At 48.8% G+C, this 71,215-nt stretch overlaps 1 protein-coding gene across 2 annotated transcripts; it reads left to right on the top strand.

Moving 5' to 3' along the window:
* The first annotated feature begins 8,978 nt into the window (after positions 1–8,978).
* FAM167A (family with sequence similarity 167 member A) lies at positions 8,979–40,598 on the top strand. 2 transcript variants are annotated; one of them, XM_080388638.1, is made up of 3 exons: positions 8,979–19,021; positions 27,477–28,025; positions 37,819–40,598. In XM_080388638.1, exons 2-3 carry the CDS (start codon positions 27,648–27,650, stop codon positions 38,080–38,082), a joined length of 642 nt encoding a protein of 213 aa, XP_080244764.1. In that variant the 5' UTR covers positions 8,979–19,021; positions 27,477–27,647; the 3' UTR covers positions 38,083–40,598. The 2 variants fall into 2 exon arrangements, with proteins under 2 accessions (XP_080244764.1, XP_080244765.1); XM_080388639.1 differs by lacking the exon at positions 8,979–19,021 and having other exon boundaries at positions 23,240–28,025.
* The last annotated feature ends 30,617 nt before the right edge of the window (positions 40,599–71,215 follow it).

A 71,215-nucleotide genomic window follows, 5' to 3' on the forward strand; every position in this document is an offset into this window, starting at 1 on the left:
TGCTGCTGGGCACAGGCGTGAGTAAGAGTTGGCGTGTCTGGCTCAGATCCCTCGCTGTGCAGGGCCAGAAAGTTGCTTTTGACATAAACTGGGGTATTGCTCCCATCAGCACCGTGGCTGTAGCTGCCCAGGCAGGGAGTGGATTCTCTGCTCACTTCCCCGTGTTCAGTGTGTTGGTGCAGGGGCCAGGGCTCGGCTGCCCACGAGAGGAAGGTGCCTTCCCAGGCGGTTCAGTCTAGTGTGTGAGAAATCTGAAAAATCCAGGCTGTTGACAAGCCATGCGTCCATAGCTTTCACATAAGCGGAGCGTGAATATTAGCCTGTCAAAACCACGTAAGAAAGAAATTGACCTCATTTGCAGGTAGCTAACAAGAAATTTCTTCTCATACTTACAATATTATGAACGTTTGTTGTTCACAGATGCCATCAGGTGTGAGACAAACTATATACCTAGGAAAAATCACTTTTTCATTTTCCTCACACAGTTCTTCCATTGTCACTGTATCAAAATGTGAGTGGAACAGACAAATCCTGCCTGCCTGCCTTCATGGTTGGGTTTGGGCTACTTTGTAAGTTGAGTTGTCCAAAACGGACTTTGCATTCGGGGCGTTGCCTAGGTGGACCCTCGGATACTGAACAGGAATTTAATTTAGTGGGAGCACTAACACAGACTCCTTCTCCCAACTGGCTGATGCTTATATCAGACCCATCCAGACTTAATAACAGACTGTAATAACGCAACCTCTGCTGTGTTTGACAGAAATTGGCCTGCAAATAGGCAGGAAAGCTGAGAATGCCTGTGGGCATAAACATGTGCAAAGAGATGGCATCGCCTGCATTTCCATGGGAAACAGGCAGAATAGTTCTCTGGTGTTTGGAGCATCAGGGGATTGAGGAAGGTGACAGGCAAGGTTTGAGTGGGTTGCTGAGGGTAAGCGGTTTGCTCAATTACAAGAGATTCTTCCCCCAGACCAGGAGTGTGTTTAGGCTCCAGGGGATGCTGCTGGTTCCAGAGTGCCCAAGGAGGTTGGTGCCTGTGGGACCTGTTGATAAGGTGATATAAATGGTCTTTTGCTTCAGCTGCTGAAGAGGACAGTTCAGCAGATGATGTTCAAATGGAGCTGAATTCAAATCTTTGGATGTTCTTTCACCCTGAAAGAGAAGACAAACCATTTTGTGTCACATTGAATGAAATGTTTCATAAGCACCAATGTTGAGAAAGCAGTAGGCGTGAAAGTTCACTTTTCTGTTGTTGCACTTTTTGTCCGTTAGGTTTCTGGACAGGTAACCTGACAGAAGAACCTAGATGAGCAATTCTGAAAATAATTACATCTTCTCAGCATTTTTTTGAGGATGGATCACCTTTGGGATCCTTTAGTTTAAGCATTTACTGGGAGTTGGGCTTGATCCTTATGGGTCCCTTCCAACTTGAGATATTCTATGATTTACTTTTTGAAATACTGATGCATAACCTAAACTCTCATGTTTCCCCTGATGTTATTGCTGATAAACATGAAGCAACCTGAGGCAGGAGGGCTACGTTTGGATAGACAGCTCTGGCCATGTGGAATTACAGAAGGGGAGAGATGGTGAAGTTGAGATCTATAGGGTAAATCCCCTCTATACTTCCCATATGTCTGTTATCATATCACTGCTAAGTTTTTTTCCCAGATAAATGGTTGGTTATGGTCATCGAAAATATTATAAATAGCAGTTGGAACATCTGAAAATGAAGATGGTAATTCTGTAGCTACTGGTTGGCACTTTGAAGTGATATGTGAAATACGAAGATTAGCAGAATTAAATATCAGATTTGCCATTAAAATATTGTTTCTGAAAAGCTTAAGATACAAACAGATGCTTAATTACAGAGAAAAAAGCATTTTTCATGTCTTGAATGGAAGTGGCCAGACTGAGTCTGTTTGACTTAGGGGGAGCAAAGTAGTTTAAAACAGAAATGTGAAACTTAGTTGCTATGGGTTGAGTATAAATGGATCTATTTTCTGTAAATAAGTCAGTATTGAAAGAGCTTAAAAAAAATACTCCCTTGATACCAAGTGTTTCAGAACCCAACATCAATTCATTTAAAATATTGAAAGTCTTTTGTGATCAGTCCTATAACCTATGGTCACTGAGCATATTCAGGATTTGTAAGATTGATCCCAAAATGGCATAGAAGAACAAAACAAAAAGTAGAAAAAAAAATTAGACATCATAAGATGCCAGAGCAAAGAGTTGCAGACTTGAAAAATGTGTCCAGATGTGTACAACCCTAGCAAGACTTAAGATAATAAAGTAGAATTAGTCAATTCTGAATCATCCATATAGCAAATAGTATTTCAAAGCATAGAAATAGCAGCTGAAGGCACCCCCTGAGCTGGGTTCCCTTCTAGTTCAAACAAAGGCATGATTCTGTGCACCTACAAAAATGTATTTTAAAATAAGGTGGTGCTTGAGGAGGAAAGTAAGTCTTACACAGTGTATTTCCTTTGTTATCTGGGTTTTTTTTGTGCTTAATGTGCAGTTGCACATGACAGTGCCGAGGTCAAAGATTTTTAATGGTTGAGTTTATCCTATATCAGAAGAGCAAATCTTTCAGCTCTGTCATTTGCCCATTTAAGCTACCCCGATGGAAATGATTGTTCTTTCAGTACTTGAACAAATAAGTAACTCAAAGGTTTGCCAGTAGACTGACTTTGTTTGTGCCATTGCACTTGACTAGCTAAGAAGTCAGCTTCCTCTATGCAAGTGTTTTAGTTTTGCTTGTTTTAATGCTAGGCAGAACGGCAGGAAAATGTATTATCTTTAATTAGGTGGAACCAACATCATTCAAAACACAGATGCACTTTCAGGCTTAGGTCTGATAGAACTATCAGTCTGAAAGCTTGTCCTTTTTTTCCAGGTGTCTCAGCAGTTTGAGTATCACCTCTCATCTCTCCTTCCCAAGCCTTGCTTCTCTGGGAGGTTGTTTCACAGCAGTAGTCTAGTTATTACTTTGTACATGCATGTCTAAGTAGGAACCCAGACTTTTCTAAGGCGTTGCAAGGCTGTGACACATCCTACTAGTTCTGCAGTGCTTGTTCTGTGAGATGCACCTCGCGCTGAGCCTTCTGCATCCTGGGTGAGAAGCCCCTGGGTGCGAAGCCCCTGGGTGCAGATTATTTATAGGTTTCAGGGGTCAAGACTTGATCCCATACCAATATGTGCTGTTGTCATTCTGACTAATTCCCCAGATAGGATCCTAAACTGGTGTAAATTAGTGCAGCTGCAATGACGCTACCTCAGTTGAAACTATGAATAGGGGGTTTTTTAGAGAAATATTATTACTTATCTTGAGATGCCACAAGGCTTAGAAATATAAGGTACTTCCACACAGTGCAGTCAGATGCAAACTCTTTTCCTAAACTCCAAGTGAACCAATGTGACCCATGCTCCCATGAAAAAGTAATGCTGCCTTCCTTTTTTTGCAGTTGATAATCTCAATTTCTTAGCAGAACCTATGAGGTCAAGCACAGAGCTGTGGTAAATGCGGCTGTACTGTTTCAGAGTCCGCACTGGCTTGTCCAGGGAGTTTGGAGTATGGCCAAAATGAATGCCTTACAGACCTACCTGTTTTCACTGATATATTATCTTCACTTTCTGCAGAAAACAGGCTTGCATACTGGCTCCGTTGTCATGAGATAAAATTTGCTTTTATTTATATCTTAGCTGCATGACCCAGCGAGTCTGCTAGCTATTGCCTGTCACACATAATTCAAAGTAAATAAATCCCATGATAGTTAATCATATATTGGACACAAATCCTTTACAAATTCAAACAGAATGTTCCCTTTTTTGAAGGTTTAGCAATGGGGGAACTTGAAACCAGAGTATTTGAGCTGAGTGTCAGGTTTAATTTTCACTTACTAAGAATATTAGTTAGGATTATATTTATTTAAGGAATTTGACATTAAGAATTTATTCATAGCAAATGCAAGTACTTTTGAAACCTTCATTCTCTGTTGAAACAAAATGCACTGTGGAGTTATTAAGTGCTACTCTGAGCTTTGAATTTGAAATAAGATTTGGGTTCAAAAGCATCCCAGTGGATTGAAGAGTGAATGGAAGAGAGCAAACATGGATCGGCTGTCTGACCTTGAACAAGTGACTTCAGTGCCTAACACTTCAGGTTGCACCTTGATCTGTGCAGTAGGGATAATTACACTTAGCTGCCTTTGTGAAAATGGAACCAGGATTAATTTTTATTCTTCGCAGCATAACTTCAGAATACCTTTGTTTGTGCCAGAAGAAGTATATAAAACCACTTTTGCAGTTAGTCTTGTACGTTGAAAGTGGTGAGTCTAGATTTGATCCTTGATTCTGCCACAATTTTCCTGGGTGACTTATGACAAGATCAGGTGTCTTTCCCCGGCCCCCCCACCCCCCACGCCCCCCTTAATCTTTCCCTTTCTTCTGCCTGGAAATTGTGGAAGGAAGGGAGATGGTTGGACACAATGTGTGAGAGCAAAGTTGAAGATACCATATTTTTGATATCCCAGGCATATTAGTGTTGAATCCACTTCACCTCGTGGTTTTGCACTTCAGTGACCTCCTTTATGTTAAGTGACCTCCTTTATGTTATTACAGTTCAATTAAAAATAAAAAGACTTCTCCTCCCCCTTCAGTATTAGTTAAATTCTCTGTATGCTGGTAGGTTAAATGGGTATTGAACTGTTTATCTTTAAACAGCAAGGTCTGGGGAGAAGCCAGGAGCACACTGTCAAATTAAGGCAGTTGCCTGTGTAAACCGCTGCCCATAAATCAGATTCTCTGTATACATAACAATTGTTAATTGAATAGTTACCTAAATTTCATGTCTTATTTTTTTCTTCAGGAAATGCATTGTGTTTACTTGGAAGTATTGGATTTTTTTAGCATTTTTGATTTAACAAATCTGAAGGTGCAATATGCGTGCTAGCAGGTATGCAGAAACTTTCAGGAGCTCATGGTTGAGGCTTAGAAGTTGTCGACAGGAGGGTGATAATGTGCATACAGCAGTGCCAAAACCTCTGTCAGAGCCATTTTGTGTGGCAGTGGTTAAGGCAGTGTTCCGGTTGAGGGTTGTGTTGGTCGGAGGCTGGATATGGTTTGGCAAGTCAAGAAATAGGACCCACTGAAATCTCTGTAAGTCTCCCACAGATTTCAGTAGCAGTTGTGTCCTGCCTGTTGTCCTGAATGGCCTCCCCAGGGCAGCCCACATCGTGCTTGGGTCCTTCGGCAACACTGGCAGGACACCGGGAATAAATTTGTGGGATGCCTTCTCTATTAGACAGAACAGGTCACTAGGAGAGGCCTGTGTGGTGTGAGACCTGATGGAACTGGGAGCCAAACGGAGTCTGCTGTTATATGAAGTGTGGTAAATAATGAAGAAATACATTGGAAATGCTATAGTCTGTCTGGAGAAGGACGCCACAAAAGTGTCTTTCTGTGGTGAGAAAAGACGTTTGCACTCCTCCGGATCCAAAGTGGTCCATGAATGAACCACCCATGCACAGCTTCACCAGAGAAGGTGCCAGGAAGGACTTATCTTGGCTTTATGAGTCTGAGCAGAACCTAGCACCTGTTTTCACACAGGGCTGTGAAGGATGTTCTGGGACATCTGCGTGTTGCTTGGCAAGCCTGTTCCCCTCTTCCCGAGACTGCCTTGCTCCTTAGCTATGCTCCCCAGTTTCCTAAGGCTGATATTTCCACAGCTGCTTCTGGATCTGGGAGGAAAGTAAATGATGCCCATACCAGTGCCACCAAGGCAGCTGACAGCATGGTGCTCCTATGGCAGGGAGAGGAGTGGGTGCACCAGCCCGCACTGTAGGTGGGGGCTAAGGGCACCAGCATGTGTGTGTTTCCAGCAGGAAAAGGAGAACGTCCACTTCCTGGAATCTCCCATGAGTAAAAAAAAAGAAGAGCAAGTGCTTCAGAGTTTACTGTTAGGACGCACAGAGTAAGGGAGGACCTGTCTCTGTTCTGGAGCCACACTCAGAAAAATATACAAATAATTAACTTTAAGCTTACCTTGCCCCTGGGGTGCTGTGCAGTTGTTTGAGTTATTTGTTTCCATTTCAGATCAATATGACACACTACATCAAACATCTCTCATTTGGAAGGGATTATCCAGGCATTGTGAATCCTCTGGATGGGTCAGACATCACTGCACACCAAGGTAAGAGCCAGCTGAGAGAAATCTCTTTTTAAATGTCTGTGTTCATGTTAGAAGAGAACAGGAATGAAGTTCCCAGTCCTAAACAGTTTTTTTTGAAACAAGTGATCTTCTGAATATACAAAAGAAGAGGATTGGAATTACCAGGTGGCCCTGACTGCTCTTATGTTATTGTTCCATCATTTTTTGTTTGGCATTAATTTGAGGATGGAACTGCCTGAACCTTGCTGCTATAAAGATTAGCTGTCTTGTCTGGCTCTGCAGAGCCTGCTGTAAAAACCCTTTTGTGCCGGGCCATATTCATCCAGTTCTACCCCCTGCCCCACCCCCCCAAAAGAGATGCTGGAGATACTGCATTGTTTGCCTCCAGGTTTAATGTACTGTATTGTCATGAGACATGGAATGGATTTAATTTGCCATCAAATACGCTTCCTAGCAAGACGACCTAGCTTTTTAAACTTTTCTTAATGTTTCTGAGTGTGGTGATGCTGTATGCCAGACCTCTGTGAAAATGTGCTGAATGCCACACACCTTCCTTCCAGCTGTTCTGGGCAATGTGGTGAGACCTAGTACTTGGGATGTGCTTAGTTGCTCCAGATTGCTGCTCTTGTGAAAAATGCAAGTTGATGTTGCAGCAAAAAAAAAGTGTTTGGAGTTTAAATTGATTTTTAAATTGGATTGTGTTTTTTCACTTCCCCTCTGTTTGTATTTTGAAACAAAGTCCATTCCCTATGTGTTTTGGTAAAGCATTTAGAAGAAGAATTAAATTATTTAAACTAACCCTGGTACCGAATTGGAAATTATAATTAAAAAACATACCTGCATTGTGGCAAAAAACATAGATACACTATTCATGGTGGGTGGGGTTTTTTTTGTTTTTAATGATCTACACAAGTGAGTAAAGTGCTTGGTATGTGAAATATATTAGGAGTCATCTGAAAATACTGAGGAAAAATAAAATATTGTAGAGGCAATATTGAGGCAAAACTCATCACTCTGATGCCTGGAAAAGGCAAGAGCATGCCTGCAATTTCAGGCAGTGAGGGCTGTAAAGAGGCTGTGTAAGGACACTGGTGATGACTAATATGTTGTCCTCTCTAGATGCAGACTTGTGTGGTTAGCAGCAAAACAAAATAGCATGTCAGCACAGGATACAGATGCATTTCCACAAGTCACTACAAAATGAGCTGGTTTGCCTTTACAATTAATTTATCAAAGCATTTCCAGTTCCCATTTTGAGGCTACAGGCTATTTATAAGTATCACTTCAGGAACACTACATGGTGCTCAGCTCAAATAATATTAAATTAAAAAACAAAACAAACAAAAAAACCCACCCCCACAAAACCTGAAGAGTGTCTGTTTTGGCTTGAGAGTATTAAGCAACCTGGGAGGCCAGCTGAAAACACTTGGTGTATGCCAAAATAAACAAGAATTTTTGTTGCCAGTTTGGATTTGGGGAGTATACAGAGATGTTAATGCAATGGACCAGTCCTCAGTTCAGAACTTCGATGCTAATTTGCCTGGGGGCCCCTCCTATACTTCTTTGTATTTAATCAGTGAAAACTGCTGGCTGGGAATTGATTTGGGGGATTGTATCCAGAAACACCTTTCTCTGAAAAGCAGCAGTAACAGCAGTTCAGCAGAAAGGATAAACAGCTGGATGGTTTGATCCCCGTTTTCAGTCCCTGGTCTGAGCGGCGGGGGTCCGGTCCCGGGGGTCTTAGTCCCGGTCAGAGCCGCGGGGTTCCCGGTCCCAGGCGTCCCGTTCGTGGTCCCAGTCCCAAGCCGCGGGGGTCCCGTTCCGGGAGTCCCGGCCCCGGGGGTCTTGGTCCTGGTCGCAGTCCGAGCCGCGGGAGTCCCGGGTCCCGAGGGTCACGGTCCCGGGGGCCCTGGTCCCGGTCCCTAGCCGCGGGGGTCAAGGTCCCGGGGGTCCCGGTCCCTGTCTCGACCCGCTAGGGTCCTGGTCCCCGGGGTCCCGGTCCCGGTCCCGGTCAGAGCCGCGGGGGTCCCAGTCCCGGGGGTCCAGGATCCCGGTTCCGGTCCCTGGTCCGAGCCGCGGGGGTCCGGTCCCGGGGTCTTGGCCCCAGTCCCGGTCCGAGCCGCGGGGATCCCTGTCCCTGTCCCGGTCCTGACCCCGGGGATCCAGGTCCCGGTCCCGGTCCTGACCCCGGGGATCCAGGTCCCGGTCCCGGTCCTGACCCCGGGGATCTAGGTCCCGGTCATTAGCCGCGGGGGTGACGGTCCCGGAGGTCCAAGTCTCGGTCTCTGCGAGATCCGCGGGGGTCCTGGTCCCGGGGTCCCGGTCGCGCTCCCGGTCCTGAGCCGCGGGGGTCCCCGTCCCGGGGTTCCCGGTCCCGGTCCGAGCCGCGGGGGTCCCGGTCCAGGGGGTCCCTGTCCCGGTCCAGGGGGTCCCTGTCCCGGTCCAGGTCTCGAGTCGCGGGGGTCCCGGTGCCCGGGGTTCCGGTCCCGAACCGCGAGGATCCCAGTCCTGGGGCGTCCCGGTCACGGTTCCGAGCCGCGGGGGTCTCGGTCCCGGGGGTCCCGGTCCCGATCTGCGGGCGTCCCTGTCCCGGGGGTCTCGGTCCTGGTCCCTGGTCTGAGCCGCGGGGGTCCAGTCCCCGGGTTCTTGATCCCGGTCCGGGTCCGAGCCGCGGGGGTCTCGGTCGTCCCGGTCAGAGCTGCGGGGTCCCGGCCCCTGCCCAGAGTCGAGGGGGCCCCGGTCCCGGAGTCCTGGTCCGAGCCGCAGGGGACCGGTCCGAAGGGTCCCCGTCCCGTTCCCGGTCCCGGTAGGCCCCTAATCCCGATAACAATATCGTGCATGCGCAGTAGCGCTACTGGCCAAACGATGGGCAGCGCATGCGCAGAAGCGGCTCGGCGCTGAGATCCGGGTTCGCGCCCCGCACGGACAGAAGCGTGGCGTGTCCGAGTGGGGGGAAAATTAAACCGTGGAGGGGCGCAGCCGTTCCGCACCCCCGCGGTCTCCAGGTGGGGGGCCTGTCGCCAGGGGCGGGGCCGTTGCAGCACCGAGCACCCGCGGGCTGCGTTTGTCCCGGGGCTGCAGCGGCGCTGCAGTTCCGTACTCCCGTGCCGAGTGCTCGGGGGACGGCAGCGGCGGCTTCTCACCAGGAGGCAGCAGCGGGCGCCGCAGCACGGCACCGCGGGACCACGACGCCGTTACCGGTTGCCGGCAGCGCCGACTGGGGAGGCGCCACCGCTCATGCGCGGCGCCAGGGCTGCAGCACCCATGTTTGGCCGCCGGGTAACAGCAGTAGCGCTCCACCAACGGGGTGACTGCAGTATCCACTTTTGGTCGCCAGGTGGCAGCAGCGCTCCACCAACGCTGTGCTGAGCACTGGGCGGGATCTCAGCCCCGTTTACGCCGCCGGACCCCGGGAGTGCTCGCTGCGGCTGAGGGTTCGCTTCGCTCTGCTCTTTGCCCACTCGCAGCCCGGGCATTAATACTTACTGCCTCCGTATGCAAAAGCATCCACGTGCTTCAAGCATTTCAATCCTTTGCGTATAATGCGCTCTGTTTTGCTGTGGGAAATAGGGGTGCATTTGCTCTGTTTGCATTTGGAAGCATCTGTTAGTAACAGCAACTTTAAATTATTATTATTTTTTTTTAAATAGAAGAGACTTCGCAGGACTGCACTTTTTGAGTAGGGGAAAAACGAGTGGTGTAAATACGTGGCTTAGGAAAAGCTCACACTAGGTTTTTCCTTGCACAACTAAGCCATTATGAGCTGTTGCACGAATTAACCTCTTGAGTTCATAGCCGTTCCCTGTGACAGGAAAGTGAGGTGTCACCGGAATGAAGGGGTGCAGAGTACGCGGCATGGACGGAAGATGGGGCAAGGGAGCGGGGTTTTTCCTCCTCCAGCCTCCCTCCCTCCCTCCCTCCCTCCCCCCGCCCCGCCCCCCGGCAGCGGGTACCCTCCGGCGAGGATTTGCTTTCCGCTCCGTGGCTGTGCCAGCCGGTCGGAGGGGCAGCTCGGTTGCTCTCAGCAGGGCGACTGTAAGCAAGTGCGGCGCTTTGCAGGGCGGAGTCAGCGGACGGGCCGGGGGGGCTGCGACACCGAGCGGCAGCTGCTCTCGGCCAGCAGCTTCGCCTCGGGACTGAGCCCCCCAGGCAGCCGCAGAGCCCCGGGGCCGGCAGGCTGAGGGGAGCCCGCGGCGGCACCGAGCCCCTGCCCGCCCCGGCGCAGAACGGGAGCCCCAGCCCCCACCCGCCGCAGCTCTGAACGGGCGGTTGGTGGCTCTTCTCATGTTGGTGGTTCTCACTTTGCCCTGGTAGCCATGTGAAGCACACCACAAAAGTTGTGCTACCTGCTTTCTGGGCTGAGATGGGGAACCGCTGACTTTTGCACTCGGCTGGAGCCAAAATGCTCCACGACATCACCCATATCATGAGTCAGCGGTTTCCCATCTCAGCCCAGAAAGCAGGTAGCACAACTTTTGTGGTGTGCTTCACATGGCTACCAGGGCAAAGTGAGAACAACCAAGAGAAGTCCAAGGAAAATTATCCCGAGATCAGCAACGCAGTCTAGATGTATTTTGACAGCTGCTTGCAACTCAGCAACGAGCTGTGGCACGTCCACAGCTAATGAGGCTGTTAGAATGGATACATGACAAAGTGCCAGGCTTTCCACTTGATGGCACTTTGCAAATTCCAGCCTGGCCAGTGTGTCAGCAGATGAATGTATGATGCTGACGTGGAGGAGCACTCCACAGTGGGAATGCATTTAGCAACTTGGTGGCAAATTCTGGCTACTGTTCGCCAAGTGTCAACTAATTCTACTAATGGTGCTAAACCAGAAGGGGCTGTAAATTCCAACAACAGCTTGAGCACTGAACCAGAGGAGGCTGTAAATTCCACCAACAGTGCTGCTCTTCTCAACACACTGTCAACGATGGCAGCTCTGTCTGCACCTTCTCTGCCCCCAAAGCTTGCAGCGACCTTCACAGCACAGGACCAAGTGCGGGAACAGGACAACTCGGACAATGATTCTACTGACATTGAGAAACCTTTTGATCCAGGTCCTATAGATCCTGAAAAGTAACCAGACCGACCTCCCCACCCTCCCTTCCCTGATGACTTGACTCTGTTTTCAGGGAAGGGTGAAAGGGGGTCTGGGGGATCAGTGGCAGGAATGCAAGCTGGAAGCGCTTAAGCGAGGGGATTTGGGAGTCGCTATGGCATGTCCAGTATTTTATCGGCCAAATCAACCTCCAGAGTGGCAGCCTGTGCATATGAGGCTGTTAAAGACTTAAGAAAAGCAGTGTGCAAAGGGGGGATTCATAGTACCTTCCCTATATCCCTTCTTGAAGCATGGCAAAGTCTTACACACTCACACCGCATGATTGGAAGACATTGCTTTGCATGGTCCTAACTCTGAAGCAGCATATGCTATGGTTATCTGATTGTCGTGAGCTATGTGTAGTGGCCTCGATTGAAAACCTTAATCGGGAAATTGCTGTTAACTATGAGCAGTTTGCTGGGGAAAAAAAATTACACCGCTCCCATGACTCAGACAGGGCATCCCAGGGACACCTATTTGCAGTTAAGGAGGTGGCTGTTAAGGCAGTTGTGAAGATACCTGAGTCTGGGCGAACCTCTAGTGAGTCTTTCGTGTTTGCCACAGTCTTGCAGGGTCCTGGAGAGTTATATACCAACTTTATTGATAGGCTTCAGAACATTGTGCAATGACAAGTTGAGCATGAGGAAGCTTGAGAGTTGCTTTTAAAGCAACTGTCATATGGTAATGCCAATGAAGATTTCAAGCAGGCATTACAACCCCTTTGCAATCACAATCCTGCACTGTCTGACACAGTAAGAGCATGTCAAAATACAGGGACCACAGGACATCGTGCGGCAGCCCTTGTTTCTGCACTGGCTGCTCAAATAAAACTAGGATCCAGAGCCAGCCAGGCCACCCATTTTCATTGTGGGGCTGTAGATCACTTAAAAAAGGAATACCCCAAAGCAGGGCTCAGGGGGGATAAGCTGGCTCAAAACTGCCCTCGGTGTGGGAAAGGGGAAGACTGGGCCAGGGAGTGTCACTCCAAATATCATGCCAGTGGGCAATTGATTGCCCTGACATCAGGAAACAGGAGTTGGGGGGCGAAGCTGTGCGCCCCAAACAACAAAAGAAATGCAAGTGCTTGGCCAGTAAGCTCCAACCCACCACCACCGGCAGTGCAGGATTGGACCTGGCCATCTGACAAGAAGTAATTATTAGAGATACTAAAGTAACAGTGTTGCCGACTGGGGTATATGGCCCTATTGGCAAAGGAATGCATGCATTATTGATCGGACGATCATCTACCACCAAATCAGGTCTTTTTGTTTTACTGGTTATTATTGATGCTGATTATACAGGAGAAATACAAATCATGACCTGGACACCAGTGCCACCTTGCCACATTCCAGCCAAGCAGCAGGTAGCTCAGTTAGTGCCGTTTTACGGTGGTGGCAAACAGACAGGGAAAAAGGAGGGGGAAAGCAGGCTTTGGTAGCACAGGAGCCCCTTGGGTATACTGGTCCACAAGGATAAAACAAAGCCAGCCTTTTTTGGCATGCTACATTCAAGGCAAAAAATTTCAAGGTTTACTAGACATTGGAGCTGATGTATCTATTATCGAGTGCTCTGAATGGCCCCCGGAATGGCCAACAAAGGAGCCTGCATCCACTGTTCTCAGGGTGGGTGGAATGCGAAGACCTCGACCAAGCACCTATTTGTTAACTATTCAAGGGCCTCGGGTTCAGCTGGCTCGAGCCGCCCCATTTGTTATGCCGGTGCCATGCACCTTGTGGGGTTGTGTTGTACTCGGAGAGTTTGGAACTATTATTCATTTAAATGAACCAGACAAGACGTCTTTTTCGTCTTTTTCATAGGGGTCATTGAACAGCCGTCCAACCCAGTTTTATCACTGTCAATTATTAAGCTTTCCTGCCTCTCCAACAAGCCAGTATGAGTTGACCAGTGGCCCCTGCGCAGAGAACAGCTTGAACATCTTTATCATTTGGTAGATGAGTGGCTAAAAGCAGGACATATCCAGCCCACAGATAGCCCTTGGAATACCCCGGTGTTTTGCATCCCCAAGAAAACTGGGAAATGGACGATGTTGCATGATTTGAGAGCTGTTAATGCTGTAATTGAACCTATGGGAGCTCTTCAGCCAGGCTTGCCATCGCCAGCAATGCTACCTGCTGATTGATCTCTCATGGTAATTGACTTTAAAGACTGTCTTTATACTATTCCCCTGCATCCGGATGATGCACCTCGGTTTAGCTTTTCAATACCGGCAATCAATCAACAAGAACCCATGCAGAGATATCACTGGACTGTGCTTCCTCAGGGCATGTGCAACAGTCCCACGATGTGCCAGTTTACAGTTGCCACTGCCCTTCACAGGGTTTGTTGTGACAAGCCCTCCATGATTAGATACCACTATATGGATGACATCTTAATAGCTGCTGAAGCATAGGAGGCAGCTCATTCGGCTGCTATGCAGGTACGATCTGCTGTTAATGACGCAGGGTTACAGATTGCAGAAGAAAAATTTCAGTGTATTCAACCCTGGAAATACCTCAGCTGGCAGATCACTCAACAGGAAATCCAACCCCAACCTGTAGTTCTTAACACCCTGAAAATTCAGACTCTCAATGATCTGCAAAAACTATTGGGAGCCATTAATTAGTTGCGCCCTGTCCTGGGACTTAGTACTGAGGTTTACATCCCCTATTTTAACAATTGAAGAGGGACCCTGATGTTAACTCTCCATGAACTTTTGACATCAGAAAGCACTCAAGCTTTGAGGAAAGTTGCTAATGCAATCAAACGACATCAATGCTTTTGCCGGCTTCTAGATCAGCCTATGTATCTAGCTATCATTCCCAGTGATTTTCAAGCCTTTGCTGTTATTTTTCAGTGGAACGAAAAATCTTCAGATTCCTTTTGGGTACTGGAGTGGGTGTTTTTACTGCATACCTTGCAAAAGACTGTAACCACAATAACTAAACTGTTTGCACAATTGATTCAATGAAGGAGAACAAGGCTCCAAATGATTAGTGGACGGGATCTTGATGTGATATATTTTCCTGCCACTAAGGAAAACCTGGACAGGTTGTTATTGCAAAGCCATGATATACAAAGTGTGTTAGTAGACTTTGTGGGGCAATTATCTCTTCATTATCCTGAACATAAAATATGGACTGATATTCGACATCTGCCCTTATATGGCCGATGACAATTTAGAGAGATGCCGGTCGATGGCATCACTGTTTTTACAGATGCATCTGGAAAAACAAAGAAGGCAATAATCACCTGGAAGAAACCTGCCCGTTCTAAATGGTCAACTGAGGAACACCGGTGAGCTCAAGGATCTACCCAGCTCAATAGCTTGTTGAGGTGAATATGGCTTTAGAACACTTTGTACAGGAACCCTTGAATATTGTTACAGACTCCATGTACGTTGCTGGACTTGTGCAACGTATCGACTGTTCTTACCTAAAGTAAGTTTTCAGTCCTCTCCTCATGAAGGAACTTAGAACTCTGTGGACACTGGTGAATCATCGTACTCATGACTATTATGTGTTGCATATTAGGTCTCACACTGATCTTCTGGGACCCGTATTTGAAGGCAACAATGTAGCAGATTTCCACACTATGTCTGCTGTTGTGCCTAATCTGTATGAACAAGCATGCATTTCTCATAGCTTTTATCATCAAAATGCACGTGCCTTGAAAAGACGGTTCCAGCTCACGCTCTGACAGGCTCATGACATCACCCTATCTTGCCCTGATTGCCAGAGAGTGACCCCTTTGCCCTCAAAGGAAGGAGTTAACCCAAGGGGTATACACTCTAATGAACTGTGGCAATCCGATGTCACTCACTTTGTGGAGTTTGGGCGATCGAAATATGTGCATGTCTCTGTAGATACCCTTTCAGGTTATACTGTTGCCACGGCTCATGCCGGGGAAAAGAGTTGTGATGTTTGCAAACATTGGCTAACATGTTTCTCCATCCTTGGCATGCCCCAAAAAATCAAAATTGATAATGGGCCTGCTTATATAGCGCAACGAACTGCCGAATTTCTGCAGCAGTGGGGACTTCTTCATACTACAGGAATTCCTCACTCCCCCGCCGGTCAAGCCATTATTGAAAGAGCTCATCGTTCCCTGAAGGACATGTTAAATAAACAAAGAAGGGTGGGCAGGGTTCAGGACTCTCCACAAGACAGATTATGGAAGGCCACCTTTTTTTTAAACTTTTTAAATCATAACAAAGATGACCAAACCTGTTATGATCATCAGTTATTCCTGCAGCAGGAAATGTCAGAAAAACCACCTGTTATGATCCAAAACCTGGTCTCGGGGGAATGGGAGGGTCCTACGCGTCTAATAACGTGGTGTCAGGGTTATGCTTGTGTCTCTACAGGAAACCAGCTCCGATGGGTCCCGGTGTGTTGTATCTGGCCTTTCTTGTCATCCTCACTTGCGATCCAGGAAGAGGCTCCTATCACCCACCTGCTTCACCCAACACCAATGTCTGTCTCACCCTCACCAATGCAACCAACCAATCTACACTGTGTATTGCCATGACCAGCCCTGCGAACCCATTCCGAACGTGCCTGGTGGGCATTCCTCTCACCGAGGAGGAATGGGACTCATTGTATAATCAGCCCGTACAGGGGGGCTTGCGTCAGCCTGGGTGTCCGGGACCCAAAATGATGGTGTGATGCCACCTGGTGATTAACAGAGGGTGAAGGTGCTCCGTGGTATAAAAGAACAACTCAGGGAAAGGGCTTGATAAAATCAATAACTTTCCAGCTCTCCCATTAGAGCCTCAAGAACTGGAGCTACTGGGAATCGTAAAAGCACCAGTGTGTTTTTACCTGAATCACACTAGCAGGCCGTATCTCGACAGCACAGGCCTTGACCTTACCAGTCAGTCAGCAGTTTACGGAAATAAATCTGCCTGGTGCAAGTATACCACTCCCAGAACAGTAAACCCGGGAATTTCCTCTATAGGCCTTCTGAACAATACCTTCTGGATTTGTGGGGACAAGGCCGGGATGGGAATTCTGGGCAGGGCGGGGGGTGGGGGTGGTGGGGTGCCTGGTACATCTGGTAATCTTTCTTTCTTCCACCCCAATGACTCGGCTGTTAGAGTATGGAAACAGTGCAGCACAGACCTCGCAGCAGAGTGTAACTCTCAGGTTGAGTTCTAGAGTGCAGCGAAGCACGTTTTTGCTTCTCTAATCCCTTCTATAAGAACAGCACGTGTTCATAACTTGCTTAATAAATTATGTTGCTGGCTTCCTAAAGAAAGTAATGCTGCAAGCGCTGCTCTTTCTGGCTTACTAGCGAATGTTGACTCTGTCCATCATGTGTCGCTACAAAACCGAGCTGCTAATGATTTCATATTGTTAGCACAGGGATATGGGTGTGAAGACTTGGATGGGATGTGTTGCATGAATCTAATCAATTCACAAAAGCATACAGAATTTAAAAGCCTTAAACAAAGATCTGCAGCAGAGCCAGGGGCAGGACGCCTTTGGTCTCACAGGTGGGAAACTTTGGGCCGTGCGTCAAAAGTATTACAGGATTTATTATAATTGCTTTAACCACCTTATTGATATTTGCCTTATGTCTCCTATGCCTTTTTTCCTGTATTCAGCATTTAGTTGATCATAGCATAAGTCAGGTCATGGCCACCCAGCTACACATGGCCTTTGCATCGTCACAATTAGCAAGCGAAAAAGAAGAGGATAGAGAACGTCTGAAGAGAGATGTATGAGAGGAGTACGGAGAATGTCTAACCTGGCAGGAGATAAGAGAACAGCTGGGTATTGTGAAGGAGAGTAAGAAACATAAACATGGTTATCTAGTAGCAAAGAGGTGCTTGTAGTGATATATAGCTATGTAACTGCATGAATGTTTTCTGCCCTGATCCTGGTGGTACATACAGCTGGAATTTGTATCCGGGCTCAGAGATATTCAGAGATATAAATAGGAGCTTCTCTGTACAATAAAGTATCTCTGGTTGCATTAAAAAAAAAAAAAGTGATTTAATAAGACTTAGAAAAACAATTGTGAACATAGAAATATTTTTTTTTCACTTACCCTTCTGTTTCTAGAAATACGCTTTTTTACCATGTGTGTTTTTCAGTTAAGGGGTAAAATGTGGGAACTAGTTGTTAGGATGACAACTGCAACCTAATCTAATTCCATGTGATTTGAGATAAAGTGATATTCTGAATTTTGTTCATACATTATAATGGAGTGCTCAACTTTTTTATTTCTCTGTTTGGGTATAGTTCTCTATGTATATATAAAAAAAAAACAAACACCAAAAAAACCCCACAAACAAACCACAAAGCAACCAGAACGTTTTGAGAAGCTTTTGTAGTTAACTCCTGCATTTAAGTCCAGTAACCGTTCAGCTGTTTGTTTAGTTCTAAGTTTTCACTGTATGCTTTCAGGTTCTTTGAAAAGCAGCAATAACAGTTGAAAAATTATTTAAAGTAAAACTTTGTTCTACACCATTTCCACTTCCATGCTTTAGAATGGAGACACTGTGAAACACTTGTCCAATTCTAAGATTTCAAGAGTTTTTAAGTGGATTTTCTCTTTTTCTTAGGATAGAAAATGTTTTGTAGCAGCTTATATATAGAATTTACAAGTTAAGCACAATTTTTCATGCTCATTTATTTGATTAGAAGTTTCTGTTAAAATATTTTCATAACATTTCCATAGCTTATTACATGTTCTTATAAGTAATCATAAACCTATATGTTGACCTCTGTATGGAATGCACTGATAACAAAAGTTTTACATTTTGTGAACCTGATTGAAATGTACAAATATACACTTAAAATAAGGCTAAAATCGGTAATTAAGTGATGAAATTAAAAAAAAAGAAAAGAAAAAAAAGGGGAATGAGCAGTCCATAACATGTTAAAGCAACCTTTTGAAAAAAAACAAAAAGGGGGAATTGTAGGGAACGGAGGCAGTGTGTTGTTTTGACATTGATAATGTGCAGCTGTGGCCTTGCTTTGACGATGTGCAGCAATGATCGTGCAGCAAAGAGGTAAATAACTTTGAGGGAGTATGAGAAGAAACCCGGATGAGACAGAAACAAAGGAGGAATGAGCTCTCACCTCTAGAACATAAGGAAACAGAGCGAACAGCAGAGTCGCCTATAGTGAAGAGCGGCCGGGCGTGCGAACAGTAGAGTTTGACCGACAGTAAAGCTTTTAGCAGTGCCCATACAGGGTATGAACTTATAAAAGCTGTAATTAACTAACAATAAATGTTTTTGCTTCACACTCCTTGCAAAGTCCGTGCCTGGTACGCCACAGCACCCCTTCATCCCTGTTGCTCATGCGGTGGGCATCGCGCCCCCTCCTCCGGCGGCTGGGGGCCGAGGGTGTTTAGGACCCTGGCCGCGCAGCCCCTCCCTGCCAGGGCTCTCCAGGGTTATTGCTTGGTGGGAGGTAGGTTCAGGGCTTGATGGTATGAATGAAAGAGAGAGAGGAAATCTGGACTGAAAAGCTCAAACTGGAATAGCTCGCCTGTCTCCAGGCAACAGGCCTGACGCAACCGCTGGAAAAAAAAAAAAAAAGAAAGAACGAAAAAAAAAAAGTCCCTTAAATAAAAAAAACCACACACACACAGATTTCTGAAGCGAGACAGGGAGGAGGATGAGACAGTCTCCTGAAGGCGCTGGTGACACGGCTCTACAAATACCAAGTTGGAGACCCGAGACTGAAAGCAGGAGCCAAGATGTCTGTGCCATCTTCCCTCTGACTCCGTCCCCGGTAAGTTTGTTGCTCGCATTGGCTTGGCCATGCTGGGGCTGGGGGGCACAGTCACCCTGGGGACACCCTGCTGCACCCAGGACAGGAGCTGTCTGAGAGATGCCTGGTGCTAAGAGGGGACCCCCGGCTTTTCCAGCCCTGCGGAAAGGGGTAGCAGCAAGGACCAGGTCCCTGGGGAGCATCAGGGTGGGGGTGTTGGGGACCCCATGAAGTTCAGCACTGTGGTCTGGCAGACCAGCTATGATGCGGTGGGGCTGGGAGTTTGCATTGTGTCCCCCCCACCAGCCACAATCTCTCATCTTGCCGAAATCCCCTGGAGATGGCTGGCACAGTGGGCTCCCCGTTGATGGGGGCAGGCTGGAAATCAGGGCAGGGGCTGAGGAGTCCTTAACGATGAGGCTTGTGGATTTTCTTCTGAGCTGGGAGCAGCATAGGGGTACTCACCACCTTCAGGGGGATTTTTCTGTGCTGGATGAGGTGTAACAGGGAAGAGTTTGACCAGCTTTTGGGATGATCACCTGTTGCTTCTTCTGCCCCCTCCCCGGGATTTGCAAGAGCCTTGGAAACGTTTGTGGATTTGTGCAGTGCAGATATAATGGGATGAAGCGTGGTGGCCTCGCAGGGCGTAGCTACCTTTGATTTTTGAAGCAGGCACCGTGTGCTGAGCAAGAGCAGGTTTCTACCTGCTCAGATCTGGCCCTTGCAGCTCACATCAACACTGAGAGGGGAAAAAAATAATAAAACACCCAAAACTTCTTTCAGAGCCCTTTGTAACAGCTTGGGGCTAATTGCTAAAATAATACTGTCAGCCCACATACCCTCCCAGCGTAAGTATTTGTGCAAACCCAGCCAGCGTGCCCCGGTGTGGTGCACACTGCTGCACCCACAGTGCCTGCATCATACAGCCTGCACCCTCGCCAGTCCCCGCAGACCGATACCTCACCCGCAACGGGCACCAGCGCCAGGCTAAGGAGACCCCTCCCTATTTGCCTGTGATGCTCCTTGTAATATTCGGTACTGCTCTGCCCTCCTGGGCTTTTTTACATCAGTGACCTCAGAGGACAGGGGGGAAAATGGTTGAAAGCCAAGGACCTTCTTTCCAGTGAGGAGCTGTGTCCAGCTGATTCCTTTGGCTTTGTCTGCTCGTCCCCTGTACCCTCCGGGCTCCCCACTTTCCAGCGGGAACAAGCCTGTTCTGGCTGCTGTGGGTTTTCCCTCTGCCAGCCATCCTTTCAGCATACTGGGGCTGTTGCTGTTTGCATCTCAGGTCTCCTCTGCTTTTGGATGCAGTGGTACCTCTTCATGGGGGGATCTGTACAACATAAAAATCGAGCAGAATGGGAGGGATCTGACTTCTCCTGGGCTCTGGGCTTGCAACAGCTCTGCAGCCATTAGGTGTTCGCAAAATGTAGCAGAGACACTGCAGGAGAGAAAAAAAAAAAGGGGGAGAAAAAAAAAAAAAAGCAGCCTTAATGTAGCTTTTCTGGGGGAAGGGACTGGGGGTCTGTTTGCAACCAGCTCGCCTTAAATAATATTAAATAACCAAGTGCAGCTCAGCATTGGGAGAAGGCAGGTCTGAATGCAGAGGCTGTATGATTATTGCTCAGGCAGCCGCCAAGGCGAGTATTAGGATGGGACAGGGAGCATATAAAAGGGATTAGGGGATCACCGGGGGGGCTGACCCTGCTCCTCTGACGACTTCAACCTGGAGCCTCAGGCTCTCAAATGGGAGCTGGCCCTGGCACTTGTCTTTGCAGGGGGTGAGCTCAGTGCTGGGCAGAATGAAGCCAGAAAGAGGGTTTTTTTCTGAATACACACCCTTCTGCCTTCCATGCTGCATTTAGGGAAAAATAACTCCCTGTGCTAGTCTCCTGGGAAGAGAGCATTTCTCAGTCTTACCGGGCTCGTTCCCAAGGAGTCCCAGCCCTTCACATTACCCCAGTTTTACAGGCACAGAGGTCCCTGCCTGCTCCTTTGCTCTTTCCTTACTGAGAAGCGGCTGCACTTCGGGTGGCAGAAGGGAAATTAAGGGAAAGAACTGGCTCTGCCAAGCCACAGCTCCTCTGGGGACATCTCTAGGGTCATGTTAGGTATGCCACCTCCAAGACTAGGTCCCAAAACCTGCTAGGACCCTGGGTCAGTGCATGGAGTGGTTCCCTTCACCTTAACAGACCTTACCAAAAGACGACTTGGGTGGACGGGGTTTCTTCTCCAAGAGCATGTAAACTTGCCTTTGCTGCTGCTTAGTCCCTTTCCCTCTAAGATCTTGTATTCACACTTGGGTTCGGCTGATGGGCTGAGAGCACTGACCCCATCCAGCTTCCCAGTTTGCAAATAGTTCCCACTCACTGGAAGACTGGTTTGTGGGAATGCCAAATATCTGGCAATGCCTGTTGTCATGCAGGATTTCCACATGAGGGAGTGGAGCTGGTCTGAAAATGGAGCTGCTAGGGTCTATCTGAAGCAGGCAGCAATCTCAATCCTGCCTCCTTGCAAGGATCCTGCTTTATTTTGTGCAGGGGATGCAGGAGGGATAAGATGTAGTTAGGCAGGAAGGTACAGACGTATTTATCGAAACAGGTTTTGACTCTGCTAGTGATGCTGGAGATCAGCCAGGGAGAAGTACCTCAGGGCAGGGAGTGCAAACTGGTCCCCTCTTATCTCTGCACTTCTGCTCTGCTCCTGGTCAGGCTGGTGAGTTTTCTGCAGCCCACCACTGGTCTCCCCTCGTCCCTTCATTGCTGTATTTAGGGGTCTTTCTGGAGGTCATTTGGGCAGAACGATGTGCCAGGGCAAACCCTCACCCTGCTCCAGGTCACACGTGAATGGAAAACCCAATTTCTTCCCTTTTTCCCCCGTGGATCTGTGAATGCCATAACATCCGAAGGGCTGAAGCAGCAGGAACGGCTGCTTCCCTGCTGCTGACCTTAGCATCCAAGTTGTCTGGGAGGTCTTCTGGGGGTTTGTTCATGGGAGTGAACAGGCAGGAATATCCAGGTGCACTCAGGATCCCATTAAGCTGGGTGCTGTACCCCTATGTCAGCCCGCTGTGTGGGGCGGCTCTGTGACCACCTCTCCAAATCCCTGCAAGGACATTGAATTCTGGATCAAACTGGGGACAGAAACTTGGTCTCCTCCCTGGGCTTTTGTCGTGTATTAGGCTGAAAGTCAGGTCCATGTGTGTGTGAAGGGACACAGCCAACATGGGCAACCCTGCAAGGAGGTCTGAAGATAGAGTCACCAGACACGAACCCGGCCCATGCTTGTGATGATCAGTTTGGTTGCTTCAGTGTCATCATCTTGCCCCTGAGAGAAGGGACAAGCTCATAGCCCCATAGAGTGAGGCCAGGAGGTCTCCATGAGCACTATGTCCAGTGGGTGCTGAGGGCTCTGCCATGACCCCTCCTGCCTTTCATGGGCAGACCCCCTTCCATCCTGCCCTGACCGTTCTGAGCAGGCAGGCAGCACCTGATCCCGACAGCACTGATTTCATCAGGAGCCTTTGCCCTGGAGCAAGTCCTGGCTTCAGGATTATGCAGGTCCCCAGGCTGCTGGAGTCTTCTCTTTTTAGGGGGAGGGAGGCTGAAAGTCACTTTGGGACAGGCAAGAAAGGCTTTGGGAAACAGATCAATTTTCTGCAAGAGCAGATTTCAGGTGCTGCAGAAAGGGATTAGGTGGCCAAATGCTGGATAATATAACCCAGGGAGATCAGCTCTTCTCTGACTCAGTGGGATGGCCAGGGGAGCAATTTGCTCTCCATTTCTGTAGGAGCCTTGTGCAGAGCCACATGCTGCAGCTGTGCTTCCTGGGGGGCTGTGTCGGGGGACTCCAGGGCGATGAAGAGCCAGAGCTCACCAAAGCCCACCCAGCACAGCAGCTCCTCTGCTGAGCGAGGTCATTTTGGCATAGGGAAAGGGGCGGTTCACAGGCAGCCTCCCTGAAAGGGAGCCACCAGCTCCAGGGAGCTGCAGTGTTGATCCAAATGGGTCTCTCATTCCCTCACCCGCTGTCTGGGGCCTCAGCATCCTCACTCCCCGGAGGATGCTTGCTCGGGAGCCTCCATCCACCACCCTGCAGCAGCCAGAGTCCTCCCTTACTCCATTGCTATGGCAACCCCCTTGCACAGGCATCTCCTCCTCACTGCCCGGCTGCCAACCTGCCAACCTGCTGCAGACCTCCAGGGGAGTCAGCCACCCCCCCCCCCCCCCCACACCCACACCCACACCCAAAACCCCCCATCCCTGTCACTTTGCTGTGCAGAGAAGGCAAGCAAACACAGCTCTCCCTGCACGGGGTGTGCATGCTCTGCACCCACCTCTCACTCCACTTCAGCAGTTCTTCAGCCCACTGTTTCAGGCTCAGGGTCCTCCTCACCCATGGAGACCTGCAGAGCTCAATGATGATGTTAGCAGGGGCAATTTGCTCTAGGCTTTTATTTTGTCGGAGCAAGGGGTGTCTGCAAGGCCCGCAGAGTGACAACTATGCAAACCCTTGGAGCAAACATCTGCAAATGGTGAGGGGAACCATACCCTGACCTCCATGGATCATAGAGGGTGTCCCTGCATTGATTATAGTGAGAACATGGGCACCCAGGTGAGATGGAGAGACCTGAAGATCCCACAAGTGAATTCTGTACATCTCTGAAGATCTTCAGAGCTTTTTTCCTGAAGGCCAGCTGCATGACCTGCCTACTCAGTGAGAGGGAAACTGAGGCATAGAAGGGGCTGAAGTGATTTTTGAAGGTCATTATCAGGCTGAAGCATTACCTCTTTCCTGTTTACCCCATGCCAGAAGTGTCATCCATTGGCTATGTGGGCACACCTTCATCCTGCAAAAAGGCTTCTCTCAGCGTGGGCTTTTTTTCATACCGAGGCTTTTTTTCTTAGAGACTAGACAAGCAGGGTAATATAGATTCTTACAATCAGTGCTGCTCCTCTACAATCAAAAATGATATTACAGTAAGCTGAAGTCCACCAGGAATAGCGAAGGGAGAAGAATAATTTGGCCCCCACACCTCTGCCTTGACTGGTTGTTTTATTTAATCTGCCATTTCCCTCCCATTTCCATTCTGAGTGTTTCTGCCTTCTTTTTTTCCTTTCTTCTCCTAGACCTCTTGCTCCCCAGCATGTGACCTTTCAAAGCAATGTGTGCCTTTATTTACAGCCCTGAATTTAACAGGCTGTACCTGTGCTTGCCCTGGACCAGCACACACCAAACGATGCTGCTTCGTGCATGCCTTATGTTCAAAGCTGACCAGGGCACAGAGAGCTGATGGAGAAGGTACAGATGTATAAAACTTCTCAGGCATGCAAAACTCTCACAGGGTAAAAGGCTGTGCCTAACATCATGTTGTGAAATCTCCCTTTTGACTGTGAGCAGCATCTGAATTTATTGTTATTTATTTATATGGTGAACCATAACACCAGGCTTTTCTCACACCCCTGTATACCTTCCCTTGCCTCCTTACCCCATCACACCTGTTTGTTAGGGGATGTTCTTATGGCCCTCCTGATCCCCTGCTCTAATGCATGCACAGGGATGTCTGAGGGTCTGTGATGGGGACAGGCCTTTTGCATCTGCTTCAGGGTTGGAGGAATGGCTGCCACGGGAATTTGTGGTGCCAGGTTGTGCTGATGGACCTGGTTTCTTAGAGCACAGGACACCCCATGATCTTCACAAAGTGTGTCTGGTGTAGAAAAGAGCAAGATTTGCATTACTGACCTGTAACCATGCGAAAGTCAAACCTCAGGGCATGCCAGCTCCACAGAGTCTTGGCGTGGTAGGACTTCACATGCAATCCAGTCTCACAGTCCTGTTATTTCTCCATCCTGGATGTGTGCTTCTGATAATCCCTTTGCATGACAGCTGGCAGGGCAGGTGGGTTAAGTTGACTTCTTCAATGGAAATCTAACCCAATAAAGAAATTAAAGACAGTTTTGTTGTCTCAGTGACCTGCTGTGACCTGTGCCTTCAAGATTCCTAGGATTCATGCAAGGGAAGGAGGAAAACCCTGAGCAAAGGGTTTTAGTGAGGTGGGAGCAGACCCTCACCCCACTTTTGTGCCGAACCCCTGTTATCCCTAATTAGGCTTGAATGCTCTGAGCCTGGCAATCGTGATAACAAAGACAAATCAAGAATTAATCATTTAAATTCCATTGCACCAGCCAGCCAGGGGGAAACTGAGCCTGGATCAGAGAGACTGGGAATCTGTTCATTTGAGCCAGAGGCCAGGTTTGTTCTTGGTAGCTCTCAGGCAGCAAACAGGTTTGTATTACAGCCTCATACACGGACATTTTTCACATGCTTACCACTCTCAGATCTCTTTTTCTACAGCAGGTCTTTGACCCGAGTCCAAGATATTGATAGGAAATTAGAGTTGGCTTCTTTCTGTCATTTTTTAGTTTGGACAGGCTGGGGAACAGATGCCCCTATTTAGGGGGTGTCCCTACACGGTGAATGAAAAGTTTTGCATTGCATCAGGGAAGGGGTGAAGGATGGGCTGGATCGATGCAGTTTTTAGGGTAGAAAAATCAAATCCCTCCCCAAAGGGGCTGGTGATGGGGAGGGGGAGATGGCAGCAGGGTCATGACAGAGGGGATGCTCCAAACTGCTGTCCCGTTTTTGTGGTCCAATGCTGTAAACGCTAAGCTTTACCCAGGGCTCAGATAGCAAGGGCTTTTTCCACCCTGAGGACTTTATACATGCTGAAGACACAAGACAAAAGAGTTTGTAGGGGCTTTGCTTTGTAGCTGCGGCAGTTGAAAAAGTCAAGCTTACAACAAAAATACTATCTTTGCTAGGGGGTTCCCAAATCTACTAGCCCAGCGTGGAGCTGCAGCAGACTATTGGGCTGCTGGTTTTGGCCACCCCTAGCAATCTCCATCTCAAAGGACAGAAAAATTGCTCAGAGATGAGGTCTTTCAAGTCATTAGGTGTTTTCTTTTATTGATTTTGGTAGGCTGGAGCTGGAGGCAAGTGAAATTCATCGATATGCCCTCAGCTCTGCAGAGCATCCGTGCAAGAGTTGGTACAGGACCTGACTCTTCAACAGGACAGCCCTCTGCTTCCCCTCCATACAACCTATTTTTCAGGAGAAGGAGGAAAATTATTGGTGCTTCAGGCATGAAAGCCGCTGGCTTCAACCTGATATAGTATCTGTGTTTGCTCCCGCTCACTGTAAAATTCTCATTAACATAAGTAGGAGCAGGAACAAGACCACAACATGACTAATTCTCCACCCTCAGACTGTCTGTGTGTATATTATCAACTCCTTGTTCAGCTCATGTGCCTGCGCACAGTTGTGGGATAAATCTTGCTCTCTGTTGGTGTTTATTTTAAATTGAATCTTCTTTCTGAAAAGGTTTGAGAGACATAATTATGGTCTGGGTTTCAGAGTTACACACGTCTTTGTGGGCACAAATAGCAGGGAAAAGAATGGCTGAGTAACTCATATTGCTGTGGTTTAGTGCATCCAGCTAGAAAGCTGTGTAACTCCTGGCCGGTCTTTCTGAGCATGTTACCAGGCAGGCAAAAAAGTATTTTGTTTTGTGTTTGATGTGTAGATGAGAACTCTGGATCTATTCCTAGCTCAGCCATGGATGAAAATAGGACCTTGAGTAAGTGTCTTATCTGATTCTTATCTGATCCTACCATCTAATGAATGCAGAAGCTGCCTGAGCTTAACTCTTGCAGAGTAGTTTGAGTCCTCTGTCCCTCCAAGTCCTTTGGTTTGATAGATCAGCTTTGGGCACAGCTTTCCTGAGTCCACACATGCTGGCAGGAGGAGAAGCGGGGAGGAAGGTCCTGACTCCTCTATGCTAGGCCTCCACCAAGGTGTTTTCAAGGGGACCATTGGGACCATTCCCAGTGAGAAGACTGGACATGGCCAGTGATGGAAACCACAAGTGCAAGCCTCGCCGAGCACAGGCATCTGAACCCAAACCATGCCATCACCCCAGCTGCTGTCACACAAAAGAAGGTCACTTTTTCCAGGTCTTCTTTTGGCTCAACATCTTGGGAGAAGTTTGGGTTGTCTTACTTCACCTGCCTCTGTTTTGTCCAAGAGAAAAGCTGTAGGTTTGCCAGCCAGGAAATAGCAAAACGGCACACACAGACAGTCCAACAGCCAAAAACAGCCATTGCTGTCTGGAGAGGACATTGGGTTGTGTGAGACAGAGCTGGGGGGTCTGTGAATGTCTCCTGGCCTCTTTGGCAACCCTTTCATGGCCCCTTAAGACAGAAGATGTAGGTAACCAGAGCTTTCCTATAAACTAGAGCCTGTCTGTTCCTGCCCCAAAAGCAGCCACATAGCTGAGGTGAAGTAACACTCCCCAGGAGCACCTTGGCATCGTGCCTCTTCCAGAGCCCTCTCTCTCCGCTACAGCAAGAGCTACCTCTCTTTTCTTGCTCCCTTTTCCTTCTCAAACTGGAAACCAACCCTATGCTTTTCTTCTAGGTGTTCATCCAAGGCCGGTATGGTGCTTGAGTGGGAGCCACTACCACCTCGGCTGTCCTCTGAGGCACTGTGTTTTGGAACGCCGTGATACCTGGTCAGACCTTGAGGGTTTCCCATCCCCATCCCTGGTCCTTTGCAGCCCACCTCTATGCCTTTTGACTCCCAGAGAGGATGTCTCTACCAAAAATCCAAATAGAAGAGGCACTGGACAGCATGGATGCTGGCTCTGGAGGTGCTGCTCCTCCTGATGACCACCTGAGGACCCTCAAGGCATTGACAGAGAAGCTGAGACTGGAGACCAGGCGCCCTTCCTACTTGGAGTGGAAGGCAAAGTTAGAGGAGCAGGCATGGAAGAGCCCCCAGCCAGCAGGAGAGGAGGAGGAGGAGGCAACTGAGGCCAAAAAGGTCACGGGTGAGACTGTCCCCTTGAGGAAGGTGCAGCTGCATCTTAATGGCAGCCCTGCCCAGGACAAAGTGACTCTTACATCAGGAAGAATAGGTGGCTTCGAGAGCATCGATGAAGCTTTGACGTGGCTTAGGAAGGAATTGGTAAGTGGTTTCCTGTCCCTGCTAGATAGCACACATTTTCAAGAGGAAAACAAACAAACAAACAAAAAAAAAGAATGAGGAAACAAGTGACTCCTTGTTCCTACCTGCCTTCAGCCTCAGATGAAAAGGCAACAATCAATCATTGCATTTTCTGTGGCTGGCAGGGGCAGGAGCAGTCCAGGTAAGGAAAAAGATGAATGCCAGGGCATCTATAACCTCAGAGAAGGAGCTGGGCCAGTCTCAGCATCCCTGCTGGGATCCAGCAGGCTGAGGAAGTATGGTTGCTTGTGCTGGTTAGGACTTGTTAGCAATTTGCCCCCTTCCCTTCTTCTCTAATGATATCTCAACACTCAGATGAATTCAGCAGGTATGAACATACCATGAATACGTGTATTATGTGATATGCACTGACAGTGTAATGACACTTCTCTGATGAGCATCATGAGGGGATGCTTCATCAGGCCCAGAGAAAGGAAGCATGACTAGATCCATCCCCTGGATCTGCCCTTGCAGCTTGTGGCTGTTGGTGGTTTAGGAACTCCCTCAGTGGGTCACTGTATGCTGACCACTGCATTTAACAGCCATTAGTGGATCTAACCTCCAAGTGTTTCCCTAATTCCCCGTTCTTCTTTTTCTTTCTTTTTAAACTCATAACTCTTTATAAGATCTTGTGGTACCCTGCTTCCCCCCGCACTGTTTGTGCATGGTGAGACCAAGTGCTTCCTTTTGTTTCAAACTCTTGTGGGATCCCCTTATTCTGACCATGTAATACATTAATATTCACTTTTTCTCCGGTATGTGTGATGCCAGAACCTAATCTCAGACCCCTCCTCATCCAGCTCTTACAGGTCTATCATCTATTCATTACAGGTCCATCTCCTGCTTCATTAGAATCTATTCCATATTTCTGTCACCCTCCCATCCCAGCCTTGGGCCCTATCTTACACATATGTTTATTTCTGGTAGTTATGAACTGGTAATTTCACAGAGAGGAAGTCAAGGCAAAAACGCTACACTTGTGCTGGGAAAATACTCAGAGCCAGGGCACAGGTGCTGGAATTCATCATTTACATGTTGCTGTCATGGTCTTTGGCACAAATCTGACCTGTGCCAACTAGTGCTGACCCAAGCAGTTCCCACCCCAGCTCAAGAGTCAGCACAGCCTGGGGATAATTCCCAGGAGGAAGCGTGGATGCAGCACATCTTTTCTGGAGGCCACAGGGAGGTCAGTAGGATGGACATGACAGGATCAGGGCAGCTGTTCTCAGGGCTGGAGAATGGGCCCTGGTGCTCTTAACAAGCAAGGAGACACAAAGACCACAATTCCCAGTAATCCTTCCTTTCTCCTCACTAGAATGAAAAATCTTCATTATTTGGCCCACACTCGGCCACGTATGTTGCATGGCTTTGTTTCTGTTGCCTAACTGGAAGTCTACCTGTGAGTCCCACCAGCATTTGCAAGTGTTTTGATAGCAGCAATATTTGGCACAGGGTCCCAGGGGTCCGGGACATCATTTGCAGTTCAGATGCAATTGTGAAAATGTTCCTGTGCAAATGCTTTCCTTCTGATAAACACTGAAAATCTTTGAGGAAAACATCTCATGCACAACAATGAATAGCAATTTTCAAAAATTCTCTGCAACTTTTGCTTCAGATAATATTTATTAGTCAACATTTTGTGGCTCTTGCTGTATTCACCCAGATAGATTGATGTCTAGAGAAGTTATTTGCAGTGGTGGCTCTGGATGCCACAGTTCTGGTGGTTGAGCTGTTTCTCAAGACCATGGCTTTCAGAAAGCAGGTACAGTGCTTTCAGGAATCCAGGACGATTAGGAAGAATCCAGGACTATTTTGAGCTGATCTCCTCAAATCACCCAGCACTCTGGAGAGAGACATCTGAGACTGGAATCTGAGTCTGTACTTGCATCAGTGATGCAATCTTAAATTCACAGTGCACTTGATATAACCCCCAAATCTCAAGATGCCCAAAGACAGTAAGAAGAAGATTTTCCTTCTCAGAACCCTGGATTTTAAAAGATTTGGTTTGTTCTTTCAGTTGCTGCCCATGATGGAAGAACCATAAATTGCCTCAGAGTCCAAATCTACCATTTAGGCTGGGGTGTGGTATATAAACCACCATCTGACAAAAACTAAAAGTTTAAATTAAAGAAGAAAAAAGGCAAAGCAAACAGTAATTGTTCCTCACTTTCCATTTTCCTGCCTCTTAATTATACCAGTCTTTGCTGGATCTGGACATGACTTGTGTAATTTAGAACAATTTCTCCAAAAGAAAGAGATGTATTTGACTGACCACATTGCTAAATAGCTATGTTGGAGGCACTATTGTTGGCTAAAAGCTGCCAGCAACACAGTGAGAACACAGCAAGGCCATCGCATCACAGGATTCTGGAGCAAAAAGATACATTTCACATTACATTTCAAGGGTGAAACCCAGTTTCTTTGCAAATAAATGGAATGAGCTGCCACGCATCCCAACACAGCCAGTGTTTTTCTTTGTTTATCCCCAGGTTATGATAGTAAAGGAGTCAGGAAGGCTTCATAGCAGGATAGGGTTATGTCTGAGTTTACAGATTTATTTAAGGCAGTAGCCAAGGCCAGAAAGGGCAGCATCCCTCAGACAGCACCCTGCTTGGGGCAGCCAGGTGGGACACCAGCACCCCACACCTTGGCTAAGGCCACCCTAAGTGGGTAATTCATTCCTCTGGTCTGATTTAATGTAGGAGACCACAGACCTGGGAGCAACACACAACCCAGCCTTGCCCCAAGCAAGTGTTGAGTATCCCGGGCAGCTTTCTGATGATCACCCCAAAATGATCCAGTAGTCATAACCAGGGTGAAACCTGCCTCTTCCACGCTATCCTCTTCTGCAGGGTGAATTCTCCCTAACACTACACAGTCCTTCATGAGAAGTCATTTTAGGGTATGTAGGATTCAACTGTCCATTAAAAGGGCAAAAGCTTGTGAACGTGGAGATTTCTATCCAGGAAGGAGTACGCCATCCATGTCCTTGCTGAATGAAATGCAGTGATGCAGGGAGTGCAGCTCTGTCACCCACACGGTGCAACCTTCATCCACAGCTACCAGCCCGTTCAGGGTGGGTTATTTCAACAACATGGCCCCAGCATGGTTTTGGCTTGTACCAGATAGTACCCTGCCAAACAGAGCTTCAGGAGTCTGGACATGCTGGGGACTGCTCTCAACAAGCAATTTGTATGGGACCACCCAATTTTGGAATTAACTCTACTCCAGCCAAACCCAGTACAGGCAGCAAAGTGAATTTAGCAGTGTGTATATGCCCAAACTTCCCCTTGGCCGTGGTGCTACAGAGCAGGACATGTCATGGGTTAGTTGCCTGATGAATTGATAGCCCAGGAATGCCCAGCTTTAAAATTAGTTACCCATTAAATCTGAAGCATCACCCTTCCACAAAAGGCGTCATCTAATGCTGCAAAGAATTTGTGTCTTCAGAGTCTGCTCTGGTTCAGCTTCAGCCAGGCTCAGGCTCCTCACATTCAGAAGTGAAGCAAAGGAAAAACCCAAGATCTTTCCTGTGCATCTGCTGCTTCACCCCACATGACCTGTCCCAGGACCTGATTCTGCACATCAAGTCCTGGCCGTGGTTTATAGGACTGACATATGCCCACTGAGCTCCTGCCAGCCACGTCAGCTGGGACCTGCTGAGAACCTAGCTCTGAGAAGCTAATTTATTGACATGAAAACTCCTGCTCTTGTTTTTGCACTGAGAGGCTCTGTGTAGGTGTATGAGCAAATTGCAGCACTCAGCATGCACTGAACTGCCTGGGGCTGGAGCACTTCCCTCCCCAGCTCCTCCTGCCTTTTCTTTGCCTTCACATTTGCCTTTGCACTGTCAAGTGTGGCTGCTTTTCATCGATGCTGAAAGTAAAGCCAGACCCAAGGATCAGAGTGGTCAGACTGTACTTTCCTCTTTGGTTTTGAAATTTCTCAGGTTTTACAAGTCCTAAAATTAAGCCCTCGAACTCCTTTTCCTCTTAAATGTGGTTAAAGAACAAAGCTATGAACTGGGACATCTTAGGATACTTCTGACTTTGTCACAGTAGGAAAACATGTTTTCCATTCAAATTCATCTACGTTTGGCACTGAAATCTGAGGTGTGTGAGCCAGAATGCAGGAAAGGGTATTGAGAAGGGACACAAATGCCTGATGCTCTCTCCTGGAAAATTGTAAACCACCTGTGTCCTGTCGGTCAGATATTTATTATTAAATATTGACTGTTATTATCTCCATTTGGGATACTGATATTGGCTGAGCAAGTACTTAAGTGAACTTAAACTGATGGGCACCAAACGGTGTTGCCATGAGCCTCATTGCAGATTGTTCTGTGGTCGTGGGAGGTGAAGAGGAAGAGGAGGAGTCTAACGCACAGATATGGTGATGGAGAGTGGCCTGCGTTGGAAGTTCTCTGCTATGTAGCAGGTCCGTGAAGGATTTATCTGTATTGGTATTTAAAGTAGTGAAAGAACACAGGCACAGGCACCAGAACAGGGTCATCTCTACCGTTAAATTGCTAGAGCTGGGGCACAGTTTAGGAGTTATCACAGACATCCCCAAGGGGCAGTTTGGGTGCAGCCACACTGTTTTGGAAGGAGAGGGAGTTTCATGGGGTGGTTGTGGCTTTATGTGTGCAGCAGAGAGGTAATGCAGCTGAGAAATTCTGTGCCCTTCTCTGTAAGCCCACTGAGATGTCCCACTGTTCACCTCACTCAGATGCTAAACTTCCAAGCTCGTCCGCTGGCAGTGGGCTTTGTCCTAGGTACACCATTCCCAATCCTGAATGCATTTTAGCACCCCTTAATTTAACAAAAAACAGAGGTAACTACCTCACTCAGGAAAGGCAGTAGGAAGATTAATTCTGACGGAGTCAACACAGACTGAACTCAAGGCTGAAGGAGGGTGAGATTTGGGACCCACATTAGGCTTTGCATGTGTCAGTTGGCAAAAGTATCCTGGACTTTGGTGTTGTGTAACTCCCAGGCACTGCAGAAGGAGATGAGATACCTCATTTGGGGCTGCGGGTTGCACCACAAGGGCGTGAACATCTGAAATTAAGAGTGGCAGGTGGCATCTGAGCACCTTTGAAGGTGAAGCCTGAAACAAAAACATAGACATAACCAACTTCCCTGAAGTGTTTGGGAAGAGTCTAATAACTGGCCTGCGCTTCTCCGTGCTTGAATCCAAGTGGCTGCATTCAGTTAGGAAAGCACTGGTTTAAATTTAACTTTGTTTTGATCTTTTGGAAATAAAAAAGGACTAGCCCCATGGGAGCAGTTGCTTCTCTACAGACCATCACCCTGAGCTTCATGGACCACAGACTGGGACTCTGTCCATGGGTCATTTCTCTTTTGGGAAGAAGTCCCAAGGAGGTCCACATCTCCGTGCCATGTGGTGCTCCCTGCTGATACATGCCCCCATAGCAATGCAGAGAGAAGATGGACCACCGGCAATGAGGACATTGGTCTGTGACCATATGGTTAAGGCAAACTTAAAAACAAGTCTGGGCTACACCATCAGCTACTTCTAGCTATTTGGGCTAAGCCGCCTGGACTGGACAACAGGCAGGGATGCATCCAAAGCTTTCTCTCCCTCCCCCATATTAAATATCCCTGGAAGACTGATGCTTAATCCAAACAGAAAATCCTTCCTTGGTTCATAAGATCTCGTGGTCCAGCTTTGTGATTCAGTCTAGCAGTTGCAGTAGCTCCTCTGCCAGGAGGGACCTGAGTTGGGTTCCCTCTCCCACCCGGGGAAGTTTGAACCAGTAGCCTGTCCATCCCAACAGCATGCTCCAAACATGCAGATGACAGACAGCTCTCCTGTCAGCATCTCCACCTACATGCTGGAGGTGGGTGTGCAGAAAGAGGCAGAGCATGTTGCAAAGTGATTTGTGTGAGCAAGACATATCTAAGGCTTTTCCTTCATTTGGCATGTAAGACTCGAAGGAAGCAAAAAGCATGGCTTCTGCTAGGTGCTCCCAGTGGGTTTCTCCAGGACATTGCACAGAGTGTTTGTAATCATGCTGTTGTCCCACACAGATGAACTGGTGCATCAAGTTACTTTGTGGTGACTGGCCCTGTGGGCAAACTGTGTAAAACGAAAACCCATGGCTTCACATGATTTGGCTCCTGTAATACCATTATCTCTCTCCAGAAATCTTTGTGGAGTTCTGCTGACCCAACAGGGCTCCTTTTAAAAGGAGGTCATTCATCATTTCTAGTGATGGTTTGGTCCTCAGCATGGGGTGGATTGAATGTTTCTAGTACTTGTGAGGAGCCTCTGGGAAAGGGAAAGAGAATGAGGATTTCTGAATTCTGACCCAAATTCTGCTAATATTCTGGGTGGTTTTGAGCAAAGCAGGATTTAATGGGACAAGTACATGGTGGGAGGAGAGGGTGTTTGCATCTCAAGCCAAACCCCAGTGATGAGCGTGAAGAGAGAGAGGCTATGTTCTGCAAGGCAGCCCACCCTTCCTGCCCACAGTGGGGCCTTTCATGCCCTGCTCCCTGCCCAGTTGTCACCCCAGCGACCTACCTCCACAGGACCTGTCATCATGCAAGGAGCTCCCAAGCCCTCGGAAAGATGAGGCAGGTTCCTAAGGGGGCACAAGCAATGACAGCCCTCATCCCCTGTGCCACCTCCTCATTGTGCACATCACCTTTCAGTCAGCCATTGCCAGGCTTTGTTCCTCACCTATCTACCTTGCTTTCCTGGAGGACAGAAGAGGGCTTTATCCCCCGGGAAAGCCTTGGCTGGTAGCGCACATCCAGCAGGTGACCCCTGCTTCCCCATTCAGCCCCAGAGCACAGCCAGAAAAGGTTGTGTCCAAGGTGGTGTCACAGCCTAGGTGATCACTGTAGATGGGTGGTTTGCCCCATGCCACGTTGCCCCCACCCTACAGGTGGACCAGTGAGCCATGTGGCTGGCTCAGAAAATGTCAGGGTCACCAGGTCCAGTGGGGAGAAAAAAGGGTGACTAGAGATTGAGCACCTGAAGGACATGCCCTGGAGGGCTTTGTCTTCCACGTTGCATGAAATGAAGAAGGCTTCCTCAAAAGACAGGGAAAGCAAAAACCAGTTAAAATGTGGAAAGCTGGCTTCAAGGGAAAAATAGGAATCTCCAACTCATACCCCTCTCTACAATGGCCTCATAATTAATTTCTAAACCCTTTTTGGCTGTGGTGGTTTTTTTAGTACCACACTCTTTGAAACATTCAATGAAAGCAGTTGCTGACATTTATTATGTAGTTTGATAAACTGACAAGACAGAACAACCAAGGGTCAGTTCAATAATGCCCGCGATTGCCTTCCTGATAAAATTTCAAGTTGCAGCTTCTGTTGTGAAACAGGTAAAAATATCAACAAAATGAATTTTTTTTCATTGCAACTCAGGTGGGAGAAGAACAACCTGTCGAGTGGCATTACTCTGCTTGGGGGCACAGGCTGCAAGGTCTGCAAGGAAATAGTGTTTTTTTGAAGCAGGTAAATGGGCACAACCCTGCCAACAATTCGAGAAAGATTTCCTAGGAGAGAGAGATTCACTCAGAGATTGGTACCAAGGTGACTGGATCGTCTCCAGGCAAGGGAGCTGGAGTACAGTTGCTGGCTGAGAGCACTAGGCAAGGTTCTCCAGGATGCCTCCATGGTGCAGGACTGAGAAAAGCCTTGCTTGGCTTGGATTAACTTTCATTATACTCATGTCAGGTCTCAGCTTAGGCTCTGAGCACAGCATTGCAAAGGGTTTCCTGACAGGCACACAAAACAGCTGGAGCAGAGCCAGGCTTCCCTCCAAGCCCTTCAGCCTCCTAAGGTGGCTGCTTCACCTTGCTGTGAGACTGGCAATGCTGCAAGGGGTGGTCCCAGCATCTTTGAAGGCATTGCCTGGAGGAGGAGGGATTATGCCACAAGCTAGAACAACCCTGAAGCTGTTCTGGTTCATGTCCTTGTTGCAGCAGCCCATGCATGAGACATTGGAAAGGTCTCATGTAGGCATACCAGGGCCACCTGTGGAGCCTCTCAAGGGGAATTTTCCCTCCTCCCTTCCCTTCTGCAGCTTCATGTATGAGCCACCAGACCAGGAATACATTTACCCACTACCCCTAGAGCTACATCTGTACTTGTAAACTAAACAGCTCATTTTCAGGCCTGGAAGCAAACTGGTATGATCTAACCATGTCCATGCTGTTAAAATCCAGACAAGGGGTTGTAGCCCAGATGCTTGCTGAGGGTTAATCCTTCTGGGTTAACTCCTGAAGAGTGCCCGTGGGGAAACACTTGGGACTGTAAGACCTGGCCTCAGCTCAAAGGATTCCAGAACCTTGCTCACAATTGAGCAGAAAAGAAGACTTTGTTGTGATATGCTGTTTAATGTATTGCTGTAGATGTAGTCTGGGTCTGATCCTGAGCTTCTCGTTCAAACCACAGGGAGCCAAGAAACCAGTGAGGCAACCTAAAGGAGTGAGGTAAAGGATGAGTTTGGGGTCAGGGCAGCTCTACGGTGCAGCTGGAGGTGAACTCAGGGCATCATATCATGCACTGAGAAGTTGGTGAGGGCAGGACTTACCCAGGGAGCCACTGGGAGGAAAAAAACACAAACAAAACAAAATCAGGAGCCTTGGTGCCGAGGGGTTCCTTCCAGTGCCAATTTGTGTCCTGCAATGTAGACCACAGCAGGGAAAGAGGGAGGACATCACATCAGAATAGATGCAGAACTATTTTCCAGTTTTGCCCCCTCCTTGTTTCCAGCAGTTACAGAGATTTAAGCCACAAAGTTTGCCAAGAGCTGTTCGGCTTCTCTCCTGCCACCTTCTTTTTTTTTGCAGATTTTGTGGTTTGTTGCTTTTCTGTGCAGAAGGATGCGGGGTGAGAAGTGGGAATTGTCTTCTTGGCATCTGCTGTTCTAGCTCTGCCTGCTTCTGTTCCCCAGACAAAGGTTTATTCTTGCACCAAGTGTTCACCTCCTTCCTTCACCACCCCCAATATCCTGTGGCAATAAATATTCTGCTTAATTATAAGTTGGAATAATAATAAAAAAATCTCTTTTCTTTCATCACTTCTGAATCTTCCACCTTCCAAAGTTAGGCGCCAGGGGAGAAAAAAATCTCCAAAACACTTAGCTCATTAGCCTGCGGGATAGTTGTTCTCTCTCCTGTGGGAAACCATGGAGGTCCCATCCTGAGAGCCAGTTCAAATCAGTGAGATAAGCCAGGGGGGATGTGGAGGCTCATGTTCCCGACTGTTGTGAAACAGCTCTAATTTATGCAGGCTGGAAACCTGGGCCAAGTATTTGGGGATCGGTTCTCTGGGGTTCTTTTAATTGGTCCTTTCCACCTCTAATTGCTCCTTCTCCCTGTGGCTGCTCCCTTATGAGCAAAATTAATTTGGGCTTTGCTTAAGGTTGAGCTGGAGGCTCGGAAGCCTGCCCTGACGTATACTCAAGCCAACAGCCTTGGCATGGCTGGCTTTAATTCCACTTTCCTGGTGCTCCTGAAAACCTGGGCAGGCACAGCCTTCCTGAATGCTAAAAATTCACCGTCCTGAGTGGGCATTTGACTGGGATGCATTGCTGGCTTGGAACTCCCCTGTCTCCCTCCCAGTTATTTGCAATGGCGTAGCATCTCTAGATGAGTTACATTTCCAGTGATCTGGTGCGGTCTTTAGCAGAGAGCAGCACAATGAGCAAATTTGCTGTGCCTCTGCCAATATCTTCTTCCCTCCTCACCCTCCATCTTGTGTTTCAGGCAGAAATGCGCCTGCAGGACCAGCAGCTGGCAAGGCAGCTCATGCGTCTTCGCAGCGACATCAACAAGCTGAAGATCGAGCAGACCTGCCACCTGCACCAGCGCATGCTCAATGATGCCACATATGAGCTGGAGGAGAGGGATGAGCTCTCCGACCTCTTCTGTGACTTCCCACTCATGAGCTCCTTCAGCCTCTCCACACCACTGAAGCTCATTGGAGTCACCAAGATGAACATCAACTCCCGCCGGTTCTCGCTGTGTTGAAGGGGGGAAGGAGAAGGAAGGATGGGGGAGAAAGCGAGAGAGGACTGGGCAGCACCAGGGCTCTCTCCACCTGACGGCTGGGTGAAAAGAGGCCAAAAAGGAGCAGAGGGAACAGGAGCAAACAGGGAACCCACAACTGGTCTTGGTGGCAGGGTGGAGCAGCAGAGTGAGGCACTGAGATGGCCCAGAGATGCTTGTTGAGAAGACAGGACCTGCATGGAGGAAGCGTGGAGAGCATCTGAACCCAACTGTGCACTTAGCCTGCTCCTTTGCAAAGTCTTTTCTCCTCCTCTTCCCCCCACAGTAACTAAGAGGATGCAGCTCCAGTGTGGTTGGTTGTACTCAAAAATCAAAGAAGGGCATCAAAGATCAGCCACAAAGCAAAGTAAAATCCCTTTTCCCTTCCCCTTTACCTCCTCCCAGGCTAGAGTCGACTCATCAGAAAATAAGTCACTCTCCTCCATGGATATCTCCTTGGATATCAACCTTCAGCCTCTGCTGACCCAAGCACAAGGTCCAAGGGGCTATTTTTGGTGGGAAGCTGATTTCTAGTGGAAAGGAACCCTCCTAGCAGGTGAGGGACTGTGGTAGGCAGCCCCAAGAAATGGTGAAAGAAGGAAGAAGACTTGCTCTGTTGAGTCCAGTGTACTCTAGCTTGATTTTGCCTGTGGTATAGATTATGGACAGACCATGGACACATTTATATAGAGAATACAGCTGGACAGAAGTCACCTGTGTGCCCTAGAAGGCATACCCAGAGCAATATGTGTTTCTGATCTTCTTGTCAGCAGTGACCACAAGACACCGTGTGGTTACCCCCACAAGCAGTAAAGCAAAGGAGGTGACTTACACCCAAGACATCCCATATCAGAGAAATCACCCCAGGCTGACATTCCCTCAGTAGCAGCACCAGCAAATCCTGGATCCTCTGTAGCAACACGCATCCATCAGAGAAAGGAACTTCAAGAGGAGAAGAGGGACTTTTATATAATGAGCATAAAGCGTGACTATAAAATTAAAAGGAGAAATATTGCTGCGATGAGCTTTGGACCTGCAGCAAACACATGGGATTCCCTCCCTGCTTGGCAGTATGTCAGATGGATGTTATATTTTCTTGCCTTTCAGTGCACACAGATGTACACCTGCCTGTATGTGACGTGGTGTGGAGGGCAGAGTGTAGCCCAGCAAGGGCAGGGACTCAAGAAGTCTAGCCGTGGCAGTCTGGCACCCAAGGCAGTTGGTCTAGAGCAAGTGTGGGTGCCTCTAGGCTCTCCTTCCTGTGCCAACACCACTTCTGACCGTGTCAGAGTGGTACAATCTCTCAACCCATCACTCTAGCCCAGCTCAGCTCTCCACCACATGCCCAAGCAGAGAGCTCTGCAGCTGAGTGAACATGACTGTCTCCACACAGCACTACCCTAGGCCCTGGGGATAAGCAGGAGATGCAAGCCAAGGCTGAGCTGGAAGCTGTGTAGCTGTGTTGATGTGCCTGTACCTGACTGTGTCTGTAAGCTATGTGTGTGCATAAGTTGTTGTGTGTGTGCATGTGAGCCCGCAGGATGCCTCTTTCAGGAGGTTGATTGGTGGACCCATCTCTTTGCTCCCAAACGTGACGTGAACCAGAATCCAATGAGATTCTGACGTGCCTGGGAAGATGCAATGAGGCTTCAAGACTTGGGGTTTCCACAGAGAGCTTAGGTCGATGCAGAGAAGATAAGATAAGTTAATTCATCTGCCTCCACAGGTCTCCTTTGGAGCAACAAATGAACATCACAGAAGGGTTCATAGCCACATGGGGACTGGCAAGGGACCCTGGAGCTGAGTTCAGTCCTCTGTCTCCCATAGTACATAGCCCCTCAGTGATGCCTCCCCCTCCACTTCAAAGCTCACTGAGTATCTTTTCTTTCTGCTAAGGAAGGAGGTATTTGGGGTGCTGGAGCTCTGTCTATACCAGTAAGTTACTCAGTGCCATGCCTGGGTGTTCAGTCTTGTGCTGCCCAGGTGGTGAAGGTTTAACTGGGTTGTGGCCAGACTGCCAGTTGGCCCCTGGACAAGACAACCTGTCATGATGCCATTTAGCTTGCTAGTAGAGAAATAGTCTTATTTCCCCGTGGACATCTTGAAAAAGAAAGTCTCATTAAAATTCTTGTTTGTTTACTTTTTTAATTCTAAAAATACAAATCAATTCATGTCTCACATGTTGACTTTCAGAGGCGTTTTCGATCAAAAGATAGCAATGATGACTTTTCAGTGACAATAATGCCTTGGAAGAGAGGGACCAGTTCTCTCTAGGATCAGCTAGAGTCGACTGTAGGGTGGACCTGCCTGTGGGCTCTTGTCTGGTAGCCAAACGTAGGAGGTTAGTACAAGCACAGTCTTAGGAGGTCATTAGAAATATCAGACGTCTGGGTTCCAGACATGTATTTTCTGCATCAAGTGGAATGAGGGATGGCTATAACTGCCAGCTGTTTGTCAAGATGCACAATTTTTTAATTATAAAAATATGTCTGTATTGATTTCTGCCTCTGGTCTCTCAGTGTGTTCAGTGGCTCCAGCTTTGCCTGGAGAGTGGTTGGGGAAGCACCAGTCTGGTGTGTTCAAGGTTTACAGGTGTGCAAGGTTTCCAGTCGGGTTTTTCTATCCATGGACATCACTGGGGCACCCTTACATAGCTCCATCAGCAATTGCTCTGCCTTGCAGTCTGGAGGAGATGGGAAGAAATCAAGGGAGTACTTATTACATATTTAGACAAAAATGTATGGGAAAGCAAGCCAAAAAAAAAAAAAAAAAAAATCACTCTTTTATGTTAGGTGCTGTTTTGTTAGTCAGCCACTGAGTGAAAAGTGGATCCAGGCACCTAAAAATTTAACAGGCTATGGAAGAAAAATAAATAGAAGTATATCTCATTTTTGCTGAACCGTGTTTAAAAAAAACAAGTCATCCAAAAGTTGGGTGAGCCTTGAGAAAAATGAGCATAGGGCACTGCTCCCACCGCAAAATTCCCAGAAAGGAGCCCCCAGGTCTCAGCTGTCTGCAATGAGATGATTCACGCCCTTAAGTGCTGGTTCTTCTCCTTGTACAAGTGGCTCAGAGCCATGTCCCCTTTCCTAGGTGATCTATGATGTCTACAGAGAAAGGCTGGTGGCAATCAAAGCTGATGTTTCGGGGGTTCATCCTGAAAATACGCTATAACGTGACCACATTTAACGTGACCCGTTTAATGTGGACCACCAAACCACGGCCATGGTATCTCCACCTGGAGCACCAGTGGCTGCTGCTGTTGAAGCAGTGAGCTACCAGACTTTGATTCAAGGGCTATCCACAACCACTCAGCAGTGAGACATTTTTCTCGCTGAAGTTAAAGAGCAAGTTTAAGCCTAGTCCATGTGAATAATTAACTGAATTTTTAATTTAGATGGCCAGACTGGAAGACCATGGTTATCTCCAGGCTAACTAGAAGACCAAATTTCAGATTATTTTTTTCTGAGCAAAAAACCTCAACGCAAATTTTGGAAGGGGGAGGAAGTCAGTCTAGCATTTTAATTGGTTACATTTTGCTTTTACTTTCAGCAGTTCTAAAAATCTTAAATTAGAAATGAAACCATTAACACCTCATTTTCATTCAAACATTGTTATGTAATAAGCAGTCAAAATATTTTCCCTGAAGTAGCCTTAATGAACTTTTCCACTTTCTCTTTTTTGGTGGCTATCAGCCATTCATCCAGCTAGACCCAGTCCCTGAACTTGTAGTTTGACTAAAGCTCTATATTTCAGCCTGAAGAAATCAGTTAAAAATTTAATTTGCCCAACTTGATTTCTGACTTCTTTTGGGTCAATCAAGAAGCAGGACAAAGTCATTTTACATATTTCAGCTTATGGTCAACTGGCCACTCTCCCTGACATGGTCTTGCCATGATGGACTAATGGACAAGACCTTGCTTGTCTGTCACAGCCCCAATGCAGTAACAATGAAAAGAGTCATTGTTCCTAGGAAAGTGTCTCATTCTCCACTCTTTTGGCACCTGGCAAGTGCTATCATATAATCGGTGGGTGATTTGTATTTTAATGTCTCCCACAATTTCCTCCATATAACCCTTAATGAAATTCAGTAGAGATACCATCACACAAATGCCCCGATAGGTCCCACTTACACCAGGAAAGCCAGGGAACAACGTGTTTAAGGACCTAAAGTCTGAATTTTCAGATTGCATCTGCTACACACTATTTCAACTATCACAGTCTAACCTCATTTTACATATATATACATATACATATAGATATGGGAAAAAAAACCCAGCTGGAGTATTCCCAGCACCCTGTAGTTTTTTTCACAGGCTGACACTGTCTGCTAAAGTGGATTTTATTTTAGATCAAGGAAGACAGAAGGGGGGAGAAAGGAAAAAAAAAAAAGGATTGCAAGGAGACGGTGGCAGGCTACACACTGAAACTAGACTCCTCACTTCCCTTGCTGCATGTTTTACAACCGAGTGCCGTGTCTGAGAAAACACACACAAGGGAGTGAGGCATCCCAAAACCTCGGGGAGAAATCACCCATCAGGCACTGCTTATAAGCCAGCCAGCATCCAGAGGAGCCAAGCAGCAGCCCAAAGGAGGAGCGACACTGAAAGATGTGCGAACCACCACTCCTGAAATCCTCACCAATCTCATCAGTGCTACCTGGGAAACCTGGAAAGCTGAATAACACTGGTACCTGCCTCCCCTCTCTGACCAGGGGACACCCCTGGGCCTTGAATGAATGCACTCACTTATGTGAAGCTAGGCCCCAAGCTGCGATGGTTGGATGTGGATTTTAAGGTAAGGATGATCAGACTTGGGGAAAACTCTTGATTTCAGGCTTCCATCTCCCATCATTTCAATCTGTTTTATGAAGAAGGACCAAGAGACCATCTCCATGTACCCATCATTCAGAGCAGCCAGAACCTGGACTTGCCCCACCGATGAAAAAGGTGGGTGATGCAGAGTCCTGTGGTTTGATCCTTGGGGCAGCCAAGCCATCCTGGCCACCGTTGTCTTCAGCATCTCAATGTGCTTCAAAACTCTCTGAAACAGCCACCATGACAGGTCTGCAATGCCCAAGCCCTGAGATGCTGGTGGAGGATGCCCAGTGCTTCACCTCTGCCTCTTCCCCAAGATCTACTCTATCTGGTGGTTGTCTCACCCCCGCTCTCCTGCTGGCCTCTTGGAGGGGGAGGAGGAGTAGGGGGGTTATTACACAATGTTTTTGTTCCACTGATGATTTCCCTCTGCCAGCTGGAACAGGCTACTCATAAATTGCAGCTTTCTGGAGGGGTTTCAGGAGCTTTGTGTTCTTAGATCATTGTCTCTCCTTCCCAGGAGAAATGGGGGTAGCAAGGAGCTGCTCCAAAAATGCCATGTGCAACAAGGGGGGTTCTTTAGGATGGGGATTGCTCAGGGAGGCAGAGGGAGTTTTCCCCAACCGCTTTAGCTTGCAGCCTATGTAGCTAAGGAGGCAACTCAATGGGAAGCAGGAATGCTGCTAACATAACACAGATCTCTGTGGAGATCTGCAAAGGTCAGCTCCTTCCTACCACCCCAGAAAGGTAGTTAGAACAATTATCCTCTGAGTATAATATGACAAATGAGATGTGGGATGCCCCATGCTGTGGGTGCTCAGTCTGAGATACAGCCGAGGACCTTCTGGGCTTTCCAATGTGAACACCTTGGCATGTTCAGCGTGTCCTTTCCCACCATGGAAGCTGCTGGGACTGGGCTTTTAGACAAAAGTCTGTCCTGCAGGTGAATTAAAATCAGAAGCCTGTTGCAAGGTTTCCAAGCAAATCAGAGGGATCAAGTTCTTAATGCTATTAAATTCATCCTGTGAAACCAGCACCTTGTTAGACTGCCCTGTCCTCCTTCCCATGCTGCCAATTCCAACCAAAGCTTCACTGGCTTTGGCATGTTGCTTACCAAGGGTTAGCTCTGCCTGCTGGATTGCCAGCATGGTTCCTGGCACGGTGATGGTCCAGTGCAGCTAGCACCGACGCAGAGAACCAACAGGTATGGCTCAGAGCTTAGTGTAAGCCAGGGACCATGCCGAATCGGTAATCTGGGTGCAGCTGCCTCTTTTGGGGTATGAGGGTTTAACCATATGAACCTGTGTGGGCCATACCAGTTGGTCTCATGGACAGAGGAAAGGCCCTGGTGCTGTTCGGTTCACCGATAGAGTTGCAACAACTGCATGAAGAAATGCAATCAGGACAGTGGGCAAAAAGCCTTTCTCATAAAACAGCAACCACTAATGACTCGTAACTCTTGCGAAGGGACAGTTGCCTAGGGCACTTCTAAGCCAAGGCTGCAGAGATAAAGTTTTCTTGATTCTTGACATACAACCCACCCACCCATCCCCCACCCCCACAGAGGTAGGATCATTCATTTGGAGGGGAACACCAAGAGCTATATCTTTGCCAGTAACCAGGGCCCGTTCTCTGACCTAAGGCCAAGTGACCAATCTGGCCAAGTCCATATTACTAACTATAAAACAGGGCAGCCACAGCCAAATTACATCTTAAGAATGGTCTCTGATGCATGCAAGCTCCTAAACCTTGCCTGGGGATTGTTGTCCCATGCCCCAGCCATGCCAGGGATTGTGATAGCCATTAAACAGTTGAACTCCAGTGCCTGGAAATTCTCCTCAGCCATTTGGTTTGCTAGCACAAATATAGCCACAGCACAAAAACTAGCAAAGTCCTGAAGAAGTTGTTCTGCACTTCTTGGGTCTCTTCTAAACCCACCCAGGGTAGACAGAGGATCCCAGTCCTCTCAGATCCCCATGGGGGAGCGTTAGCCTACTTGTTAAGAAAGATGACTTAAAATCTTAGTTATCTTCATTAGCTGCCAGTCTGCTCTGACCAGTGGTCCCAGGGATGCCAAGATGCTCCCTAGACATCTTGCAATGTCTAGGTGCAATCAGGAAAAAAAAAAAAAAAAGGCAATTATTTATCAGATGGTTACTTGTCATGTAGGAGGAGAGGATGGCAGAGGGAGGGTGCTCCAGGGGCCCTACAGGGAGGAGCAGCAGCCTCCAGCACCTCTCTGAAGGATGCTGCATTCTGGTGTTCCTGAAAATCCCTCCTGCAGGAGAAAAACAATGACCAAAAGATCTCCCGCTGCATCCCCTGGGTAGGATAAGCCATGATGCCACACAACAGCCAAGCTGAGCCCCTGCCCTGGGCAGAGAGGAAAGCTTCAAGCAAAGGTCTGGCTACATATAGGCAGCCAACCTGCCTGGAAAAAGCCCTTCTTTTGGTTTTTCACCATTTTCTCTTCCACAATTTTTCCCATTTTCTCATCTGGAGGGAGGAAGGCTCCCCTGAGTTGAGGAGGAAGGGGCCAGAAGGGGCATGTGATGGTTCAGTGGTCAGGGCAGTCCCCAGGAGAATGGAAACTGGATTTCTCTCTCTGTTTCTGTGCCTTCCCCAATGACTGTTTAATGCAAATACACAGAGGGACTGGGAGCCAGCTAGCTGCACTGGCTCAGCTTGAACAAGCCACAGAAAGCCCAGGTTCCTGCAGAGTCTCTTTTACTTCCTCATGATTGTCCAGCTATTGCTTTGGGATGAGCAAGGGCAGGGACTGATCTCAGTGCATGCCAGCCTAGAGATTTGTCATTTATGACAGTGCAAGGTGAGGTTTTCCCCATTTTTTGTGGTTTCTTCCACGTTTTAGGGTTCTGGTGGAGAAGGAAATAATTTAGCACCAGGATTTCAGTACTAAGGGGTTTCTTCATACCCTCGAAATGCAAGCCTTCTTCCTGGCACCACTTTAAAGTCATTGCCATCAAAGAAGAAAAACAGGTTCCTTTGTATGCTTTCTCTCACCTTGAAGTCCCACATCTGTTTCTGCAGAGCAGCTTGCACACCAGCCTCCACTTAACCATGCCCTGTAGCTCGGAGTCCCTGGGTCCCTGTCTTCTTGCTCTTCATATATCCAGAAATTAATTTCCAGAGGACGTGCTCCATGATCTTTCTAGGGCCCCAGGTGAGACTGGCCTCTACAGCTCTCCACATCCTTCTTTTTCCCTTTCTTAAGACGTGTGTAAAGCTTGGAGGCACCTATGGGCAGAGAGAGGCCAAACACCATGGTTTTTCTGTAGATGACACGCAGCAGCCTCACAATCACATCAGAGAGCTCTATCAAAGCACCAGGATGATTTCTCTCCAGTCTCATGGATGTGACTACATTTAATTTCACTAAATAGTCCCTAACATTTTTCTTCCCCCACTGCTGGCTGTTCTCCTTCCCAAATGCTGTTGTTATGTGCAGGAGCTTGCAGCAAGTCTGACCTATATAAACTGAGGCAAAAAAGGTATTCAACCTTTTCCATAATCATCCATTTTTGGGCTATCCCCTGTCCAACAATCACCCACATTTTCCCTGAAGTATGCTGTTAAAATACTTGTTAAAACACAAACCCCCTTTTTGTTACTGTTAGCATCCCTGACCAGTCTTTGCTCCAGCTGGTCCTTAGCCCTTCTGCTTTCATCCCTAAGTACTCCAGCAATGCATCTGCACTCTTCTTTCATTTTGTCTCCTTATTTCCATTTCTTGTATGCTCCCTTTTAACAGCTCAGTTCACTAAGAAGTGTCTTAATTAGCCAAGCAGGCTTTGTGCTGAAATTCCTGATTTTCATGTGCAAAGGCAGGGTTTGTTCCCAAGCTCTGAATAAGTTTTCTTTTAAAAAACCAGCCAGCTGTCTTGGACACCTTCTCCCCTCACAGCAGCCTCCCAGTTCCATAAGTAAGCTGAAGTCAACTCTTCTGAGGTCCAGAGTCCTCGGTCTGCAGCTGGTCTTCTCAAGCCTCTCTCCAGATGCAAGCCCAGTCATCTCATGAGAGGTCAAGTTGCCACCCCTTACCACAATTGCCCTCTGCTTCTGCACATTTATTGAGAAGCAGGTCAAGCACATTATGGACGTGGACAGGCATTGATAAAGGACAGCTGATGAGCTTAAAAGTTAGCAAGAGGAAGGCCAGGGTAGTAGTTAAAGGCGGATGGCAGATCCTGATGGTGCAAGTTTTTCTTTCCTAGAGAACTGGGTTAGAAACAGGGCCAGTCCTGCTCTCACTGGAACTGGCCTAGGTCCCTGCCAGGTGCCAGCCCACCTGCTTGCTAACCACTCTCCACCCTCATTTCCTTCTCTCCCATAAGATGACCCAAGTGTGGCAGGGTATCCTGGATCAATTATGTCTTGGTTTTTTTTACATGGTTTAGCCACATTAGTTAAAACCTGGATGGGTTTATCATTCCAGCTCCCCACGTGGATGCACAAATGTGTGTGCCAGCTCACAGGAGAGAGGTAGGGAGCGGGGGACAGGGACAGGAGCCCTCAACTCCTCAGCACCAGTTTGTGCTGCTAGTGGAGCTTCATGTTGTGTCTACCTAGCAAAGAAAGCATAGCCAAGGGTGAGCCCCACACCCAGCCCCATGCTTCCTGGCAGGTACCAGCAGCGCTTTCCCAAACTACACCTGGGAACTGATGGCAGCATGGGCTGGTCTCTAGCAGGGGTCTGATACAGCTGCCCTGCTGGGGGAGAAAGGATGTTTGGCTACAGGTATGGATGTCATCATATGGACCGCATCATCTGTATCATGTCACTTGGTTCTGGGGACCAGAGGGTAGTTCCTGACCTGTTTTACTTACCAGCATAGATGTAGCTACAGAGCCTGAATCCAAGGTCTCGCATTCACCAAAGGTTCAGCTTCAATGCTTCAGCCAGTGGTGCTTGTGCTAAGTGGGATTTGCAGATGCCCCCTCCCCGAGCACCAGACCAGTCTGTGTTTCCTCAGCTTGGCCAGACATCCAGCCCAGCCTGCTCAGGACTGGAAAGAACACAGGGGCATGCTTTTCCCCTGACACCATGCTGCCATCCTCTCCCCTTGCTCTGACTGGTGGGAGAGTCTATCATCTCAAGCCTGGCCATCAGCATCATAGCCCACAGGAAATCAGGTTTTTGCTAAGTTCAAGCCCGGCAGATCTGCAAGATGCCATTGTGGCTCAGCCTCCCACCCCTCCGAGCTTAGCTCACCTTTCTTTCCCAGCAGTGCCCTGTGGAGTGTTTACTCCTGCCTCCCCACTCCCCTCCATGCCTCTTTGTTTTCCTTTCACTGCTCAGTGGCTGTGGGGGTTTGATCACCTGCGGCTTATTAATTACGATGTGCAACTTTCCTCCGTCTCCTTGAAAAGCAAAGAAAGAAAGGTCCCCTTTTAGCTTTTCCCCAGGGACCCATTTTGTCTACAGGCCTCCAGTGTCCTCAGAGAGCAGCTCTGCTGCATCCCTTGTGCATCCTGCTCGTACAAAGCCCTCTTTGTGCTGGCGCTGGGCTCCAGCCAGCCCAGGCTACAGGCACATGCTTATCTTTAAGCAGAAGCAGTGTTACCGGCTTCAGCAAGACTGCTGGCATACTGAGCCAAGGAGTGCATCGTGCCAGGCATCTGAGCTCCTCCTGCAGCACTCAAGAAATAGCCTGCCCCAGCCCACGCTGCAATGAGTCACCCCTTTTCCACGCCTTCCCCCAGGGCTGCACTTGGGGTCCTGAACATGAAGCCTCCAGGCGAGGCAACGCAGAGGGAATGGTGCTCCTGCTGCCACGGTTGTCTGCCATCCCTCCCTGGCACCAGCCAGAGGGATGTTGGTCTGCTTGGCCAGGCTTCGGGGGGCTCTTGCCAGCACAGCATTCCTCAGGGGCTCACCCCACTCTCTATGGGTGATTGCTAACGTGGCAGGGGGAACAGCAGGAGTCTGGCAACAGCACAGTGCCAACACTCCTCCTGGGATGCAAAGATTCAATTCATCATGTCCAGGTACCCGGAGTGTTTTCATACATTGCAGAGGAGGCTGTTTCCCTGGGAGAAGCCGCCTGAGCAGAGAAGGAGATGGGTGGATTTGAGGGCTGCTTTTAAAAGAGGCAAAATGATTTTCATATCTGGAGTGGACTCAGTAAGAGGATTTCAGAGGGGGGGTTGGGGGGAGATTCCCTCTGGGCTGTTTTTGCTTGGAAAAGCGGCAAATTCCCCTGTTCCTACTGATTTGTTCTCAGCAGGCTATACTCACAAAGGTCTAGCCTTGCATGCAAGTCCCAGACTCCAGGCTTGCTTTAGCAGGGCTACTCACAAGCAGCAAGCTGAGCGCAGGCTCCTACCACTCCCCACCATGGGTCCCAGAGGGGAAAAATGCCACTTCACTTACGCAGGAGTGCCCTTAACCTCCAAGGCGACCACACCTGTGTGTTATTGTAGGGTCTTTTCAAAGGGGAAAACCCTGCCTTGTAATTTGCCAGGTTGCTGTTGAGAAGATTTTTGCAGTCACAGCCTGATTTTCTTTCCACCCAGCTGTTTGCAGGTGGAAATCATCATCTTGGGGGTGGCAAGCCAGGTTATTTACCCACCTCTAGAACAAGCCTTGAATCCTGAGGGCATAAGCCCTTGCCTGATTTTTTTTACAGAGAGGTTTCCTAGGGGTTTTTGCTGGCTTGTTTTTGCAGGTTTGCATGCACACCAGCTTTTCCTTGCCCATGCTAGTTTGCTGCTTTCCCGGTGAGGGTCTGTGCACCTCACCAGTGGCTTTTGTAATACTGGTGGTGCGGGAAAAGGAGCAAAGGTGTCCTTTACAGGCATGTCTTGTGGGAGGGGGAAACCTGCATCTTCTGTCCCTAGCCAGCACTGCCCGCAGGGGAAGAGCAAAGCTTCTCACTCTGAAATCCAGGAGGAGAGCAAAGAGTGGGGGCTTGAGGGATGTGTCAGTGGCAGACAAAGGCGTGCTGAGGAGGGGATGGAGCGAGGAGCTGGCTCCAAGGCTGCCGGCCGGGTTGCCATGGATTTTGTGCTAATCGGCCCCTTCCTTGTCTAGAAGCAGAGGGAAAAGGGAGAGTTCTGAGCATGGAAGAGCTGCCTTCATATCTGAGCTGTCTCCTGTGACCATCTGCCCAGTAGCTGTGCCAGGCTGAAGGGCCAAAATTTGCTGGTATAGGATATTTTGGGAAATAAGGAGGTGATGTCCCTGCACCAGGGATGCCTGCTCCATGGCACGCCACTGTGCTCCTGGCTGTGGCTTGGACCTGGCCATGGTATCCTGCAGGGCTGCCTGTGTGCTCTGGATCGTGCAGCATTTGTTGTGTGGGTGATGGGAAGGGGAGATTTGCAGGAGTAGGCAGCGGGGCTGGGACTTTGAGGTGCCTGTGTGATCTGCAGGAGATCTCCAGACCCCAGGAAAACCTCCAAAGCCCTTCTGTTCACCTGCATTAACACTCCTCCCTATTTGAAAATGTCCTTCCCCAGATTTCATCTGTCTCCGAGTCCCGGTGTTCCTGAGCACATTTTTCACCTTGACATGGAGAGGATGCAGTTATCTGCCTGGACAAGGGAGGATGGGGTCGCATCTGTGCTAAAACTCCCTTCCTCTAAGTGACAGCTTTTTATTAAGCCCTGATTTTGAGAATGTCAGGAAAGCTACCCCAGTAAAGCCAGATGCAACGCTGGCTTCCCTGAGAGCACGGCTGCCTTCTCTAACCGAGGCAAGGATGCTCGCAGTGAAGTATGAGGAGTCAGAGCTGGCACCAGGCATTCAGAAAGGCAATCACACGTCAAAGATCTAGGGTTTTAAGGGCTCCATGCATTGTTATAAAGGAATTTTAATTTATTAACATGGCTGCCAAACCTATTAATTGGCCTCAGACATGTAAAGAGATCTCTGGCTGGGGATCAGGTTCCAGGAGCGTGATGTATCTGCTGGGCATGAGTGTGTGTGTGTGTGTACACTGCGATGTGAACCACGGTGCATGTGTCTGTGTGTGCCGTGGTGCGAGGATGGGTGCATGTGTGCTGTTGTTCATGTGTGTGCTGGCACACATCTGTGTACCACAGGCATGTGTGTGCTCATAGTCTATGCTGAACACACGTGTAACAGACTTTGCATGTGTGCACATAGAGGTAACATGTTCAAAGCATAATAAAGTGACAATAAAATGCATGTGTGTACCACGATGCTTGTGCACATACATGTATCACGGTGTGTGTTGAACACAGCAGTGTAAGCATGAAAACTCTTTACATGGGTGTCATGGTTTACGCCCAGCGGGTAACTACATCCCACCAGGACATGTAGACCACAAAGCATGTGCACAACATTTACATGCATTTGCACGTGTACTGTGCTACATGTGTGGATGCATTTGGGTATGTGTGCACATCAGTATGCAAACATCTGTGTGTGCACCTTGCTGTGCACTTGTGTGAGTGCAACGTGCATGGGTGTGTAGGGCTGGTACTGTGCATGTGGCTCACTGCAACACTCACTTTAATCTTCATTTTCAGAATGTTTTCTTGAAGAGCACCAAGGGGCAGAGTTGGTCTCTGGAGCTGAACATGCTGATGCTCCGGGGGGGGGTTGCCAACCAGCCCTGTGGACATGTCACCCTGTGGGCTGTCGGATGGGCCAAGCATGTCCGTGACCTCCAGCCACCTTGTCCCTGCCTGTGTGGTGCTCCTGTGACCACAGTAGATGCACAGGGACATGGGGCAACCCTGCTGCTCCTAGTAGCCCTTGCCAGCACAGGCAGGTTGGAAGGTGGAGACAACCTGTGCTGGCTGTCCTTGGGGACAGGAGGTGAAGTGCATCTCTTTGGTACTGAAGTAACCAAGTAACAAAAGCCACTGTCAGAAGATGGGAGCCTCTTGCCACATTTCATTCCCAAATACTCCTTTCCTCCTCTACACCAGTTTCCCAAGCCTCCTCCTTGCACTGCTGTTCTCAGGCTCCTCTCCCATCCCTGGCATCCCCTCCAACGCCCTTTTTTCTCCAAAATGCCCTCAGCTGTGGGACTGAGAGAAGGGTGCATGCTTGAAAAGAATGCATATGTTCTTCATTCAGTCTTGAATTCCAGCTGTCCACCAGAAACTCCTACTCCAGCCCCTCTGATAGATGGAGGATAAAGCCAGTGCCACAGACAGCCCTGCTTAAGTGAGGAGCTGTTTTGCCGCTTCACTGCTCACATTTTGGTTTCTCCTTCCTCTGCATCCCAAACAGCCAAATATTTTGCCTTTCCTTGTGGCATCTCAGGGTGGGGGAGAAAAAACAGTCTCAGCTCACCCAGCCCATCTGTCCGCTGTATCAGAGTAGATCTCATTAAAAGAGAGGACATAATTAAAGAAGTAAATAAAAACTGTGGTGGTCCTGCTTTACTGTTTAGTCATGTTCCCAGATATTTCTCTGCTCAGTTGTTAGTACTCAACCTGCACTGGCTGTGTCCAAGGGGATCCCTCTGTTGACCGCTGTGGGGTTTGGAGCACTATGTATAAGCAAACTTCAAGTCTGCAGCAGGCAGGAGCTGATCTGAGCACTGCTCCTCAAGGATGATGAGGGATGGAGCTCCAGCTGTCCTTTTGGTAGCATGTCCTATTCATTCTGGACAGAGCTGGTTCACCATGTCCACTTGCCTCAGGAGGTCATGGGCTGTGCCCATGCGTGCACCAATCCCAGAGCTTTTCTAGACACCATCTCCATTTTTTCCTGGGTTTTTCGTAGTGACTCTTGAGATACTCATCCAGCTCCACTGATGCAAAATCCAGAGCTGTTAAGCATGTGGGCTGGGCTTAAAACATACAAAACTGAGCTTAGAGGACCTCTGAACTTTTTAAAACCACAGCAAAATCTCCCAACACATCATTTGCATGGGCAGCTGCTTTATACGCCAAGGTTGTAGTGTTCAGGTACCAAAGTCCATAAACCAGAGGTGTAGCTGGTTTGGATCTGCAACATCCCCTGCACAAAGCCATGGTTCTTCATCCAGGTCCTGAAAGATGAGTGGCAACACCCCCAGAGCCTTTACTGGCCCACCAGTCCAGGCAACGGCAGTGGCTATCCTTATCATGGCAAGGGCCAAGTGGACGCAGGTTTTCAGTGGGAAAGGATGAAGGCACCCTGCCCTCCTCAGGATCTCATTTAGTGGGTGCATCTTCATCCTGGGCCCCACTTTTAAGCTTCTGTCATCAGCATAAGGCTTTCCTGAGCCAGACTGTGTTCAATTTTCCTGGGCGGAACAGCATGCTGTGAATTTCTTTCATCCCCCCTTGAATCTCCATACCCCTTGGGCTCTGCAGGGGAGGATACAGAAGCCCAGGAGTCAGGAGGTTTTTGAGCACTGCCCAAGGCTTATACTCAAGTCCAGGCTGGGAAATGTCTCTGTTGCACATGCTTGGGCCAGTGTTCAGCCACCACAGCCATTCCTCACTGAACGATCATGGTTTCAGACCTGCAATGAGGTTCATCACACTCTCAGTCTTTCCCAAAAGATGCCTGAGCTGGTGGGATGAGATGTGGGGAGGACCAGAGCTGCTCTGGCTATTGAAACTGCAGCATCATTTCCAAAGCAAACAGCTTCAAGCTCAAGTGAAAAAAAACAACCCCAGGCAACCCCCCTCCTTCTCCAGCCTCCTTTTACCCCAGCAAGGCAACCTTGACCCAGCGTTTTGCCCTGGGGAGCAAAGGGACACAGAGAGGGAGTTGCAATTCCAGACCAAACTGGGTTAATTTGGCATCGAAGGGTTTTTTTGTCTCCCTGTTGCATGCTTGTCAAGGGAAGAGTGTGCTTCTTCCCCTCTTTATTCATATTCTGAGCTCATTTGCTGCAGTGGGAGCTGCGCAGCTGCCAGCTGGGCTGAGAAGCACATGTGCATCATGATGTAGTCAGAAACTCAGGTCTTCAAATCAATTACTGACCTTCTGCTGCTCCAGAAATTGCTCGGGATGGATTTGCATGTTGGGTGTGGGGAGAGAAAAAGACTCAGCCTCGTTGCCTCGTTTTCTGCCTCTCTGCTTCTCCAGCTTCCTCAGAGGCAGAGCTGTGATTTAGTTGGTGGATCTGATTAATTATGCCTCGTAAAATTTCCCCATTTGTCCTGATCTTCCTCCTCCTGGTATCAGTCCTGATTATTGATGCACAAGCTGGTTTTGGAGTGGGATTTTTTTTCCTACAACACTTCTGAATGATGCTGATTGTGTATCCCTCCATTTGTCATCCACCTCCTCTCCCCCTCTCCCCTCCAAACAACTTTGGAACCTCCTGATCCCTGACAGATTGGACAGAGCCATGAACCTCAGAGATGTCACAGTCCCACAAATGTTTCTCAAGTGCTTTTCCATCAGCATATTTATCCAGCAGAGGACATGCCTAAGGCTAACTATATCCAATACCAGTGAACTAACCAGTGCCTGGACTTGTCTGCCATCCCAAGGCACCCCTGTCCATCTGAGGTGGCTATGAAGGAGGTGGGTATGATAACTGCAGACCCACCTTCTCCCAGGTTCTGGGGAGCAAGTGATGAAACCAGCAGGGAATCAGTTTAAAACAGGTAACACAAATCAGGTCTTGGCACAGTGGGCATCACAAAGTATAAGGATGCTGGGGAAAAAAGCAATAAATAGTTGTAGGCAGAAGGGCCATAAATGGATGTTAAAGACTAGGCTGGGATGTCCTCTCTAATGTCCCTAACCCCAGGGGTAAGAATGCTGAGGAAGCACTTGGGGACTGGCCCATGGAGAGGTGCTGGATTTGCAGACTCTCCCTAAAAAGCATCTCTTTGGCCAACCTGGACTCAAGGGACCATACTGTGACCCCTGGAGATATTTACTATGTTCACTCCTGCTTGTATCACCTGGATCCTCACAGTTCCTGGGATTGATGCCCCTCCACCCAAAGGGCTGTGCAAACACATCCTGAGGGAGCCCACGGTCCAGCTGGGAAGCAGGGGGGTGAGATGGGGAAGGGCAAAGACATGCATCACAGTGACCAGGAGTCCTGCAAGGATAGAGACCATGGAAAACAGAGGAAACTGGGGTCTTGGGGGAGACATAATTCTCCCCTGGGAGCAGCTCTCCATCTCCATCTGCATCACGCACAGAGCAGAGCTGGGAGCACCCAAGAGCTCAGTGCTGGTGTTTGCTGAGCTATAAACACAGGCAGGCTGGTGTCATTTGTCTCAATAAACTGGTTATTAATTCTTGCAGCCAGGAGAGGATGCATTCACAGCATCGTGTGCTGGCAGGAAAGAAAAAGGCAGAAATGGTGGCTCTTCCTGCATTTAGAGAGCACACAGACACCCAGCCAGAGCCAGGCTCTCCTCAACCATCTACAGAGACGCTCAGAAAGCACCTGGGGTGTGTGCAGTCACCACCAACACTCAGATCTACCTAAATTAGCAGGGTGCGTTTTTGTTTTTTCAGAAGAAAAAAAACCACCAAAATGACCAGCAAAAAAATCCAAGCCTGTGTTTCATTTAGAAATCCCTATACATACAAACAAACCTGCCCACGCACACAGTGTCAAATAAATAAGTAAATACAGGAAGGTTGCTTTAGTTCTCCCAGGGTTTCACCCTCAGCTTGCTACTGGAGATCAGAGCATCTCCTGAATAAATCAGTACTCAGCTCAAACTCCCAGTGGGCATCCAGGGGGCTCAGGAGCTGCTCCCTTCCTCAGATAAAAGATCAGCTTTAGAGGAGGGCTTTGGGATTTGATTATTTCAGTTTCTGTTGAATCCTCTCCTTTTCCTGGCTGCTTGAGGCTTACGGCAGGGCGGGTAGGGGAACTGGGAAATGCCCCCCTAGGGTGAATGCCAGTGGGGGAAGTTGCAGGCTGAATTTGGAAGAGAGGGGAAAATACTACAGGGACAAAAGCCCCAAAAGATCCCTGAAGCTCCACGCTAGTCCCATCCCCATCCCCCTGTGGTGAAGAATCCTGTGTTTTGCCAGCGCCGTCACATTCAGAGCTCACTGCTAAGAAGGGGAGCTCAAAAGCTCCATTGAAGTAATTCAGACTTCCCCAGCCTTCAGATATCCCCCTTGCAACTGTTCCTCCAGGGAATTTGGAAGTACCAGGATACTCTTGGGATTGTGTGAGACAATTCAAGCAAACTGCTGAGCTCCAAGGAGACAAGCAAAAAGCAGAGATAGCCAGAGCCAAAAATAGACTGGGAAGGAGAAACCTTCCTGGCTTAGTGCATAACATTTTCAAGGATCAAAATTTCCACCAGCACCTTTGAAGAAGGGGGAAGGACATCCATCCCCAGAAAAAAATCAGATAAGGCCTCTCTGCCTGCAGAGATGAAGAAAGATGGAGGATTCACTAAAAGGGTTTCTGCATCCCCAGCAACCTTTGAAAAACAGTCTTTGATTAGGAAAAAAGGCAAAGAAGCCCCATGCAATGCATGAATATTTACAGCATTCAGGTTTGTGTCCCACAGCTCATAGGCTTCTTCACCCACTCACAAAAGACTTCCATAACCTTCCTTTCTCCCTTCTAAGTCCTCTTCCGTCTCCTACCCATCCCTGTCTCTCTGGCTGTGGATACACCACGTCTTGGCCTTGTTTGGAGCTATACAGGTGCTGAGCAAGACAGCAGAGGCACTGCCCAGCTGCCATGTCTGTGCTCTAGTGGATACCAAGCAGTTGGAGGCACTGTCACCCCTGCCCTTCCTTCAGTGCCCACAGGAATGCCTCTCCTGTCCTCCAGCCAGCAACCAGTTATACTAAAAGCCTGCAAGAACCATATATCTTTCAGACCTGCACTTCTAGATCAGATATGGCTGCAATTCGTCATGTATTTCAAGGCAACTAACCCTGCAAACAAGCAAGTGGCATAGGTCTGCATAGTCATGTAAGCCCCTTTCTTTAGAAAACACAACAAAACAGCATTTCAGAGCCTTGAGTTGGCTGTTGGCTGTGGTGCGGTTTCATTTCCTCCAAATGTTGCTATGTAAACACTAATCAGTCCAAATTATTCAAATCACAACTGTCGAGCATGGAAGCAGCATTAATGAGGAAAAAAACCGGAACAGATTGGTAGAGCAGAAAGTGTCCTTTGGCGGGAGGTCGGTGGCTCCCATCCAACATATGCAACTGGCACTCCTTCCTCTCCCACAGCCCTTGGAAATCCATCCCCTGGCTGGCTAAACACTAGGGGATATTTCCCATGGAGAAAGTAAGCACCCTGGGGTCTGACTGCGATGTGAGATGTCCCAAAGACTGGAAGGGCTCCAACCTGTCCTGCTGCCAGGTTTCCAGCCAGCACAGGGCCACCTTGGGTGACTACTGCGAAACCAGGATGGATGTGAGTGCAAGGCTCCATTTTATCCTTCCAGTGGTTCTGTGCAGACTCATAATTCATTTAACTCATTTCCAAATCCAGCTAAACTTCAAGGCACCTAAGGTTCCATCCATGGTCATGGTGGTTCCTGAAGGCAGACACACACCACATTATGGTGCCTGTTGCAGCTTGGGTTCATCTCTGGGAGATGAAGTGATTGCAGAAGTCTGTTGCAGTGCAAGAGGAGCCCTCCATATGGTTTGGACCAAGGAAGGCACCAGCCTCCAAAGCCCAGGCCTCTGAAGGCCATGGCAAAGACCATTTCCCCATGCAAATCTAGGCGTACCGTGGCTGCAGAGCTTCATGCATTCACCACCACCTCACAGTGCCTGTCTCCACAGAGCTATGCTGGACCAGGGAGACTATGTCAGGCAAGGAAAAAAGTCTCTTATCCTTCCTCAAAGATTTACATAGCATGCCCAGGCCCTTTTTGGCCTCTGAGCACCAACACATGACACTTCACGAGGGCTTTGAGTACATAACCAGCACGTTGCTACCTGCTCAGTGCCCCATGCAAAGATTGCAGTGAAAGCAAACAAACACTGTGCCCAGACCAAAAAGAAAAGGCAGATGTTACAACAAGTTGTTGTGTTCATGTTCATGTTCATGTTCATGTTCATGTTCATGCTCAGGTAAGACTGGGAAGTGACACAGGGTGAGTCCTTGGTGATCTCTCCAGGCCTTTGCAGGCCTGCTAAGGGGCTGAGTGTGGTGTGAATAACACTCACAGTTCTAGGGCAATCATCTCACATGATGCCCATTCCCCCAGAATAAGCTGTCAAGCTGCCACAGTGTGGAGACCACCAGCAAAACCCCTCCCAAAGCAGAGGACACAGGTTGGTGTTGCTATAGCAGCCTGTGAAAGAAAAAGGTATTGGCTTTGCTACAGGGCAATAGCTTCTGGAAAAGCAGTAGAAACAAGTTCCCTGGTGGTGTCCCAGAGAAGTTGTGGGATCTACATCCTTGGAGGTATTCAGGACTCAACAGGAGATAGTTCTGAGTGCCCTAATTTAATTTGACTTCCACTGAGCAAGACGAAGGACAAGATGAGCTCCAGAAGTCCCTTCCAACCTGAATTATTCCATAATTTTAAACTGCTGCTGTGGTCTGTACTAAAAAATTAACTATCAGTCACAAGGCCAGGAATAAGTTTCACCCCTGGAGGCTACATCTGGTGGTGTTTTGGGTTTGGGTTTTTTTTAAATGAAGTTTTCCAGATAGTTTTTGAACATCAGTGATACCTATACCTGAAATAGATGTGAACCACTCAATCAGAAACGTCACGGCAGAGCCTTGCAGGAGGCTCTTCAAAGGTGGGAATGGGGATCTCTTGGGGGGCTGTTCAGATTCAGCATATTGGAGCAATTTTCAAAAAGCAAAACAGGTGTTACATGTGGAAAGGGTAAGCCACACTCTGAGGAGAGGTAAACTGACTTTGTCCCATGAAAAGCTGCTGGTCTATGGAGAAAGCTGGCCAGAAATCACCCGCAACCAGTCTGACATCCAACTGCAGCATATACTAAAGCAGGAAACTATCAAGTCAGCCCTTGAAGCTGGTGTTTAAACTATCTGGAAAATATCCCAGGCACTAAACACTTGGAGCTGCTAGAATAAGGTCAGAATTAGAGAAATGACACTTGGAAAGGAAGGAATTAACCTGTCAGACTTCAGCCTCAGGAAAAGAAATTTTAAGACCTGCAGGGGGGAGGATTTCGAATTTGGCTGGAGCACCATGAAACACTGCACCTAAGGTGTTTGGGTTTCCCTCTGCTTTGCTGGCAGTCCTGTTCTCCACCTGTCTGGCCCAGAAACCTGGAAAATCTGAATGTTTTGCTTTGTGGCCCTGCTCCTTTCTCCACTGAGGTATGAAAGGGTCTGTTGTCCCCATCCTTGCTTCAGAGGCAGCAGCATTTTCAAAGGACAGAAGTCAATGTCTGTGCCCAGAAGCCGGAGGCAGTGTCTGTATCTCTCAGAGACTGACTGGTACCCTGTTTTCCACCCATTCAATTTAGAAAGTGCTTAAAAACGGATTCAATTGCCAGAACTGTGGAACTCCTTGCTGCAAGATGTTGTTGCTGCTAAAAGTTGACATCAAGTTAATAGGAGACCATATTACGATGTGACAGTGAAACTGATAACTGGTAAATGAGCAGAGAGAAACCACAGACAAATTCAGGAATACCTTGAGGCACAGCTGGATTTGAAATAGTGCCTTGGGAAAGGTTATTTTAGGTTTGCCTTATCTTTATGATATTCTCTAGGCATCAGCTTCTGGACACTAGTAGAGATGTGGGGAAGATGCCCCTAACCCATGAGGGCTGATGTTTGAAAAAACAGTTTTGCACACCTGAGTCACCTGGTTTTGTATGCCCCAACCCTACAAAGATGTTTGCCTCTTTGGTCTCTAAAGCCACGCAATTCAGACTCCAGCTCTTTAGGCCTTGTCTGGTCTGTTCTTATTAACTGGGCTTGGAGTTTGACTTTAGAGGGGCAATTTCTCCCAGACAAAGCATCTGAGCCTCAGCTATGCTCAGCTCCAGTTTTCTCCTGAGAAGAGATGAGTGGTGGGGTCAGTATGTGCAACTCCAGAGACTCCCAGGTCAGCCCCTGGTTGCCCACCACAAAGGGAACAGCCCCATCCATGCCTTCATACACCTGATTTCCATGTGTCTATGTTCTGCTCTAAGTAGGTGTTTACACTGGAGCTAAACTGAGGTTGGGATTATATTTACACCCCCAAAACATCCTCTACTGATGGCTAAAGCCTTGTGTCTAACAAGGATGCTCTCTGCACTCCGGTGGGCACAGCTTGCCTCTCCTCCAGTCAGACCTTGCAGCAAAGTCAGTGATGTGGCTTAGGGCCACTGCTTGGCCTCCAGTATCTGGCAAAGCAACCCCTGGCATCCCTTTCAGATTCAGACACCCCCAAATCCCCACATCCAGTGTTTCCTGTGGGCTTTCAGGAGTCTTTGGCATTGGAAGTATGAAGGGGTGCGGGGAAGTTAGGGGGAAATTAACCCATCTGTGCCCAGCTCCTGCATCTGACTTACTACACAGCAAGTTGGTTTTCAAAACATCATTGATGCTGTGGATGGGAGCAATGACAGATTTGTTACCTGCCCACCAGCTCACTTTGCCTGGAGACAGGTTTGGGGTGATAGAATCAGCACTGCTGACCAGTTATGCAGGCAAGATGGAAGAGGAGGAGGAGGATAAAAGACCTGTGGGGTTTGCAGTGTGAGCCACTCAGGCATTTCACAAGGAGATGGAAAGCAGCAGGATGGGCTGAGCCCCAACATCATACAGGCAAACTGGTCCAGGCAGAGGCACCCTTGGGGCCAGCCCTGGCTTGGGGCTTGTCCTTTGGCAAAGCTGTCAGCACCTTCCGCTCCTCTCAGAGAGGAGTTACCCCTAATTTAGCCATCCCCTGCTTTGCTGGGCATCTACTCATCTTTTTTGTTGGATGCCACTGAAGCTGAGGAATGGATGCAGCATCCTAAGGACTACATACATGCCAGAAGCCATCCTGAACGCTGGGGAAGGGCACTTCATAGCACCCACCACCCACCACCAGCTCAGCACCTCTGAACTGGCCTTGAGGACCTGCAGTCCTCCCTGATGGGTTTGAAAGCCCCCTCTCAGGAGCTATGGGGTGGTGTCAAGGTCAGAAGGCGGCACCCCTTCCAATAGGACTGATTTTGGGAGGGAGTCTGGCCCATCAATCCCACTCTGATGTAAGTCTAGCATGAAGGAGATACTTACCTGCTCAGAGACACACCTTCCTCACCATGACACCATATGGCAAATGTGGTCCCAAGAAGCCTCAGACTTTGACCAAATTAAATGGTAAAGAAAGCAAAGGGCAAGGATTGCTGTTCTCCATCGTGAAAAGATGTGTCCTAGATCAGGTCCTGACCTAGTTGAAGATGTCCCTGCTTGTTGCAGGGAGGTTGGACTAGATGACCTTTAAAGGTCTCTTCCAACCCAAACCTTTCTATGGTTCTATGAGGTCCTGGCTTGGCAAGCATGCATACCCCTGGCAGGAGATCATACAGACAGGGGGGAAGAAGTCACTGTTCCCAGTCTCTCCACCATCCTACAACTGGCTCTCTCCCTTCCAGATTTGGGGGAGAAATCCTTCATTTTGTAAGCAGTGGGCCAAAACCGTGTGAGTGAGTAGGACAACCCAGTGGAGATGGTCATAGTCCGGTGAGTAGGTCCATCTCCTGGCTTGCACAGACCCTCTTTGACGGCACAAATGCAGCTAATGAACCCCCCTTCAGTCTGTATACATTTGCACAAAGACTCATATGAGATTTATACGGGCCTTCACCCCATATTAACCACATGTTCTTTCAAGGAATGTTGTCAGGGACTCAGAGTTCCTCAGAGACTAGGACACAGTTCATTAGTGTGTAATTGCATAACCAGCTACAGCAGAAAAGCTAAAGGAAACCTAAACACAAGGGCCAGCCCCAGCCCCAAGCTACTAGGTCATGTCCAGGTCCTTGAACAGTACATGAAAGATGTGAAGGGAAGTTTGATGGCTCCAGGAAGTGTAATTAGCTTGTAGTGGTGAGTGGGAGACTGGAAACAACATTAGTGCAGCATATATCATCTTTTTATAAAGTCCTATTTACTTGTAACAGGCTCCCATGATCTGTGACCTGAACTTAAACCTCCACCTTTGCCTTCTTATCCACTCATCTCTGGGTTTTTGCATTGCTGGGTGGAAGGGAAAGTCAGTCTGTTGGCTAGCAAGCTTGCTTGGCCCTTAGGAAATGCAGATGAACAGATCTGGAAACTGCCTTAAGACTATTTCCTTTCCCTGTGGGAGGAGGAACTACACGTAAATCAGTGCTGGTGGTGTCTGTCTGACGGTCTTTCATCAAGGATCACACCTAGATCATGTACATCACCTTGTGTCCCATCTGCCCTGGGTTTTCTCTGCCATAGACTGAATGATCCCCTTTGTCCCTGCTTGGTCCTATGGCTCTGCATACCCCAGCAACCCTGCTCCATGCCTTAGCTTTACCTTTTCACCCCAGGGTGATGCTCACAATATATAGAGAGGATCATAGCAGGGTTGTTCATCTCCATCCAAGTCCTGGTAGTGCCTTCTGAAAAATACTCCTTTCTCCAAAAAGCCCATTTTTTTTTAAGTCTACCACCCCCACATGCACATGTACAGTGGATGTTTGGGGCAGTGGGTCTCATCCTGGCCAAACCTATGCCCACAGCCAAATGGGTGAGTGAGTGCAGAGCAGGAGCACAGCTCTGAGCCTGCCTGCAGTCCTTCCCACACAGCTGAAACTAAGTCGACTCTTTAATTATGCCAGGTTTCTCAAAAAAGGGACAATTTTCTAGAGAATGTGCTTAAATATATGTTTAATGTATATCTTGAAGCAAGCACTTACAGCAGGGCAGGCTGTGTGGTGGGGACAGTGAGACCTTCCAGGGCTGAGTGAGGGGTCCCCAAGAGGGTGGTACCAGGGCAGGGTGAGTCCTCGGTGGTGCTGGGGGAAAGGCAGTCTGGCTCTAGATGTGTCTGCCCCGTCAAAGGAACACAAGGGGCAGCCATGGGTCAGGCCCTGCCTAAACTATGCAAATACACTATAAATAGATGCAGTTTCCTGCTGGAGCCTGTTTGTTGCTGTTTTAAGGGCCTGAGCCAGGTCTTGACACTGAAGTCCCCATGAAGCCGAGGAGAGTGAGGGATGTGCTGTTGCAGACAAGAGCAGTCCTTGCAACGATGCTGCCCAGGCTGACCCCAGCACCAGTTTTTCTCCAAGGCAGAGCACCTATCACCATGCTGTGGGCCAGGAGGTGGGTGCCCAAGACTTCCTGACGTAGAAAGCAGCTCACTTCCTCCTTGTTGATGAGCCAGTTCCTTGCCATGTCTCCCTTTGACCTTCTGCACCTCCCTGGGAGGTAAATCCTGTTGAAATCCTTGCAGCAAGGATTAAAGATTTGGAAAGGGTTTCTCACCAGAGGGCTCATTCAAGAAGGGGAATTCCTTAATCTCCATCCATTTTTTACAGCAGCTAGGAGAAATACTTGTCAGGATGAGTTTAGGTGGCATGATCCTACCTTGGAGCAAAGGTGTGGGAGTGGGAGCTCTCCTGCCAAGTCTTTGGAGCTGTGACCATCCCCAGACCCGAAACAGCATTGACAGCAATGGCACAGATCTTACTGTGAGTCCTTCCTGATGCTGGCCTTGGCTTTAATCTCTGCCCCATGCTTGAGGTTTTTGCAGGAAGGGCTGGCAGGGAAGTCTGTGCCATGCTCACCTGCGGTGATTACAGGCTCTGGGGTAGGGACAGAAGATTAGTGTCCTCGGACTCAATCTCGCAGTTCATCTTCCAAGCAAAATCATCCTGCCCTCATTTACCTGCCGGTCCTTCCCACTGACACTGTGGAGAAGGATTTCCAGCAGCTGAAAAAGGGAGACCTCAGGCTGGAAAGGACTTTTGGCCTCGAGCAGTTCCTGGCCAAGCTTCTGCAGCAATCCCTTCCCATAAACCCCGTGACAAGCTGCATATGTGAAATGGATTGTTCAGCAGCACCCTTACTGCTGGTTTGCATCCCACTGCGGGGGTCCTCTTGCCCTTCATGCAAAGACCCGCATCTCCTGCCCACCCAGCTGAGGGCACCAGGCACTGGGTCAGCGGCACTTGAACAAGGCTTCCCTCCACAGCTCAAAACGAGGAGCAAAGCAGAGGAGAGCAGCAAAGCTGTCCTGCCTCCTGCTCTACCTCTCTTTACAACCAAAAATGTCTCCAGCATAACTACAGAGCCCCGATTTAGGGTTGTGCTGTTTTGGGGAAGCAATGAATAGAGTTAAACTTGAGGGCTAGGGCCTCTGACCTCAAAACTATAGAGAATTTGTGTTCCTGTTTTGATTGGGACTTACAGTTTCAAGGAATGAGCATTAATGCACTCAGACCTCCTGGAAATCACTGAAGCCATTTTTAGACTATGAATAGCTCCTAAAGCAGGGCCCACTGATCCTGAACTTCTCTCTGCTAGCAGAAGAGCCCCTTTGCTGCCTGCCTGTGCCTCTAACTCATCATTTTCTATATCCAAGCACATCCAAACACAGCCTTTTGTCCCCTTGAGATGAAGTCTGGCTGTCTCTTAGCCGCCAGGGCTCAGTGTTTTTCTCCCTCTGACCTGTAGACCCACCAGCACTACGGCTGAGGAGGCCCAAAGGGTGACGTGAAGAAGACCCTTCACTTTCCCCTGTCTCCTGGCACAGCCTCCACCCTACACAAGCTGGATGTAAGACCCCTCAGACATCCCAGGCTCTCCCCAGGCCCCTTTTCCTGATGGACTGTAATGAAGGTGGCCACTCAAACCACCCAATTCATTCAAAGCCTTCCTGGTCCTCACTTGATGTTCCCGGCCATCCCTTGCTCCCCTCCTTCCTCCCCACTCTACTCAAGTCAGAGCAAAACCACAGAAAGAGCAAGAATATGCAATCCCAGCTCCAGCCCATGGGGCAAAGGTCTGGGGAGGTAATTACAGACTAATGCATAAGAGCAATCAATAATTCAGGAAGATCTGAAACTGAGCTGGGAACGAGATGCAGGACAGTGCTTGCTCAGCTCCTGAAGCACCCAACACCGCTCTGCCCCTGGGGTCAGGGCAGCCAAGCCATGGGTGAAGACATGGGACGCAGTGCTGTCACCTGTGCATTTCAAGGGGCAGGCACCAGATTCAGGCTCCCCATCCTTTTTCCTGCTTCACCAACAAGTGAACATGGTAGGATCCTGGTTCTCACCAGACTTCAAGCTGCCAGGCTCCAGCTTGCTGCTAGGCTTTCCCTCCCAGGAAAGATACAAGTCTCATTCATCCTCTTCCCACACTCTGCGCTGTGCTTTTCTCTACCTTAAGTAAGGTTTTGAGCTTGCTGGAACAGGATTTTATTTGTAAGGTTGGGGTTAGGGTATCCATACCACGCTGTAAATTTTCTGGCACCATGGGAATGCACCACTCTTATGCTCCTTGAGATGTTGGGATGGGGCTGTCACATCTTTCAGAGAGAGCAGGGAGAAGGAAAACTGGAAGGTAAAAGCCTGAAGCTGAAGTTAACACAACAGCACAGGGGGCATCTTCTGAGAGGAGCCCTGAGAAAGGCTTGTGGGTGTTGGTGGACAAGAAGCTCAACATGGCCTGGCAATGTGCACTTGCAACCCAGAAAGTCAACTGTACCCTGGGCTGCAGCACCCGCAGCGCAGCTGGCAGGTCAGTGAGGGGGCTCTGCCCCTCTGCTCCGCTCTGGTGAGACCCCCCTGCAGCGCTGCGTCCGGCTCTGGGGTCCCCAGCACAGGAGAGACACGGAGCTGCTGGAGCGGGGCCAGAGGAGGCCAGGGAGATGCTCAGGGGCTGGAGCAGCTCTGCTGTGGGGACAGGCTGGGAGAGCTGGGGTGGCTCAGCCTGGGGAGGAGAAGGCTGCGGGGAGACCTTAGAGCACCTGCCAGTGCCTAAAGGGGCCGGCAAGAAAGCTGGGGAGGGGCTTTGGGCAAGGGCAGGTGGCGATGGCACACGGGGGAATGGCTTTACCTGAGAGAGGGGAGATGGAGATGAGAGATGAGGAAGAAATTCTTCCCTGTGAGGGCGGCGAGGCGCTGGCCCAGGCTGCCCAGAGCAGCTGTGGGTGCCCCATCCCTGGCAGGGCTCAAGGCCAGGCTGGACGGGGCTGGGGGCAGCCTGGGCTGGGGGGAGGGGTCCCTGCCTGTGGCGGGGGGGGGGACTAGGTGGTCTTTAAGGTCCCTTCCAACCCAAACCGTTCTGTGATTTTTTGATCTTTTGCTAAAATGGGAATTCAACGCATCCTTAGATGCATTTTGCGTCAGATGAGCTTCTGGAAGGACATGTGCCCACCCAGTCTTAGCTTCAGCAAAACAGAAGGATTGCATTTGCTCAGGTGGATGAATCCAAGCAATTTTGATGTCAACACCCCCTGAAAACACCGACCAGGTGTCTGCTGCCTGTCTCACGCAGACACCACACATGCACACCTGGGTGAGCCCCAGTTAGTGCATGCCTACGTGCAGCCTCACACATGTACCAGCGCACGCACAGCCTGACCCCATGGACGCACCACCGTGCACTGACACACATAGGTGTATGCCAGCATCTTCAAATATGCAGAAGATATTTACGGTTATGGGCAGCTAAATGCAGGTTCCTCACACCACAGAAGAGAGGGCAAGGAGAAATCCCAGCCAAAGCACATCGCCCTGACAGCACTCATTGAAATTAAACTTCAAGGCAAAACTCCCACAGGGCTTAAAACTGCTTTCCCATTGGGCACTGGTCCCTTGTGCTGACTACACCAAGGTGTGTCCCTGTTATGGTTTAACCTGGCAAGGAGCTAAACACCACCACAGCTGCTCCCTCACTCACCAGCACCACACCACACTAACCCCCTCCCCCCCCCCCCCCCCCCCCCGCAGTGGGATGGAGGAGAGAATTGGGGGGAAAAAGTAAAATGCATGGGTTGAGATAAAAAGGGTTTAATAGGACAGAAATGGAAGGTATAAATAAATAAATAAATAAATAAAAATAAAATAGTAGTAATAATAACAATAATAGAATTAGAATATACAAAAGAAGTGATGCACAATGCAATTGCCCACCACCCCACTGACCAATGCCCAGCTAGTTCCTGAGCAGCAGTCCCCGGCCAGATTCCCCCTCAGATTTATATGTTGATCATGATGTCATAAGGCATGGAATATCCCTGGGGTCAGTTGGGGTCAGCTGTTCTGGCTGTGTCCCCTCCCAGCTTCTTGTGCCCCCCAGCCTGCTCACTGGTGGGGTGGGGTGAGGAGCTGAAAAGTCCTTGGCTCTGTGTAAGCACTGCTCAGCAGTAACTAAAACATCAGTGTGTTATCACAGAATCGCAGCATGGTCAGGGTTGGAAGGGACCTCTGGAGATCATCTAGTCCAACCCCCTGCTAAAGCAGTTCTCCTACAGCAGGTTGCACAGGATTGTGTCCAGGCAGGTTCTGAATGTCTCCAGAGAAGATGTTACTCTCATCCTAAATTCAAAACACAGCACTATACCAGCTGCTAGGAAGAAAACTAACTCTATCCCAGCCAAAACAAGGACAGCCTTAAAAAATTAGGGACCTGACTTGCTGGACTTGCTCTGAGCATCCTCAAAGGTGGCTGGGACCAGCTCCAAACTACAGTCTGAGGTGCCCCTGTAGAGAGTAGCAGCCCTATCTGGCAGCTCTCAGATGAGGCTCTGGCTCCATCTCCTGACACTTTTTACTGGCCCAAGCATCCTCCCAGAAGCTGGTGGGAAAGGCACTGGGGATGCTTCTCACCCATCAGATCTGGGCCACAGGCATAAACAAAACCACTGAGTGGCTCAGGCGTCCCTCAAAAGCCAGTGTTTGTGATGGTTCACTCGCAGAACCCTTTGAAGGACTAATCAATGTGCTTCAGCAAAGCTTCTTCCAAGAAAACTATAATAAGCATGCTGACCCAAATCAAAGCACCGCCAGCACTGTGCTGAGCATGGCCCCCAGACCTACAGAAAGTTTCCCCCATGTCTGGCTCTTTCCAGTGCATCGGGGTTTGCACCTGGAAGAGGCTCTCTTGCTTCTCTAAGCTCTGTTGTCCAGAGTTTTCTCCTGGGGTGGGCTTCACAGCCCCCTAACCCCATCAAAATCCATGCTGTGGGCCAGGCCACCTGCAGCTCATCCTTGGGACCTCTGCGTTGTGGAAGGTGAAACCAGGACAACAGCAGCAGAGACAAGCCAGAGAAGGGAGCATCCCTGAACCAAACCTGAGGGACCAAGTGGGGAGGTATCCCTGAGGAAGGTTTAGGGGGGGAGATGATGTTATCACGAGGATGAACACGTTTAAGCAGATTTTAGTAGACCACAGGAGCAAGGAAAACCTTTTGGAGAGCAAGAAATTACCTTGCAGGGCTGTGCTTGGTTCCCTCCTGCTCAGGCTGGACCCCCGTGGGGGGTGCCAGCAGCAGCCCAGGGCTCAGCCCTCCTAACCTCCCTCCTCCCGGCGGTCCCCCGGCCCGGCTCCTCTGGCGGGCTCCCACCGGTAGATGGCAAGACAAGCCCACGTGTCGGGTGAGAGCAGCCAGGAGCCCCAGGGAGCAGACCTGCGGCAGGGAAGGGCTTCTCTGCTGTCTAATATAGGAGTCAGTTTACCCTGTGGTACATCTCTCTCTCTCTCTCTCTCCTTGGAAGGAGCTGGAGCTTCCCCTGCCCAGAATTTTTACAGACTTGGCGTTCTTTGTCTCGCTAGCTCTTGGTGCAGCTTGGCTGAAATCAATCACGGGATGCAATTATTGCTGGGGAAGCACTGACAGGCAGACAGAAAATGTTGGGCATATAATGCTTCATTTCCTCAGGAAGGAGGCTGAAACTTGTCCGTGGCACTGGAGCCTGAGGAAGAGCAAAGGGGAATGGCTGTATCTCAAGTCCTTTAGAAAATAACTGAAAAAGTAACACTGGCCCCGTGCAACCCCCCTTGCAGATCACCTGGATGCATTCCCTGCCTGAATTTGGCCTTCTCAGGAACAATTTGGTTCACACACCCCCGGTTCCCATTTTTAATACTTTTTGGATTTATTCCAGGGACCACTTTCCTCTCTCTCCATTAGCTTCCCATCCTCCCCTCCCCCTTATGGGGGCCATGTGGGTTTCCAAGACACGGTGCACAGCTTAGGGCAGGAAATCTCCTGTCCCCGGGGCCGGGGACCATGCTGCTAACCTCTCCTGGCTGCTGGCACAGGCTTGGCAGCAGGGTGGCACTGGCCATCCCCTAACAGTACCTGGAGTCACTTTGGGAGTTACAAGAGCCATAGTTATCACCACGCATGTGACCTTGTCAGACACCCGCATTTGACCTCACCAACATGGTTGATACAGGAGAAACACAAAGTTCAAAGCAAAACACATCATGTTGCAGAGTAACTGCATTGCTCAGGTTTAGAGTAATGTTGGATTCACTCTGTAATGCCAATCCACAGCTGGACAGGGAAGAAAGGCAGGGAAGATAGTGAAAAAGTTTACTTAAAGAAGTTGTTGGGAAAGGGACAGGTGGTTTCACATAAACATGTGTATCCTAGTTGTGCACAACCATCAGTTTCCCTTAAAAAAAACCAAAACAAACAAAAAAAAATCAAACAAAATCATAGAATCATTTTGGTTGGAAAAGACCTTTAATATCATCAAGTCCAACCGTTAACCCTGCACCGCAAAGCCCACCACTAACCCACGGACCTAAGCACCACGTCTATGCATTTTTTAAACACCCCCAGGGATGGTGACTCCCCCACCTCCCTGGGCAGCCTGTGCCAATGTTTGACCATCCTTTCAGTGAATGTTTCCCAGTCTCCAACCTAAGCCTCCCCTGGCACAACTTGAGGCCGTTTCCCCTTGTCCTGTCACTTGTGACCTGGGAGCAGAGACCGACCCCCCTGGCTGCAGCCCCCTCCCAGGCAGCTGTAGGGAGCGATTGGGTCCCCCCCGAGCCCCCTCCTCTCCAGGCTGACCCCCCAGCCCCCCCATCAGACTGGTGCCCCAGCCCCTGCCCCAGCCCCCTGCCCGGCTCTGGACACGCTCCGGCCCCCCAAGCTCTGTCTGGGAGTGAGGGGCCAGAACGGACCCCAGGGCTCGAGGGGCGGCCGCACCGGTGCCGAGCATAAGGGGTCAAACTCAGTATTTGGGAAGTTTAGCATCATCAGCCCCTGCAACACATCACGCACAAGGCTTTCAAAATCCATGATGGAGGTGGGAGAGGCGTGACAATGCAAAGCAGCTTTTTTGGCCTCAGCGCACCATCTGAGTATGGAGAATCCCCCATCTTCCCACTTCTGAAATCGCTCCTTGAGCAACTTCTCTGGGGTCACAGAAGAAACCTGGGCTATATGTACCTCTGACACCAACCTTGGCTGTAGAAAAGCCTTTTCCAAAGACTTCTCCTGCTCCAGTGGTGTTGCTTGCCCCATGCCTACCCCAAATCAGGGCAATCACTGCACACCCAAGTGTCTCCCACACCCAGAGGAGCAGCAGCATTCACCACCTCAACTTCTGCCTCCCAGCCAAAGACAGCACTAATTAATTAATGGTTTCTAGGGAGAGAACAAGTCAAGCCTTAAATTAAACTTTCTACTTCAACAGGCATCTCAGCAGGGATGGAGACCCCTGCCCTGGCCAGACAACAAACAAAGCTGCGACAGGCTCCACGTCTTGGAAGAGATGGAGATACTGCTTCTTGTGGCATGGCACATGGCTACAATAGGAAGGGATCTGGAAGGTAGCATGCAAGCAGCTCAGTCCTGGAACTCGGCAAATATCTAATCACTATCCCCGGAAAAAAAACTATCATAAAGAAACATTGGCCAGAGCAATGAGCAGAAACTTCTTGGCATTAACTGCAAGGTGTTGGAAGAGCATCTGGGCTTTGAGTTCCCCAAGCGTAGCTGCCGGCAGCATCGCCACCAGTGTGAGTGGTACTCCTCTCACTGCATTTTCATCACTGCATTCATAGAGCTTAAATAGGGCCTTTCTTTCAAAAACGTTGCCTGGTTCTGAATTGAGAAGGGAGTACTTTTAAGAAAGAAAATCAACCATGAAAATTTTATTAAACCCCTGCATTTTGGTTTAAAAAAAACCAACACCTTTTTTGTATTATTTAAAATACAATTTGTAAAGCAAATATATAACACCAGAAAACTGAAGAGAAAAAGGAACAAGCCAACACCAATGCCATAAACAATTTTTTTCCCTCCTTTGATGATTGAGAGTACGGAGAGTGGGAAGAAATTTGGAAAAATCTTCCCAACTAAAGCTGAATCCAACTATGTTAACTTTGCTTTGTGCTCCTTGCAAAGGAGCGAGGGTGGAGGGCACCACCAGTGCCCCAGCTGGTATGTGTGGTGGGGCTGGGAAACCGTGTGGTTGGTTT

The sequence above is a fragment of the Falco punctatus genome, assembly GCF_963210335.1.
Source record: "Falco punctatus genome assembly, chromosome: 5".
Classification (NCBI taxonomy): domain Eukaryota; kingdom Metazoa; phylum Chordata; class Aves; order Falconiformes; family Falconidae; genus Falco; species Falco punctatus.

What these genes read in the sequence shown, in the direction of transcription:
- FAM167A (XM_080388638.1), top strand. Translation starts at nt 27,648, where the DNA reads ATGTCTCTACCAAAAATCCAAATAGAAGAGGCACTGGACAGCATGGAT. An exon ending in CGTGGCTTAGGAAGGAATTG is followed by an intron (nt 28,026 to 37,818) that starts GTAAGTGGTTTC and finishes CTTGTGTTTCAG; the next exon opens with GCAGAAATGCGCCTGCAGGA.